Source organism: Carex rostrata, chromosome 12 (assembly GCF_964058835.1).
Source record: "Carex rostrata chromosome 12, lpCarRost1.2, whole genome shotgun sequence".
Taxonomy (NCBI): Eukaryota; Viridiplantae; Streptophyta; class Magnoliopsida; order Poales; family Cyperaceae; genus Carex; species Carex rostrata.
In genome coordinates, this window is record NC_135929.1 from 12,315,158 (window position 1) to 12,373,574 (window position 58,417).

Here is a 58,417-nt window from a genome sequence, read left to right on the forward strand (position 1 = left end):
GTTATATTCCGATACTAATATGAGTATATAACCGATCCTGATTCCTTATTTTCCACTAGTGCCTTTAATATTCGTGCAAATACAAATCAGACGGTCCGGATAATATGTTGTGATATTTGAAACATATATATATATATATATAGAGAGAGAGAGAGAGAGAGATGGGCTATGGTGCATTGCAATGCATAGGCCCCTTGTGCATTGGACCATAAATCATCGATTGAACTCCAAATGACCGATCCAAGCCGTTCATCTTATTCTCCATATTAATATGTGCTTGGAGACCAAATTTTACATTTTTTGGAATTTTTTTACTATTTTTTTAGATTTATTGAAAATCTGGGTGAACAGTAAAAATTTCTGGACCATCAGATCAGCGATTTTCAAAGTGGCTTAATATGCATAAGCACCCTTGTGCATTGGACCATAAATCATCGATTCAAAGTCCAAATAACCGATCCAAACCATTCATCTTGTTCTCCATAGTAATATGTGCTTGGAGACAAAATTTTAACATTTTTTGGAATTTTTTTACTATTTATTAAGCCACTTTGAAAATCGCTGATCTGATGGTCCAGAAATTTTTACTGTTTTTACTGTTCACCCAGATTTTCAATAAATCTAAAAAAATAGTAAAAAAATTCCAAAAAATGTAAAATTTGGTCTCCAAGCACATATTAATATGGAGAATAAGATGAACGGCTTAGATCGGTCATTTGGACTTTGAATCGATGATTTATGGTCCAATGCACAAGGGGCATATGCATTGCAATGCACCATAGCCCATCTCTCTCTCTCTCTCTCTCTCTCTCTCTCTCTCTCTCTCTCTCTGTATATATATATATAGGAGGGATCGGTTGACACCCTTTTTTGGTGACATCGGAACACCGTGCATTTTCAAAGTCCAAGCAGTCGATCCAAACTGTTCAACTTTATGGATATGTTAAAATGTGCTTGTAGATCAAATTTTACATTTTTCTGAATTTTTTTACTATTTATTAAGATGGGTACAAAAATTCAACGGTCTGGATATAGCGATTTTGTTAAGTACTTAATAAATAGTAAAAAAATTCAGAAAAATGTAAAATTTGATCTGCAAGCACATTTTAACATATCCATCAAGTTGAATGGTTTGGATCGAATGTTTGGACTGAAAACTTTGGAAATGCACAATGTTATTCGATGTCACCAAAAAAGGGTGTCATCCGATCCCTCCTCATATATATATATATATATATGAGGTTGACTTGGGTGAGCCATGGCTCACCAAGCGTTTGTACTCCACGTCGTATTTTTATTTTGAAAGTCCAAACGATCGATCCGAACTATTAGATGTGATCTCCATATTGAAATGTGCTTGGAGACCAAATTTTATATTTTTTGAAATTTGTTTACTATTTATTAAGCATTTTTGAAAATTGTTGTTTTGCTGTAAACAGTAAAATTTTCTGGACCATCGGATCGGCAATTTTAAAAAATGCTTAATAAATAGTAAAAAATTTCCAAAAAATGTAAAATTTGGTCTCCAAGCACATTTCAATATGGAGAATAAGATGAACGGTTCGGATCTGTTGTTTGAATTTTCAAAATGGCTAAAATGAGCCATGGCTCACCAACGCGCTATGAGCTATAGCTCATTTTAGCCCATCTCTCTCTCTCTCTCTCTCTCTATATATATATATAGAGGTTGGCTAAGATCAAAGTGGTAGTTCCTGAGCTTTGGTGCTACCAATTCGTTTTTCAATTTTCAAAGTTCAAAATGTCGATCCGAACCGTTCAAGTTGTTCTCCATATTAAATTGTGCTTGGAGACCAAATTTTACATTTTTCTGAATTTTTTTACTATTTATTAAGCCACTTTGAAAACAACTGATCCAACGGTGGCTTTTGATTTTACTGTTTTGTTAAGCCACCGTTGGATCAGCAATTTTCAAAGTGGATTAATAAATAGTAAAAAAATTCAGAAAAATGTAAAATGTGGTCTCCAAGCACAATTTAATATGGAGAACAACTTGAACGGTTCGGATCGATATTTTGAACTTTGAAAATTGAAAAACGAATTGGTAGCACCAAAGCTCAGGAACTACCACTTTGATCTTAGCCAACCTCTATATATATATATATCTATAGATATATAGATATATATATATAGATATATAGATATATATATATATATATCTATAGATATATATATATCTATATATATCTATAGATATATCTATATATCTATAGATATATCTATATATCTATAGATATATGAGGAGGGTTAAAATGCACCCTCTTTTTGTGCTCCTAACGTGCACCCTCCCCTTATATCTTCATTTTCAAAGTTCAAATAGTCGATTCGAACCTTCCAACGTGTTCTTCATATTAAAATGTGCTTGGAGACCAAATTTTATATTTTTTGAAAATTTTTTACTATTTTTTCAGAATTTTTGAAAATAATCACTTTGCTGAATTTTTTATTATTGTTTAGTTTGATAAAAAATTCTGAAAAATAGTAAACAAAATTTCAAAAAATGTAAAATTTGGTCTCCAAGCACATTTTAATATGAAGAACATGTTAGAGGGTTCGAATCGACTATTTGAACTTTGAAAATGAAGATATGAGGGGAGGGTGCACGTTAGGAGCACAAAAGGGAGGGTGCATTTTAACCCTCCTCTAGATATATATATATATATATATATATATATATATCTATAGATATATATATATGAGGTGGGCTACGGTGAGTTGCGAAGTAAAACGCATTTCTACTTCACGCCGTATTTTTATTTTGAAAGTCCAAACGACCGATCTGAACCGTTAGATGTTTAATCCATATTGAAATGTGCTTGGAGACCAAATTTTACATTTTTTTGAATTTTTTTACTATTTATTAAGCATTTTTGAAAATTGTTGTTTTGCTGTGAACAGTAAAAAACAGTAAAACTTTCTGGACCATCAGATCAGCGACTTTCAAAATTGCTTAATAAATAGTAAAAAAATTCCAAAAAATGTAAAATTTGTTCTCCAAGCACATTTCAATATGAAGAACAAGATAAACTGTTCGGATCGACGTTTTGAACTTTAAAATAGCAAAATATGAGCGTGAAGTAAAATAGTTACTTTACTTCGCAACTCACCGTAGCCTAGCTCTATATATATATAGGCAAATGCTTCTGTGCATACAAGTACCTATTTGTAAAATGAACATATTTTTATTTTCAAAGTTCAAACAGTCGATCCGAACCGTTCAACTTGTTCTCCATATTAATATGTGCTTGGAGACCAAATTTTATATTTTTCTGAATTTTTTTACTATTTATTAAGATGGGTACAAAATTCAATGGTCTGAATTTGATATTTTTTGTACTCATCTTAATAAATAGTAAAAAATTTCAGAAAAATGTAAAATTTGGTCTCCAAGCACATATTAATATGGAGAACAAGATGAACGGTTCGGATCGACTGTTTGAACTTTGAAAATAAAAATATGTTCATTTTACAAATAGGTCCTTGTATGCACAGAAGCATCACTCATATATATATATATATATATATATATATCTATTAACACAATTGTGTAACAGAGAAGTCGGCAAAGGGTTGTTTATACATTCTGAAGTTTTGTCATCATTCTCTTAATTTGTTTGATAATAACATGCATTAATTGATTAAGGTTTGATTTGCCATAATAGTCTTTGTTAATAGTAAAACAGTATGTTGGTGCATAGTACTCCCTACAATTACAACAAAAATAAGAAAGAAGTTCATTAACAATGTCAAAATCTACTGTCATTTCATATCATTAGCTAATTAGAAGCTTTCCTTTCCTATCTCTCTCCATCTTTTTGTACTTGAAAAGAACAAAATAAGAGTATCTACGTGTACCATACTTAACTTGTACTGTCTTTTTATATGACTACTTTATTTTTCCTTCAGTGTGCCTTAAATTTCAATCCATTGCAAACCAAGGACCATAGGAGAGAGAGAGAGAGAGAGAGAGAGAAGGATTGCTTGAATCCTACTTGATTGTTTTGTTTCTCTCTCACACTCTCCATCTCTGTTTCTTTCATTCTTGTTATGCCCCTCTAACTTGTATATTAAGCATATAATAGGTTTTGTTTACCATATTTGTATATATAAGCCCATAAACATCAGCCTCACTAAACCCTCCATCACACTTCTCTCTCTCTCTCTGACACACAAACATACATTGGTCTCTCTCTAGCTAAGTAGCTAAAAACCAATCAAAGATATGGGGAGACATGTATGTTGTACAGAGAAGAAGCTAAGGAAAGGGTTGTGGTCGCCTGAAGAAGACGAGAAGTTATACAATCATATCATCCGATTTGGGGTCGGATGCTGGAGCTCCGTACCGAAACTCGCCGGTAAATTAGTTAAACAGAGATTGCTTCAACTTGAACTCTTTGAATGCAATAGGATAATTCACATTTTTCAAGCTTGTCCTTAATTTTTTTGGGGGTTGGTGGGGGAGGGGGGCACTGTAGAAATCATTACTCATTAGTCACTAATGCCAAATCTCAATCTTTTATATATATATTGCTAGCACACCAAAAGCCTAGCTTTTGAGAAAATGGTTAAATACTTTTGCATTAGAATATACATATCTCATTTTACTTTTTTTTTTTTTTTTTATAATTTAGGATTGCAAAGATGTGGAAAGAGTTGTAGGCTAAGGTGGATAAATTATTTGAGGCCAGACCTCAAAAGAGGAAGCTTCTCTCAGCAGGAGGAAGACTTGATCATTACTCTACACAGCATTTTGGGAAATAGGTAATTATTTTCAATGTACATCCCTTACTTTTTTTTTAATTGCAGATGTGCTAATTTTATAATTACTTAAAAATTCAATGAGCACTGTTTAAGTATTTATTTCCATTGTGTGAAGTTTAATTGAAGATTTATTTAATTGTTATTTACAAAGCCTCAGTTTCTTAATTTCTTTTTCTACATTTAATTTTACTGGTACCTTTGTTGCTGCGTCTTTTTAATAAACAAATATTTTCAGGTGGTCTCAGATTGCTTCTCAATTGCCAGGGAGAACAGACAATGAAATAAAAAACTTCTGGAACTCCACCTTGAAGAAAAAACTCAGACAACGCGGCGTCGACCCGGCAACCCACAAGCCGATAACAAATGCAGTGCAATCGGACACAAAAAAATCTGGATCCGATAATTCTTCTGTCAATGAAACACCTGTTGAAGAGAAGCTGATAGTGAAACAGGTTTTCAACCCTTTTCCTGAAACTGAGTTTCAAGCAGCATCGGATTCGAACTACATTACGCCATATCCAAACGAAATGCTCCCTTTTCTGGGTTTTGAAGACTATACAAGTGTGTTGGATGTATCAGACAGTTATGGGTACGGAGATAGCTCGAGCAACAGCAACAGCAGTAATTGGACTTGCGGCAATATTGGACCGGAAGTGACTGATGTGCTCGAAACGGACCATGTGTTGAACTGGACTTCCACAGAAGTGCAATTGCATGCAAGTGGAGATGAGCAATTTGAGCAAAAGCTTGTATTCCCCTGCCAAGAAAATGCAATGAGGACTTTGTGTAGAGATGCCTTTGGTACATCTAGAGAGGCACTGGCTAATGATCTTAACATGGATTACTTTTAAAAATTATAATTTCCTAGGGGTGCATTTGAAAGAATATGGAGTATTAGATAGGGTCAACTTATATACATACTTTTGTATTTGCTTATGCTAAATTTTAATCTGGTAATTGCTCAAAAGATGGGAATAGACTGTTTAATATGTTCCCTTTTGTTTACTTTGGATGCATGGGGTATTATTATACATATTTAGTTTCTTACCAATAAATTTTAGAATGCTACATTAATTAGTAAATTATTCAGTGATTTGGTTTTGTTCGTTGTAAAAAAAATGTAAGGGTGCTATTTTTCTTATACATCTGTTATCAAATTTAAGCATGTTTGTTGTTGTATCTGAAGATGAAATGCGAAAATGAAGTCTAAAAATTAAAATGCAATGCAATCAATTTGAACAGAACGCTATTTTCCTCGCCATAATTGCGTCATTTTTGTCCCCTTTATTGATAGAAACCCAGAAGCAGCCACAAATCAATTTCTTTGTCATTTGATTTGAATTTCCCTTCTTTTTAAAATAGCGTTCTGTTCAAATTGGGCTCACCACAAGTAAAGCCTACATAAATTTGCCTTTTGGGCTTTTTTTGTTTCTATTTTTTCATTGGGTGATAGAAATGACAAAAAAAATCATTATTCTGAACAAAATCCTAAATTTTAACCAAATTTCGAAATAGAAAGGGCTGAACATTTTTAACGCTTCATAATTTCACCAGATTTACATACATCATAAATATTACAAAAGGTACTATTTTAGTGTGGGGAATGATTTACAAAATTTTGAATATCAAAAGCCTGTGATAGCACAAGGGAGACATATAAACATTTCAGAAACAACTAATATATATTATGTTTTGGGTGCAACTACACACAAGTCCATTTTTCATAAACTAAGAGTAATATGGACTAAACTTGTATCCTTGACCTGGCCTGGGGTCATACCTGATTCGTCTACTCGCAACGGGTACAGGCGAGAAACTACTCCTGAAATCAAAATTACCTACACTGATTATAACAGGCTCCTCTTTTCTTTGTATCTGGTAAATAATTAAAGGGTAATATTATGGCGCAAGCTATTGGAAAGAAGGGAACAGATGCCAATTCCATGTATTTTAATGTGGAGAAAGAAGTTACCTGGGGCTGTGAGTGTTATGGTGGCGCTCTTCATTGGGTGGGACCCGTAATGAGTAATCACTCTGACAAGGAGAAGAGGTGCTAGTGGACCAGCTCCCTCGTTTCTGCCCATTTGCAAAATAACAAAACATAGTGCCAGGTTATGTGGTACCACAAATGGGGAGTCATTTGACTTTGTGGGCCCCTTGCAAAACATAAGATGGTATCTTAGAAACAGGTTAATTTTGCAGAGGGGGCGCAGTTGTGTCATACCAGGACTGGTACGGGCTAACTAGTAGTATGATATGTGCAGATTGAACTTTTGTACTTTTAAGGGATTGATGGAAATGGGTGTAATAGTATTACGACTTTGATGAAAGATAAAAATGACAAATAAGTTGTACTAAAAAAATGTGACAATAAGTTGAAAGAGAGAGAAGTAAGACCTCGGCAATCAAAGAAGCTAAGAAGGATTTCTTGTCATACTTGTCAGCTCCTGAAAACAAGAACTACAAGCACCAAAAAAGCAAAGAAATGAAAAAGAACGATAATAACAATAATCACTACTAGCCAAAATACTTTGTAGTACCTGAAGGATTTTAGGCTAGGCAGCTAGGAATGTGATATTCAATTTAGTGTCTTTTCTTTCTCTCTCTTCTTCTCTAATTTTATGTTTTACTTTGTTTCCCCTCTCTAACCACATATCTCCTTGCAACTCTTTTTTTATTATTAATAAAATTCTAAGTAGGTGAAGCCTACTTTCCGAAATAGACAAAAAAACAATAATCACAGTAAATTCTCGTAATATAATAAGGTTGATGGATACCTGATCAAGGACAGAGATGGCACATGCCTCAGGCAGCTCCTTGAGACCATTCAAGCAATTAAGGTCAATCTAGAGAACAGAGGTTGAAAGAGCTTCAGCAGTTAAAAGTGCACTTCCAGAACAGTAAAAGGTAGAAAATCAACGGTAGCAGGAAATAGAAGAGAAAACCAAATCAAAAATATTATTAATTGTTACATCATGCTCAGTGGCTATTCTGAGACGGAGTACTGTGAGGAGCCGTTCTTTAACCAGCGGAGACAGAGAAGCAATAGCTGTTTCCTATATGTACCATCAATATAACATGAAATAAAACAGTAGCAATTTTACAAAAATTAACTTCAGATAGTTAATTCCAAGGAAAACATGCGATCAGTTTTTTCTAGATGTATTTTGACAGGAATTATCTAATTCCTCTGTTTAAGAATTCTAGTGTTATACAGAACAGGGTGGAATAAGGTTGTTTGCACTGACTACCAACTCTGTTCATTATTTCATTTCAATGTACAAAGTTAAAATTTACTGCATTGAAAGCAAATATTTTTTTTTTACCATGCTATCAAGTCTTTGAACTTTAGAAACAGGGGCCTCTAGAGAGTAGTCACGTCTTTTATTAGACACGTCCAGTGGTTTAATTCGAGCTTTGATAACGCCATCACGGGGACACACAGGACCTTTTGCTGGGGTCTTTGCAACTGCAACCTATTTCAACCATGCAGATTGCATATACAAATCAAAGATTAAGATATACATGGTAAATTACCATATGGTCTGAAAATTATAAGTTTGATGAATTTGTACAAAATGTACCTTTATCTTAAAAGGTGGACCTCTATCTGGAGCTCCTACAGTTCTCCCATTCATTTCCTCTATTGCTCTCTCTAAATCCTTTAGATAAAGAGAAAAAAAAGGGTTTTTTTGTGATATTTCAAAACCCCAGAAGGAACAACAACAAATACCCTTATAAAGTTAAACCACATATAATGAAAGTACACTAACAAGGCAATTTGTCAAACACCTCACATACACCAAGAGCACAACTTAAATTTACTGAATGTTTTCGAACCCATCAAGATAAAAGCCATAATCAGTACCCTGTTACCATACACGGCAGTAAGTTGAGCAACTAGAGACAAAAGTAGCCTTACAAACAAACAGCCACCAAACCATAAGAGCAAAGGGAATAACAACAAAATTAAACAACAGGATAAATAAATATAAAAAGCACACAACTAAAGTAGATATTCCAAGACTGAGTACTATGAACTGACAAAGTTTGCTCTCTCAAGATGTTTTTTTGTAAATTTTTCTTTCTAGATCTAAGCTATCTCCCTGATTCAACAAGCAATTCAAAGCAAGTACAGGCAAAAGAAATCAAGTGGTGGGGTATTAAGATTTTGATCATAAATGATGCAGCATCGCTACCAAACATCGGTTTGAATGGAGATAGATAAGGTTAGAACTAACTGTGCGGGTTGCAAAATGAACATATCCGGCTACTGCAAAGCTCTTTCTTGATATTGTGATCTTCTCCACCTATAATACAAAACATTAACTAAGAAATGGATTCTTACATTCTTTGATTGATAAATATGTTAAAAGAAATGATGTAGCCATGATAAATTATTTACATTTCCAATTGGGCCAAAAAGCTTTTGCAAGTACTCTTCATGGGCCGCAGGTGGTAAGTTCCCCACAAAAGCTACCTTTGTCTGAACAAAATCAATTGCAATTATTTGCATCTCAATTGAAGAACAATATTTCTTTCATCGTTTTTTAAGTTCTCTTGTCAAAGGTACATTGGAAAAAAAGAAGTAAAAAGGTATTATAACTGAAATGTAAGTTGGTAACTAGTATGTCAAAAAAAAGAGGGGGCAGCAGGAAAGAAATGGACAGTAACACAATGCCTCTTGTGCCCCAATATAATAGCTGTGTAGAAAAAATATCATGAAAAAGCTGAGGTACCTTTGCCATCTCTGCTAGGTCGAAGTCAGCTTGGGGTAGAGCCCACTCAATCAAAGGGCGCAATACACCACCAAGCATAAAGTCAGGATTGGATCCAACATGATGTGCATGAGCTGCCGCCTATGATTTAAGACTAAATATATTTATTTTTCCTTATTGCCTTGTAAGAAAAGAGTGAGAGAGGGGCCAGCAGGTGTCCTTTGAACAGTAAGGAGAAGGTATGGATAACATTTTCTAATGGCAATTCTAGGTTTTTCAGGCCATGCATAATACTTTTCCTTTTTGCAGACACAAACATAAAGTGGCCTTATTCCAATTTTCTTCTTACAGGAATAGGACTTATTTCTAATCAGTGTCACTTGAACAATGTATTTCGGTGATCAAAATTTGGAAGCATGTTAAAAATGTATATTATAAATAAGATACCTCATGAGATGAAAAGTGCACAAATGCAAAGCCTCGATTGGAACACCTTTTGAGGCCAAACAGAAATTCAGGAACTGGAGCCATGGCTAGCTCTACTGATACTACACCTCTAAATGTCTTTATAAATCCACACGGTTTAATCAAATTAATGCAAGTGAGAGATTAGTCTGAGAAAGGAAATAAAATGAATGCAAATGAAAAACACGTGTAAGAATATACCTGACGGATTAACTGATCAACTTGTTCAGAACTCCACTCTGGCAAGGGTTTAATACAACACATGTCAAGTTGTTAACATAAAACAAAGAAATATAAAATTGACCTATTCAGTTTAGATGAACACTCCATCCATTCAATTAAACTTCAATATTTTCCTCAAATTAGGCAATTTAGATTGAATTCTCCTCTATTTACCTTTCAATGTGTGTTGTTACTGTTGTACAATGAATATACAAAGAAAAAACAAAAGATCCTTTTGTCAAACCCAAACTACTATTGAGCCAGCAAATAGTTATTACCTTTTTTAAGGTTTCCAAAAAAGAGGTCATTTTGGTCCAATGAAAGATCAAGTCCAATTTTTTTTCCTCTCATCTGAAATATTAGAAAACATGACAGTCTCTAGTGCAAAGAGAGTGTTATGCTCACTTTCTACTACAAAGGAACAAACACACATATGCAAATAACGGAAAAAATAACAAAATAATTTACCTAATGCAGAAAAAATATTTGTAGGGAAGCAAGGAGTACTTACTACTTAGTGTTTTGGAAACTATATTGAACAAATAGTGTGCTGTCTTCTTCATTAAGGTTTTAATTGTTGGATGTACTGATTCTAAAAGAAATGAAACTTAAAAAAAATAAAAAATAAGAATTGGTTACCTCAACTTTGTTCTTTTGCCTTTTAACATCTAATGCTGACTCCCTTTTAGAATAGCGCACGAAACATAATCCCTTCAACCACACCGAATAAACAAATAAACAAAACAAATTACTAAGTAGTATTTGAAATAAAAGTAAGGACTACCTAATATTTGCTGGAGAATTCAATTAATTTGCTTTTCCAATTAATCCTTCATACTTTCCATTAATATGTACAGGCACATTTTTCAGAGAAAATTTAGTGTAACAATAATATTTTAATTTTTAATAAGCTAATTTTCAATAATAATCTGAGTGATGCAGAGAACATAAAAAATATATAAAACAAATTGTATCCTTTGATATTTGGAAAATTAATTAATGTATCTCCATCCAAATTATATTACCAACTCATTGATGAGTAATGAGTGACAATTGAAAAAGGAAAACCAAAAGAAAAAAAAGTAAAACCTTAGCCATGCTGCTTTGGTCCTTGATCAGTTCAATCTCAACAATCTCTCCATATGGAGAAAAAATCTGAATCATTTCAAGTTGACACAACACAATGCTGTTTAGTTTAAAAGTAAAATGAAGAATAAAATATGATTTTAGACCATATATTAATTCCAGATAATATATTAAACTGACCTTTCTTATCATGCTCTCTGTGATTTTTCTATCATTCTCTGTTCAATACAACATGCATGATCGAGCACAGTAAAATTCACATCTTAGATTTTAAATAAAGCAACTCAAATTTTGAACAATGTAGCACAAAAAAAAGAATTACCAAGAGTGATTGATTTCTCCTCTGAGTTCTCCTGATGAAGTTGCGAGCAAGTCGACTTCACAGGGGACTTGGCCTTCGCAGCTTGCATGTAACTCGATTTCACCGACTCCAGGTCAGACTTAAGCTTCTCTAACTCGTTTTTTAAAACTCCGCATCTGAGCTTCACGGGCTCCAGTTGCATGTAACTCGTTTTCAGCGAGTCGAGCTGAGAACTGAGGTTGGTGTTCTCTTGCACTAGAATTCCACATTTTGATTCTAGGGATGAATTATCTTGCTTGAGCATCGCATTGCTCGACTCCAGCTGATCGCGACTGGCCTTGAGAAGAGAGTTTTCTTGCTGGAGTTGCGCGTAACTGGACTTGAGCTTCGCAAGCTGAGACTGAAGTGCATCGTGTCTGTCAGAGAGGAAGGATGCGACGTGGTCGAAGTCTGATTGGGTGGTGGACCAGCTGAGGCAGGAGATGAGCTTGTAAACGGGAACAGTAGCCAAGTCTTTTGGGAGACGAAAGGTGTAGTCTTCCTCGTTGTAAGCCATGGATGCCAGATTCCTCCTCTCTTCATCTCTCTCTCTCTCTCTCTGTATCTATAGCCGAGGAAATGCTGAATTCGTATCCTCTGAAATATCTCATATTTTGCGTGATTTTTTTCAAAATCTTAACCGTTCAAATACGTTCTGCACGAATCTCAAAGCGTAAATAATACTGGGCCCCGCGCTGTCCCTGAATAGGAACCGGACACGTGGTCATGCAAAATATGAGATCTCTGAGAGGATAAGGGTGGAACACCATTTTTGTTATGTATAGGTGTCTTGCAAAGGGAATCGGACCGAATTCGTCCGGTGTCAGTTAAGCCGTCCGATAAGCGCTGAAATTCGTACGAGCAATTTAAGTCTGTACTGTTCCGTGAATCTAAACAGTACGCACGAATCTTTATGCAAATCGAACGGCCTATATGACATCACACGAATTTCATCCATCGGAAATACTCCGTGCTCTTGTGCTGTTATTAATCTATTATTGTCTTTTTAGAAGTAGCTTGTTTGTTGTAAAAGTTGTAACTTGCAGAGTTGCAGGTTCCATTTCAGGAGCACGTATCCTCTGCATTAACTCAAAAAGGAAATCTTTTGAGTTAATGCATTTTGCCCGTCTGATTTTAAGCGAAGCCAATCTGACCGTCTAATTTTATCACAGGATCGCTTTAATATTAGTGCAGATCTAATCTGCACTATTTTAAAGCACATCGGATAGTCTAGATGCATTAACTCAAAAGATGCCCTTTGGAGTTAATGTAGAGGATACGATCTCCTATTTCAGGGGAGTACGTATCCTCTGAGATATCTCAACTTTTGCGTGACCTACGTGTCCGGTGCCTATTCGGGGTGATGTAGGGGGTCAGTATTATGTGTCTTTTGAGATTCGTGTGGAACGTATTTAAACGGTCGAGATTTTCCATAAAGTCACGCAAAGTTTAAGATATCTCAGAGGATACGAATTCATTTCAGGGAGAGAGAGGAGGTCTCATTCTCATATCCTCTGTGATAAGAGAAAAAGTATGTTTAGATCCAGACCGTCCGATCAATTTACGGGCCAATCCGGGCTGAGGTAGAATTTACGGGTTTTATTAATATTCGTGTTGATTCTGATCGAACGGTCAGAATCTGAACTGTAATATTATGTATGTTTCATAGGTTATATGAATTCGAATTCGGGAGGGAGACGAACAGGCGCAGGTGGGGCCCGCATCTGAATGACAAAGCAGTGTTGCTGTGCAAATTGCAATCGAATGCTTATTTAACGGATTTAATAAAAACGAACCCGATATTCAAACACTCAATTTAGGAACATAACGATTGTAATTAGTGTTCTAAATAGTTAGCTATAGCTTCATTATAATTTTTTCGGATCTTAAAAGCTATGGTACTATGGACGATATATAATTAACTACTTAGTGTAATTGTTTATTTTTTTAAACGTCCCGCTATATGCTATAATCACTATTTAAACCATTGATTGTAATATATTGAATGATAAATATATTAAAAAAATTATTAATTTGCAAAATTTTGAATATGTTATATCATTTATTTTCTTATGGATGTTGTTTATTTATTTTAAAAACAATAGCGTTTTATTAAAAATGAATTTTCTAAATGATAACAAAAATAACTATACGCTGTCATATTATATTCAATAAATTATTGTTACATCTCTTTTACCTGATAATATTAAAATGTATTAAGACGGTTCGAACAAAAAAAATTATAAATTCGAAAATAAAAAAATTTAGAATTTGCATAAGACTACGAATTCTTACTAGGGTTTTCAGACTTAAAAAGTATATACTTTCGAAGAAAATAAATAAATTTTGAAACAGCACAGCTTTTATTAAAAATTAATGCAGTCAGCAAATTTTGATTACGAGTAAATATTATTTTTTCGAAATACTAAAGTGCTATATAATGAACAATTTACAATAAATCAGAAAAAAATTGTATAGAGAAACACAGAATAGTTGTAGTAAAGTATGTTGACACCTTAATTAGAGGGATCTAAATCAGCTGTTATTCTCATGCATGAACAGTAACCTTGCTATTTCTGCTTTTTCAAATCCAGTCGCCGAATTGTTTCAAGATACATGCACAAGAAAGTTCTGAAAAAAGTTGCTTTGAGATTCGTTCCCGAAAAAAATCGAATAGCTGGATACAGAAAAGTAGATAGCAGGGTTACTGTTTATAAAAAGAGAATAGCAGCGGATTTGAAACCTAATTAGAGATACATGAAAGCATGTGTTCTTTAAAATGATTAGAGAAGCACAACAATATAGAAATCATGTAATTAAGGTAAATAAGAAGAAAGGAACGTGATATGAATTCCTATTTTTAAGCCTCATTGAAAAAGGGAATGAATGATGAAACAGTGAAATAAATAAAGACCAAGTTCAAAGATAGATTTAGATTTAGAATGAATTAAAATAAAACAAGTACTATTTTAGTGAGGACACAAAAGGGAATAGAGAGAGAGGTCCTTCAAAAATTCAAATACAAAAATAAACAAATCACAATCAAATCTACCGCTCGATTTATTTCTGGCGCTTGTAGATCTTGTGGAGGAAAGATTTCAACACCTCCTGCACCTCCTTGCTTGGCTCTGCTTCGATCGATCCAATCAGCTTTTCATAACTTGCGCTCTCATACTCGCCAAATACATTCTGACATTAGTACATCAAACCTCTTTCAGAATATGTTTTCTCAATTCTAATTAATACAAATATATTTAATATCCAAATGGAAACTGTATTTGTTTACTGGTAGCTTACTGGTACCCTCAACCCCACCAGTGGTGTCCATACACCACAGTAATACCAAGCTTGCTCTCAGTTTCAGAAATATGAACGAGTTCATTTTTTTAAGAAAAAAAAGAGATGCACAGATATCATACCTCAAGACTAAGATCCTTATACAAGGCCTTCACTTTTGCAACACACTCAGCATCTGTCTTTCCATAGTTTTCCTAAATCAGAGAACCGGTAAAAAGAATGTCATTACAGTATTATTATTAGTTTTTGTAAATTAGGTCAACTTCATTTATAACCTCACCAAAAGAAATAATGACTGATAAATTAGGATAATTTGAAGTCTAGAGAGATATTTCAAGCATAAGAGTTAGGAGGGGTGAGCATGTTTTCATATTTTGTAGGATCTTTGTTATTTTCAGGGTTTCAAATAGATTATTCCATATAACAATTTAAGATGAATAGAAAAGAGAGAATAAGTAGGGTTAATACAGAAAGAATGGCCTTTTGGGTGTCGTTAGCATGTTCGAGTGCTTGCACCACGAGCCAAGAGCACTTGAAGTCTTCTATGTCTGTTCCAATCTGTCATATAAGAAAAGAAGATAGGATGGTTCAAATAGAAGGCCCCACAGACCAAAATAGATGTGTCTCACGAGTCACGATTGTACCAGATTGTGATTTATTGATCACTATCAATACCAGGAACTTGACAAATTTATTCCAGCTGGTTACCAGTCACTTCTTTACCATTGTTTATTTGCATTGTAACTCTCGATTATTTTGTGGAAATACGTCACAATAGTAGGTACTGGAATATCAAAGCATTACTGGCATGGACCAAAAAGGTACCATCATTGGCTCATATAGAATCATCCCATATGAACACTGAGAATCACATTCAGAGAGAGAGAGAGAGAGAGAAGAGAGAGTACAAACCTTGCCAATGAATTCAGGATCACCAAAACAGTCCAAGAAATCATCCTGTAAAAGAAAAAAGTAATGCCAGAAAGAGTGGGGATCAGCATCATCACTATGAAGACAAATAATATCATATATTGGAAATTTACCATTCTAAAATTGGTACTGCAGTAGGGGTGCAAACGGATCAGATATTATCTGACCGTATCCGAAAATTTGATACGGATATCCAATATCCGAATATCCGTGCGGATACGGATACGGATATGGTTTTAAATTTCAATTATCCGTATCCGAATAGTAGATATATACTATATAATTTAATATATATTATGAAAATATTTATGTTATTTACTATTATAAAAAGAGGATATCCATATCCGTATCCGTCTAATATCCGATCCATATCCGTATCCGTATCCGGAAAATAAAAACGGATATGGATATGGTTTTACCACTATCCGATCCGTATCCGATCCGTTTGCACCCCTAACTGCAGTGAAGATACAGAAAAGTGCAGCATGCCAAGGTTACATTATATTAAATTCAGAAAATGACCTGAACTTGGAAGTAGGTACCCATTTCTACCAGAATATTCTTCACATTCACAAAATTGTCCAGATTCTCCCCTGACATCAGCAGTGCACATGCAACCTACATTGTATGCATTTGTATTTAACAATTTAAACTATACCAAGAATAACAATACTTAACCATGTGTTATATTTATTGAATAAGTTAATATAAAGACAGAAGAAAGTTTTATTTTTAGCTAATTACAAGTTTTATTTTTGTCATCAGAAAGCATTGTCTCTTCTCCACAGACAAAAAAAAAGGAAGAACACAAATGAAAAACAAAACCTAACTAAAGATTGATGAATTTACAAGCTACTCATATGAACTTACAGGAAGGTAAAATGAATAGTATGCGGTTTTGTACTGAACGATACGCCGATACCTGTAACAAAAAAAAACGTCCGAATAATATAAAACCAGTTAAAATAGTCCTTTTCCAATAAATGTGCCAAAGGAAGTTGCAGAAGCCGTCCTTCTACTATTTCTTTTTTCTTTCTTTTTTTATAATGTGGCATACACTGGCAGGGTATATTTTGAGAGGTCCTTCTCTCCCTCGTGTGTTGTGATCAAGTCTAAGAGCTGTCCTGATGCCGTCTGAAACTCGACCTGTAAAACAAAATTCAACACGTAAACTAGAATGTGATGAGAGATTTATATATCAACACAGCATACCAATTTTCTGGACCCTAACTAATGCTACAAGGGTATACTGCGGTAAATTGAAATTTCTAAAAGAATAAATAAAGAGTGAGGTTCAAATGCCTCCATATTTTGTCTCCATCGTGCCTCCACTTTTTAATTTTATAATAACAAAAATTCTAAAGCTTATATGGTAAAATAAAACCGTAATATGTGATCTATATTATTTTCTCTACATGCTCATAAAAAGTTATCACTTTTCAATTTTGTTTTTTATATATGAATCAATAAGTTGAGAAAATCAAGAAGCTGCCTTTGGTCTAGTGGCAAAGGCATGGCTCTCATGTGGGAGGTCATGGGTTTGAAACCCACAAAGTGAGAAAATCCTCTGTGTTAATACGCAGGGGTTTGAAATGTGTAGGGTGGCTTGACCCCCAACTCATATTTCAAAAAAATAAGTTGAAAAATCAACGTCAAAAAATTATATACATCAGTGTATTTTTGCAAGCTCTTGATAACATCAAAACAAAATTGAAATGTCACAAGCTTTTTACATGTGCATAGAAAAAATGATATAGATCAAATCTAACGGTTTTATTTTGACATTTAAATTTTAAATTTTAAGTGATTAATTTTTTTTTTTAAATGGAGGCATAATGGAGGCCCATTAATTATGTCAAGGAGGTCCATGTCATAAGGCTTATCCAAATTAATACCATGTACCCTACCAAATCCATAACATACCATACTGGTTTTAAATGGGGTCCGTGTAACAATGCAATGTACCTCATTAAATAAGTCAAGGAGGTCCACATAGTAAGGCAATTCCTTGAAGTGGCTTTTCAGAATCCTGGGAATGTGGTTTCTTAGAATAATGCCATCATTTGTAGCAATCAGACCAACCTGTAAAGGGACCATTAGAAAATACAATGCTTACTTCAACTAAAACTCATGTTCTAATTGAAATGATTATAATCAAATTCTATATTTATTTCAGAAAATATGGTGATGTCTCATATGCAACGTGTTGCATTCATATCATGCAAAAAGACCATTTAAATCAAACTCATGTTTGGCCAAATTTCTTTGTACTATGCCATGCACCAAATTCATAATAAAGATAATTATGCCATGCAAATCTAAACCGCAACCAAGTAATTTATCTACACTTAGCTAGAACTCAAACCATTCACTTGTGTAAAGCAGGAGAAAATATATATTGACTAAAAAGTTGCAAATGCAATTCAACATTTGACAATAGAAATAAAAGAACAAGCTTTACCACATATATGATAAAAACTATAAAGAATATTTCATTTTTTTAAGAAGAAGTGGCAGAACCGTCGATTTCTATTCACGTAGGAATCAATTACAAAGTCTGGTTACAAAATAAAAATATATATATATATTCTCATTAGAAAAAGACGAGATACCTTAGGGTTACGGAACCAACAAGGCTGGCCTCTTCTAGTGTGAGAATTGTCCATGATATCATCCAACACCAGAAAATATGCTTGGAGCTACATTTTTGTTAATAAGTAAACAATACATCAGTTGAAATACAAATACTTGCAAAGCTCGGAACAAACTAAAAACTCAAATCAATAATTTATAAAAAAAAGTTTGGTTCTGTAAATTAATTTTATTTAGTTACCCATTCAATGCACCAGCCTAATGCACAGGCATGATAAACCTCATCTGATGTTAGCTCGCGGCCTCCTTTCAAAATCTTGTAGCTATCAACCACAGAGAGGCCACGATTCAACTTCCCTGCACATGCACTCATTGTTAGATATTAAACATTAATTAAAGAGAAAATTTCATGTGTGCCACCACATACCACTGATCTTCTTATATCACAGCAAAATGAGAAATAACAAATATTAAAAACCACTATAAACTGTAAGCAAATGCAAACATCAGACGAGATTTGTGAAACAACAAGGTGTATTCCACAAAAATACAGTGCAAGCTTGTGTCCATCCTTAAAAGTACTGTACTTTTAAGATAGGCTTGCAACAAAAAATAATTGAATAACACGGACCATCAGTGGAGGGATAAAATCTGTTTAGTGGGGTTAATAATAGCAGTTCCATAAATTTGGTGAAATAATTATTTAATTTGATACTTTTAAATGGTCCTTTTGCAAATCCATTACTGACTACCGTACTATACTTTTTATTTTTCGAAATTAAATAAACATAAAGTTCTCTTTGTCACTTGGAAGATGCAGAACAAACTGACCTCCTGGTACATTGTAGTCCAGCATCTGTCAAAAAGAAAACTCAAATTAAACTAAAATGAAAAAATAACACATAAGAAAATTGGGAAAATCTAATTATAATCATTTTATGACACATCTTTGACTTGCTATTGTACTACATACAACACAAATTAGATAATAATGTAGTCACATTGCTCATATTAACAATTTAACCACTAAACGCATGAATCTACTGTTATGAAGCCAATATTAGCCCCTTTTTATTGGCAAATAATGGTTGCAATCTGTGTTGCTGACTGATATGTCGTGAAATGCACAGTGAGCAGCCACATAGATGGCCACACTAGAAATGCCATGAGACAGTAGTCATTTCCAGATGGGAAGATCTTAGTACTGTTGAAGAGATATCATCCTTTCTAGTATTTTTAAATCCAATTCACAAAATCTAAAACCTATCAAATTGGCTTCAAACAGTTCAAACCGATCTCCTGCATGAGTTATGCATTTACATGCAAAATTTATAAATTTTCAAATTAATTTAGTATAAAGTCAAGCGTTCAAAAAAAGAAGGTTTATAAAATTAATTTTAATGCATTCAAAATTTTATCAAATTATTTAATTTTACACTAAATGAAGTCGAAAATTTACAAATTTCGCATGTAATCGCATCGCTCATGCAGTAGATTGGTTTCAACGATTTGGATTTTTCATTTGATGATAATCAGATCCTAGTTCTAATCCAAAATCTATGGTTGATTCAAAGCAAATACCCATTACTTGAGCAAATAAGATTAATTCAATCCATGCAACTAACTAACTCATGTAATATCTTAAATTCAGATTTGGTAGTTCAGTGAATATATTCCCTTAGACTGACTCACTGACACAAAACTAAGGGAAAAAAATAAGTCAGAAACAGAAGGGCATATTTGCAAATTATAAGACTTGGAAGGAAATGAAAATACAATCCAAAAGGAAGGATAAAAAGAACAAAAATTGGGCCAAAAATGTTTTTCTTAGCTTTGTATTTTTTTCCACAGAGAAATCGAAATCTGGGAATTGGCTGAGAGCTACTGTTCTTTAAACTCTCTACAATACATAGAAAGGTGTAAAGAATTAAACTAATTTCGATTGCTCAAATCTCCATTTATAAGCTCGTTCGAGCAGCTATTGCATTAATTGAACTCGAAAGTATAAACATTGTTCAATGCAATAACGACTTGAAAAAAATGAAGTCAAACCTTGTCGATCCATTCGCGAGATTCATCAGTAAAATCAAAGGCGGGATCTTCAAGCAACTCCTTCTTAAGATCATAGTAGATCTGCTTAAACACCGCCTTGGTATCGATCATGGAGGCGTTACCATTGGTAATGTTATCCGCCATTGATGAAGCTTAACGGAGTAGAGAGAAATGGTGGCTGTACACTCCACGTCTCCACCCTCTTTGGGATTCGAAAGAGAGAGAGACACAGAGCAACAATTTTTATTTATTTATGCTGTTTCCACTTTGCCTTCCCTTCTCTTTTTTTTTTTTTTTTTCTATGTGTTGTTTTTGCTTCGTAGAGCGCACGGAGTATAAAATTAAAACAGGGCTTTATATAGCTAGTGCTCTGCATGAAGCCAAAATTGCTCTATTAAAATGTTCACCCAAATTCTCGTCTTTTGGAGAAAAGGTTGGCATCTCCGAATACACATACTCTGAGGTAACAGAATATTTGAGTTGGGATATTCGTGCACAGATTCCTTTAATATTCGTGTGTATTCTGATCAAACGGTTGAAATCTAAACAGAAATAATGTATTACCTTAGGTAAAGGAATTAGGCATCTCCAATCTTTTTGCGGCTCCTGTACGAGGGGAGCTCGAGTTCATAACTTCACATCGAAGTCACTTGTCTGAGCTTCGAGAATGTCGCTTTGCACGGATCTTGATGCAGATGAATGGTCGTTTTCGTTGGAGGGACTTCTGGCGACCATGTGCCAGTGAAGATGAGTTCGTTTCAGATCTTCTGTGGTCATGAGACAGTTGAACAATCTGTTTTAAATGTTAATTTTATTCAAATTTAATCCCAGGTACTGTAAAAGATTATCCTCACTTTACAGTTTGAGATTAATTTCCACACGCTTTGAAATTCGAACTAGCATAGGGAGCAGTATTATTGGGCTTTGAGATTCGTGTCAAGTTAAAAATAACAATCCATATTCACTAATTGTAAAAGATTTCCTATTACGGTACTGGGGAGGAGGATCTGAATTCCAATTTAAAACGGCCATGAAGCATGGCTATGTGCAATGTACGACATTACTTTAAATTAGGTATCTGGTAAAATAATATAGAATTAAGCATAACTAGGTCATATTTCTTTCTATTAATAAAAAAGTTGTTTATCTTAGAGCATCTTTTAATTTCTATTAATAGAAAAGTTGTTTATCTTAGAGCATCTTTTAAAAAAGTTTATGTCTTAGAATCATAAATTTTTGCTTGTAAATGGTAATTAGGAAAAAAAAATATATATGACTTCATTTGAATTCTTGAAAAATATTCTTGAAAAAACTACATTATTATACAAAATTAAGAACCTACATAATTGTACTCTAAATTAATACCAATTTATTCATAGGTAAAAAATAAGAGCCACAAAAAATCAACCTACTCTCCTACTCTAAATTAAATTACTAACTAAAACTATCGTTTCTTTATTTAGATTATTAGATCTGTTTTAATGTTCTTTCATCTCCAGTTCAGACAGTAGAACCATCTCCTCTTCTCTATCTTCAATTGTCAATTTGTTACATATTTATTTGATCGTTGCGGTATTAATTACAATTCAAAATTTCAAATACTTTCAAATGTTGTATCCAACAAACAAATATTTTATTTTTGACTTTTATATAATATAACTCGTATAGAACCAAGGTGTTCTTGAGCTATTCTTAACACTAAAATCTATATGATTAACTTTAAACACGAATTCAAACTGTTAAAATCGATCATGCTTCACAAGTAATGTGTTTATATATTAAATGTATATATACTTGAATTAATTTGTATAAAGTCATGTGATAAATAAAATTAAAAAATCAACATATTGAAATTAACTTATAAAACTTTTTTTTTACTATGTGACTTTATATTAATTCAGAAATATATAAATTTGACATGTGAATTCATTGCTCGTGAAGTAGATCGGTTTTAACAGTTTAGAATCGTCATTTGCAATCATTCTATTAAATTTTGAAGTTAAATTCATCAAAGACAATGAACTTAAGAACATTCTATAATCTAATTAGAACGTAAATTTTAATGAGAAGGATTAACATGTCTCATATTTTTCATGCTTCATTGCTCTTAATAGTCTTTATATTCGTTTTCAAAGTCTAAACAGTTGATCTGAACTGATCAACATGATGTCTATATTAAAATGTGTTCGGAGACCAAATTTTATATTTCTTAAAATTTATTATAAAAACAGTAATTTTGTACCTATTTTGTAATTAAAAAGGTTGGTTAGACATTTATTTATAGGGAAAATTGGTTATTTTCCACTCCAAAACCTTCAAATTTGAAAAATGTCATAGTGAAATTTGAAATTGTAATAATGCTACTCTAAACTTCATTAATTTCTAATTTTGCCATTCCAAATAATTAATGACTAAAATAATTATTTGGAGTGAAAAAATTAGAAATTAATGAAGTTTAGAGTGGCATTATTATAATTTTAAATTTGAAAGTTTTGGAGTGGCAAATAACCAATTGTCCCTTATTTGTATAATTTTAGTAAATGTTTGCTTTTCTGGAGCACTGGATGATACAAGTTGGCAAGGATACTGGAGATGTTTGCAAATTGTGAATGTGTAATAAATAAAGGAAAACATGTAACATGAGATCTCAAGATGACATTCTCGATAAAAACAAAATAATTTAATGAAAGCCATGCACGTGACTTGGATCAAAAAAGACCCAAATTTGGAAAAATTTTGGAAAATTATACTCAGTTTATGACATCGTACCGAAATGTACATTTTTTAAAATATTTTTATTATTTATTAAAATGAGTACAAAATTTAATGATCTGAATTTAACTAATTTTTTACATATATTAATAAATAGCAAAAAAAAAATTCAAAAAAATATAAAATTTGGTCTCCAAGCACATTTTATTGTAAAGATCGCATCTAACGGTTTGGATCGACGATTTAGACTTTAAAAATGTAGAAAATGGTTATGGTAAATTGTTGTAACTTGATCCCTCCTCTTGTAAAAATCATCTCAAATTATAGGAATTTCAAAAAATATCAGGTCTTTCAAATTAATCTGCAGTCTCAATTTTGAAAGGCCGCATATTAGTTTGGAGGCTCCAAAAAAATCTAAATATATTTAATATTACAGTGTGATTTTAAGTTTTTGAAGAGTCACCATGCTAATCTATGGCATTTAAAAAATAGAGCTACAAATTGTCTTGATGGTCATGATATTTTTTGAAATCCCAAAATATGAAATATGGTTTCAAATTTGTATATAGTTGGTTTGGATTTGAGTTTTGTCTATTTTTAATTGAGTCAAAGCTCTCGATTAGTGAAATTGACCGAGTCGTTACAATTTTGGTAGTCTTTCATTTATCTATTTTGAAATATTCCGATAAGAAAAAGGTTAATAAGAATGATATGATAGTGGGACTATAATAAATTTGTTATTTTTTTGTGAAAGGAATAGACTAAAATGTTTTATAAAGTAATATACTGAAATTTAATGTAATGCATTAAATTATTTTTATTATGTTTAACTATTCAAAATGAGCTGAATTTTAATAAAAGAGTCTTGTGAACTATGCTTCAAAGTAAACTTTAAAAAAAAATCAAGTTTTCGATCTAATTCGGTGGATTTCTACCGATTTTTTCGATTTTAATTCATGGTTAATTACCGATTCTGCTTCCAATGAAAATTATTTAATAATATTTTATAATTTAATAATTTAAATAAAATAAAATAATAATAATTTATTTTGCCTACCCCTGATGAAAATCCTGGCTACGCCACTGTGTATATATGTATATATGTATATGTATATAAAGAATTACGACATTACTTCATAAATATACCAAATGTTTTATTTTTTGGCATACACTGTAAACAACTTTTTCTTCACAAAATTATTTAAATCAAAATACTAAGATCTCTAAAAAAAGAAATGGACTCCCCAGAGGTGGGGCGTTTTTTTTTTAAAAAAAAAAAGAAAAAAAGAAGAAAGAAATGGGGCGTTTAAAAAAAAGCACGCAGGGATGGACCGCGAAGAGGTGGGGCGGGTTGGTATAGGGTTGGACCGCCCGGGCATGAGGCGGCTCGCTTGAATTTTCACCCGCCCCACAGCCCAGCGGTCGGGGCATATATAAAAAAAAATTGGAGGTTATTTTTATAATTTTCTTTTTTTTTGGGTATTAAAAAAAGGCCGTTTTTTTTAGATAGAAAGATGAGATCTATTCTTTTTATTTTTTAATATTTATAAAAGATATTTTATTCAAATTTTGAAATCACGACTTCTACGAAAATGATGTCGTCCTTCACCAATTAATCAAAAGTTTATTTTTAATATAAATTTACATATTTTTCCTTCTAAAATTCATAATATCACATTTGTCCTTCGAAAATTTATAACTCATATTTTAATGAAAAATACAGTAAAATGTGATAAATTTGCGAGTTCTTAAAATTTAAAAAGATAAATAATATTATAAATTTTAAAAGGAGAAATCCGTAAATTCAAAGTTATTGAAGACTATATATTAGATTTCCCCATAGTAATAAGGTGCATAGTTACAATTAAGTCAAGAAATAATTTAGAAATGTCTATAAAGAATGATTAATTTGAGTAATAATTAATAATTAGTTTGCTTTTCATAATGCAAAAGATGAATTTAGATACAACATTTTTAAAGTTATAATTTATCTCCTCATTTGTTTATATTTTAATGAGAATGTCTAAATAAACAAAATCAATTAAATAAATATTTTTTTGTTGAAATTATAAAAAAAAAATATATATATATATATATATATATATATATAAATAATCTTCTCACGCCAAATTTGAAAATTTTCTAGTTGAAAATTCAATTATTTGGTTTCGTATTTGACACGGCGCCATCTAAAACACTATATGGAAGTAGTTGTACATTTATTTTCTTTGAGGTGTCATTATAGAAGACTACAAGTCAATGGCTGTTTTCTCTGAGCCATTATGTCATCACTATTTATATTTAGTACAAGTATATATAGATACCGACACCACATGTTAATATTATTTCTTTATTTATTTTTAATTATGAGTATTATTATTATGGATGTTTTTAAGGTCTTCAATTTAAAAATGCATTCATTTTCATTTTTTTAACTATTAAATTAATTCGAAAATATATAAAATTTGCATGCAAATATGTTATTTCTGAAGTAGATTGGTCAACGATTTTTTGAGTTTGTTATTTCAAATTAATCTGATAAATTTTGAACTTAAGTTTATAAAAAAAAAAAAATCTGACAAGATTAAGAATATCCTAGTATATATATAAACCAGTACGCATTATACATTCCGAATTTTTTAATGCTATTTTATTGGAAAATAAAACAAAAACAAAATTTTCTATATATATCGCGTACTTGAGAAGAAAATTGTGTCCACAATTTGTTTGATATAAACTTTATTTCGTTATACAAAGTCAATATTTGCTTTCGTCGAGTCAAATTTGTACCAGCTCTATATACAATTCCTATTTTCCATGCAAAAGTCACAAATAACGTTGTTTTTTTTGAAGAAACAAATAACGTTGTTTGAATGGTGCTGGAAAAAAAAACACGTGGCTCGTAGAGTGGAAATACTGGCACGGCCGAGTCTGCTTCATCACGGAACGACACTGTTACGGTACGGAACGACACGATACGCGTGTCAATTACGTGCTGTGATTCACGTGTCATGTGTCGTGATTATTTACGTACTATAACCATCTTTTGAAACTCTGGCACGGTACAGTACGTGGTCACGCAAGTCATATGTAATTAGAACTAGGGGGAATTTCATGTATCCCCCTCAAAAACCTTGAAATTACGTATTTCCCCCTCTAAAATTCATAATATCATATTTATCCTTTCAAAGTTCAGAAACTCACAAATTTACCCAATTCACTGATTTTTCTAATAAAACTCATTTTAAATATATAACTTACCCATTTTACCCTTTCTCCTTTATTGATTTGTTTCATTGTTGTGTGTTGAGATCTGTGCCATTACCTTCCATCAGACTCCGCCTTCCATCAGATTAAAATTTTTCCGTCAAAGAAGGATACGTCCATTCTCGATCTCTCACTCTCTCTGCACTGCTGGTATATCAGAACATAAATGCCTAAGGGCTTTTCACTCAAAAAAAAAATATCAGAACATAAGAAATGACACTGCACCGCTAGTATCGATTTTGAAAAGGAGTATACAAATCAAACTCAAAGTTTGACTAAAGGACACTGCACAGTGGAATTTCTGTATTGCATTTAGTTTTCTCACACTGCATTGCTGGTACCAGAAGTTTCTTATGTGCAATCTCATACATGAAATTTATGCTCAAATTAAAGAATTTCATCTTCATAACTTATCAGTCCACATAGACTTAGATCTCTGCTCTCAAGTATTACTCAAAACAAAAGCCACAAGCTATTAATATTAATAGCTATTTGTTTCTTTTCTTGTAAGTTTAAATTACTTAAGAACAGAAAAAATAACTCAACTTCATGCACCTTGGTACAGAACAATTTAATAAAAACCTTTGTACTGTTCTTAAAAACACCTTTGTACAAAACAACTCCCAACTGAGCAGATCAATCTGACTTCTTAATCTATATTGGCGATCATTGTTGAGAAACAAAGCAAGCTTCCAACCATGTCAGATCAAGCGTCCCACAAAGATCGTCATCAATATGAGGTTAAGGACAATTTGTATGCTTCATTATTAACTAAAAGAACAGGTACAAAGTTATATATTGGTACACTTAATCAGGTACCAAGAGGTACAAAATGCTACATTAATATCTATACTGCTATACGTGGAAATAATTTCATCTGGGCCTCTCTCAATCTAATATATCAAGATGTTGCCAAAAATATTTAAGCAGATCTATTATTTGAAAAAAAAATCTCTTATAGTATTTTTTTCAGACTATAACAAATTCAAGAAAAGATGATTAAATCTTGCTATGTCAGATAACAGTTCGTAAAAACCACTATTTGTAGAATTGTAGTTTAAAACAAAATTAACTTTTTTAACAATATCTGTGTGAAAGTGTTCATGCAAGAATTGAATTAAATGGGATTTATATTTCTTTTAAATCTCAAAATGTGTCTGATACACGAGATGGCCTTATATAGGCTCTGATACAAAGTACATAGCAGATGTAACTAACTGCCAGTTTAGTGCTAATTACAACTATACCCTAGGATTTAGTGGGTCATATATGCCTCTTCTGAGATAGTCGCTCTGACTCTATTATCAAGGTTTTGTTGTATTATCACTCTCGAGTCTATGTGAATTCCATATGCTTGTATTTGTGTTGGATGTAACGTGAGAAGAGATGATAGAATGCAATGAAGAGCGTTGTCTGGGTGGCGAGACTAGTTGGTCCATCATTCTGGCAGGGGTTACTAGAAGGAAGAAGCTATTCAATCCAAATGGAGAGATAACATGAGAGAGAGCAGTGAATTGACGGAAGAGAGAAGAACAGGAGATGGCTCTCAATCGCTGCTGACGGAATTTTAATGGAGAGCTCCGTCAAATTGAGATCTAGCTGATGACATCAATCTTTCAAAAAGGATCAAACGGTTTCTCTTGGAGAGAGGGAGGGAGAATTTTTATTTTTTGTAATCAAGGGTAAAGTGGGTAATTTTTATATTTAAAATAAATTTTATTAGAAAAATCAGTGAATTGGGTAAATTTGTGAGTTGTTGAGCTTTAGAAGGGTAAATATGATATTATGAATTTTAGAGGAGGATATACGTAATTTCAAGGTTTTTGAGGGGGATACATGAAATTCCCCCTTAGAACTATTATATATTGATCAAATGGTAAATTTTGAATAAATTAACCTGAATTATAACCAAATAGTCACGCGAGTCATGTTTAGGCATGATACATTAGGATACAACGTGACCATTCGCGTACCGTGATCACCCCTTGACATTTTGATTACGGCACAACACAGTACATAAAAAATTAATTTAATCATAGCACGGTATGACACGAGACCAAAATCATGACGTATTAATTAAGGCACAATACAACACGTTTTTTTCACTCTAGTTGCTCGTTCGAGATTATTTCGAAAAATAAACTAGTAGAAGTTTTTCTTAATAAAAAAAAAACGAAAATGCCTTCTGGATTAATCAAAGACTGTTAAAATGGACCCACCAGTCAGGCCCATATTTTCTGGTAAGGCTTGATTTCACACTCCTGTAAAGCCCAACATTATACAGCCCAATATCCAAGATCTTAGATCATCATTATTTGTTGTTTTTTTCCTCCTAACAGGGGGTGACAAAAAAACTCGTAGCTCGTGACTTGTACAGTTGTACCTGACTTTCTCGCTAACAGTTCATAATGAATTCAGTTGTTAACGAGCCAGTTCACTACTAGTTTGGTCTAGAATTAACGAGTTCAAGCTGGAGTCTAGCTTGCTCGCCAACTCGACTAGGCATCAATTTGTGAATTTGTGTACATTTCATACTGTCCAACTCGGTTCAGTTCGGTCCAAAAAGTATGTATAATTTATTTTCTTATTAAAACAAAATTCAGTTAGACCCAGCTTGTTAGTTCGCGAGCTAGCTCGTGACAATTTCAAACTGAGATTTCAATTCAGATTCCTAAAATCAGCTCGCTTGTGACTCAGACGAGCCAGCTAATAACAAATTCAAGCTGAATCCAACTCGTGGCGAGCCAGCTTATTGCCACCCCTACTAATGAATCACTTTCACTGCACAAAGACACAGCATCTCACTGGATAGCATAGCCAAAGCTAATTAGGAGAAAATTGATATGATGCGCCATCTCATTAATTAGGTATAAATCTCTCAACCTAATCAACCAAAATTAAATCAAAGACACTGACAAGTGATAACAGTCAGTTTATTTGTTTGCCATATACAGGGACTAATTAATTAATTCACTAAAATTCACTTTATTTGGGTTCAAATTATAGCTATCTTGCTACCATATTTCACTATTTTCAGTAGTTTGACTTACAAATACAATACACGTTACAAAAAAATTCTGTATATGCATAAAAAGACTTGATTTTTTTTTTTCACTTTGACTTATTTTAAATATATCATTTAACTTTATTTTTTATATTTATACTTTTACAAAATAAAAGTTTACACATGCATATATTTTCTTAAACTTGTGTATATATACTTGTATGTTAAGCAGAAAAACAAATTCTATTAGATAAAAATATCATGAATACTGTAAAATCGATATTCATTTGTAGCACAATTTTATTTTATATATTTGACTCTATTTACGTTTGATTTTTATGGTTTGAATATCTGACTCAGTCTTTGCTTAATACTATATTTATTTTTTCTTATATATCTTAATCGGATGGATCAAATGTTTTGTTTCTCTCTTCTCAATTTAAAAAAAAAATAGGTGATTGATGTGTCTAAGGTGCAATTTAACTTTAAAGTTATACAATTTAGTATTGCAAAATATTATATGGCTAATCGCACTGGTTATATTATATGTCTTTAGCATTTCAAAAAAAAAAAAAAAATTGTGTCAAAACTTTCTTTGATTTAAACTTTTTCATAAAAATTATCTCATATTATTTGTTTTCTTAATAAGTATTTGTTTCCAAATTAGATTGGTGATATGCAAGAATAACTGTCATTTGTTTTATTATAATAGTCAAATTTCAAAATCTGAATTAAATAAAGAATAAAACAAGAATAGAGCTTACTTCAAGATTGAGAATAGTAGCTAATTTAATAAATTGTTGAGTTGGTAAAATAGTGAAAAAATTCAAAAAAAGACAAATAAAGAATAATCCATATTTACTAATCTAAACACACCTAAATGAATAATAGCAGTTCAAAATAGTGCTAACCAGGATTAGTGACTATTCTTCATCCATCCAAACACACCTAGAAAATAACCTATTCTAATAAGACAAAAAATTCAGATTCTCTATTATAGCTATTCTAATCCAACCAAACACCAAATAAGCTATCCTGAATAACCAACTCCACGAAAAGTATTCTAAATATTTTTGTGAAGACATGTTTTTTGTGTAAAAGATTATAAGTTGAAAACCAAATAGTTTGAAAATATCTTCTGGACATTGGAAACTATTAGATGCATTGATCTCTAATCACTGATAAAATATATATACATATATATAGAAGGAATCCAATTACACTCTTTTTTGGTGACACCGAATTATACTCTCTATTTTTAAAGTTTTCAAATTCTAAACAGTCGATCCAAACCGTTCAACATAATGGATATGTTAAAACAGTAAAATCAACAGCCACCATTGGATCAACAATTTTGTAAAATACTTAATAAATAGTAAAAAAATTCAGAAAAATGTAAAATTTGGTCTCCAAGCACATACTAATATGGAGAACAAGATGAACGGTTCGGATCAACCATTTAGATTTTGAAAAGTCAAATTTGGACCGTATGTATTTCGGCCCATATGCATTCGAATGCACATTAGTCACACACTCTCTCTCTATATATAGAGAGAGATATAGATATCACATCTAACGGTTTGGATTGACGATTTGGACTTTAAAAATATAGAAAATAATTGTGGTAACTTGTTGTAACTTGATCCCTCCTCATATATATATATATATATATAGTCCTATATATATATATATATATATAGTCCTATATATATATATATATATTTGAAGAATTATGACACCGATATTCTTTAGTTGTTGTTTGGTATATAAGAAATATTTGAGTTAGTGATAGTGGTATATATGGAAATAAATCTGCTGTTATTCCAAAGGGATAGCATGACCCTGTTATTATGATCCCAACCGTTGATCTTTGTTGAGATTCGTGCATAGAAAATTTTGGATGGTTAGGATAGAAATAACAGGATCCTGTTACCTCTTTGGAATAACAACAGATTTATTTCTGGTATATATATCACGTATCATCTCATATCTCTAAATGAAAAAAAAAGAGTGAAATAAAATATAAAATGTTAGCAAGTCTTTTTAAGAGGCTGATTGAGCACCAAAAATAAACTTGAAATTGTAATGAAAACAAATGCAGAATAAGAAGCATGCACACTTTGGTCAGATGTGGATCCTTTCTTTTAGAAAAAAAAAAAAATTGGAACATTGTATCTTAATTTGATTCCATTGGGATGAAATTTATATTTTTTTGAAAAGTTTTTACTATTTTTTAACAAGGTACAAAATCATTGTTTTTGTGTCATTCAAAAAACAGTGATTTTCTACCTATCTTAAAAAATAATAAAATTTCATCCCTAACCATATTTTAGTATGGATATCATGTTGAACGGTTCGGATTAATAATTTAGACTTTGAAAATGAAGATATAAAATATGAGGTATGAAAGACATGAGGCATTGAAAACCTCCTCATTTTATAAGTAGATGAAATTTATACTAAAATATGCATGGAGATGAAATTTATATTGTTTTGGAAAGTTTTTACTATTTTTTATGAAGGTACAAAATCACTATTTTTGTATCATTAAAAAAACAATGATTTTCTACCTATCTTAAAAAATAATAAAATTTTATCTCTAATCATATTTTAGTATAGATATCATGTTGAACGGTTCGGATTAATAATTGAGACTTTGAAAATAAAAATATAAAATATGAGGTATGAAAGACATGAGGCATTGGAAACCTCCTCATTTTATAAGTAGAGCAAAGCTAGCATGTGTTGTGTTCACTAAAAAGTTTAATGAGTATACTTTCAAAAATTTATCGAATTGATTTTAAATGACAAATCTATTAAAGAGGCCTTGTGAATTTTCAAATTGGGCCAGATTGATCCAGATTTTGATCGGACGGCCCAGATTCCAAACTCAAGATTTGAGTTCCTCTGCATTTTCTGGTTTGGATGGGTTGATATCTTGGTAAAGCTACCAATTATTACTAAATTAATTCATGAATAAAACAAAAAGGAATATTGAAAGATTCAATTTTTAAGAGGAGGGAATTGGTTGAACTTGGACCAACCTGCCTCAACCTTCATCACTTCTTGCTCGCCTACTTCTTCACACTTGAACTCTAAGCAAAGCACCATTAGTTAGATTATTGGTCACCATCTCTCTCTCCCCTCCTCTAAAGTATACAACCCAAGCAACAGCAACCCATCATGAATTATACCACCATTCCTCTCATTCCTCTCCTTCCTGTTTCTATTCTATTTGACAGAATATATATACTAGGTTGTCAGTGACATTGATTGAATGCCGGTACCGGTACCGGGGGAGGGACCTGGTTCTCCTCTTACATTATTTATCACGAGGGTATTAGCTCGGGCTTCGAGGTCCCGATGGTACATTTTCTTGAGGCATGTTTATCGGTACCAGAACGGTTCTGGACCAGGGTCCGAGCTGAGTTCAAGTCCATTTAATTCTCCGGCATGGCTAATGCTCGAACTCGCCATCTTACTGATACAAATAGCGACTACGACAGTCGTGATGGCTATATCTAAAAATGAGAGGCCATTTTGGCCTCTCAGGATTTGGATTTTTGCATATAACATTGCGAATTTGCTTAATCTTCCTCTCCTTTATTGGCGCCACCGGTACGCAGCTGAAAACAGAAATGGGAATCGGTACGGTGAAGATGTGGAACAACCAGGGAGAAATGATGAATTACCTAGGTAATTAACAACCTTGCAAATACTTCAAGCAAGGGTTCAATCATGTTTTAATATATTCTATGAGTTTGTTGAACCACCTGAGCTATCAATTTTCATAAATAATGATTTATTAGTACAGGAAAAGTTTTAAATAAAATAGTGGGAATAAAAAAAATAAAAAATAAAAGAGTAAGAAGGCAAATCATTTACCAAAGTACTTCACTAAATAACATATTATGTTTACAAAATCAAACAATTTTTTTTTTTTTTGTTGATATAGGACAACTTCTTACCTGATGAACAAATCAAGAACCTGTTTAGAACTGTTTTATGCAATGTGGTTCGTAATGGGCAACGTGTGGGTCTTTGATTCGCGGCTCGGAACCTTTAACAGAGCACCGAGACTGCACGCCCTCTGCATCGGCCTCCTTGCTTGGAATGCAGTAATTTACTCATTGCCTTTCTTGCTCTTCCTTCTGCTGTGCTGTTTTGTACCGATGGTTAGTTACGTACTCGGCTACAACATGAATTTGGCCTCAGTGGATCGAGGTGCTTCCGATGACCAGCTGTCAGAGCTGCCTCGGTGGAGGTTCGGAGTTAATAAAGCAACCGATCACAGAGCTGAGAATGGAGTATGTTTTCAATTATTGGAGTTTTTTTTTTTTCATGTTACATAGTAAAAGCACAATCCATTATGTTTAAGTACCATCTAAAAAAAAGTTAGGACATAAATTGAAAACATGAAATGATATAAATTAGAAAGGGAATCTTTTGTATCATAGTATCTAGATATTAATAGTTAGATTAATTGAAGATGTCAAAAGATTTAATCAAACAAGATTTGACATAGGGGCGGACTCCGGATTTTCGTCAGAGGGGGCAAAAAAATATCGAATCGGGTTTAAATAGCTTATCGGATTTAAACCCATTAACTAATTGAGTACTCGATTAAAAAACAATGTTTTGACTTATATTTTCCAATACCTAACTTATAATTTCTTATCCTATAACTTATAATTTACCAATCATAATTCAAAAAAATTATTTTGATTTTAACACTAAATTTTACTCGAATTACAAATTAAACATCCAGAGGGAGCAACAAAGTCGATCGGTACCAATAGATCACCACTAAAACTCGAAATCTAGGGGGGGCGAGTGCCCACCGTCGTGCTACAGTAGATCCGCCCCTGATTTGAAAACACATCAATGCCCAAAAATTTGATTACCTAAGTAACACACTATGAGCATTTCAGAACATGCAACTTCTTACTACTGAAAAAAAAGTTTCAAACCATTATCAGGATTTGAAAATTTGAAAAATTGAGAGTTTGGTTTTGACTTTTGAGCAGGAATGTTGCATATGCCTGACAAAGTACAAGGAGAGGGATGAATTGAGGCAGTTGCCATGCTCACATGTGTTTCACCAAAGGTGTGTTGACAGGTGGCTTAGGATCATCTCTTCTTGTCCCCTTTGCAAACAAGAGCTCAAGTAATATATACATACCGACTGAGGCTACGGTACGGTACTATGCATAGTACATATTGGTTCGTACTATGGCTCAATATCTTTATTTTCAAAGTTTAGACAATCAATGTGAACCCATGATCTCCATATGAAAATGTACTTGTAGATCAAATTTTATATTTTTTGGAATTTTTTTCTTTTACTATATATAGCTAACAATTTAGACCATTAAAAATAATGATTTTCATATAGAGATCATGTTGAACGGTTCAGATCAACTTTTTGAACTTTGAAACTGAAAATATTGATCCATAGTACGGACTAATCTGCACTATGCATAGTATTATAGCCTCACTCTATACATACCATCACAGACCTCCATATGAGTTGTACAGCATCCCTGAACTCTAAACACTTGACAGAAAATTTTGCCAAAAGCTATTACATTTGGCTATATTGAATTTTTTTTCCCCTTCTTTCTTTTCTTTCAACCAGAAATTAGTTACCATGTCTAATGGGAATAATTTGATCTTGTATCCTGTGTTTGTATCTGCATCACTGAAGTGAAATGCTGGTACTGATATGGTAGCAAGTGTGAACAGTTGCTGATTTATTTAAAATTCATAAAATAACAGAATCAGATGGACTACACTGCTAAGGTAAGATTTATAGCTTTACACCTACATCCAAAAACCCAAGGAGAACAATATCAATATCAAATATAACACAAAATTATCAAATAAAACACAAACTTATGACAACAAAATAGAACGAAAAATGGGGCCTACACAGTGAGCAACTTTCCAGTTGAAACTTATTATACTTCAATTTTTTCTCAGTTTCATTTTAGCAGTTAAACTAGTATGGTGTTTTTGTAATATTGAATTACTGTTAACAAAAATTCGGTTGATTTGAGGTTTTCTTTGTCAAAAGATGCTTATGTGAGTTTCACTAAAGCCATTCTAGACGTCAAAATGTAAAAGAGAAGAAATAAAAGAAACATGTTAACTTAGCAACTCGCCTAAAGTCTACTCAACCTTTACTTAATGATAATTTCGCAATAACATTATCAAGCATTTCATTACACATCTGATCAGCCTTTAAAACTTCTATAAGACTCAGGTTAATTATTTGGTATCCAAAACGTAAGCACATCCGATGCCGCTGCGAACAAAGCCCTTCGTGGGGCCCACTTGAGACATGTCACTGGACCTATATAACTATTCCAGCATGCCACCTAAGCAAGAGATAAATAGAAAAATGTTATAACAGAAATTAGGTAATGACTACTATTCAAAATTGTCAAATTACAGGGGGAAAGAATTGAACGTACTTCATTTCTCATGTTGATATTCCAAGCATGCAGTGTTCCATCTCCAGACCCTGCAATAAACAAAAAAATAGATAAATTTATAAAATGAAATAATTTCAAACATGTCAAATTAACCCTCAGCCTTTTTCATTTACAAGCGAAAGTGCAAGAGAGGAGGGGCCATTTGAACATATTTGTAGAACAATTGCAATGCAATGGCACAAAGGAAATTATGATATTATCAGACCTGACAAAATATACTGCCCATCAGGAGTAAAAGCTGCTTCCATTGTCAAATGCGGGGAAGGTTCTAGACTAAATCCACACTTCTACAATATACAAAAAAAGAAGAAGATAAAACAATGAGTACAAGGATCTAACATTGTTAGGGTAAAGAAGTAAGAAACCAATTTGGTTTAAGGATATCCTAGATGTTCGTCATAATAGATACCGGATACTGGTACGAGGACCTGATACCAATACCAAGCAACAGTGCCAGGTATAGATAATAGATTTTTGAATCTCTTAATATAAATAAAGGAACAAAAAAACCTTATCACCCCCATAAGCATCAAGAACATAGATATGATTGTTAGTGGTAGTGAGAAGCATGGACTTTCCATCGTTGCTAAATTTTATGTCACACACTTCAGCCGTATCACCACCGACCAGAAATGTGTCAAATGGTCCCTGAAATAAGTAGGAAAATATAAGGTCATTTTCTGTCTCAATTTTGTGAGTGGGTATGAGTGCAAACTTTTGAATGGAGTAGCTGGAAATGACAATATTAGCATTATCATATAGTAATAATAATAATAATAATAATAATAATAATAGAACTTTATAAGAACAATACAGCCATCATCAGAAACAATATAATAGATAACTCTGATTTACAAATAAAAACGAAGCCTGACCTTATCATAAGAGCGAGAATCAAAGAGCTTAATAGCGCCTCCTTCCATGGCAACCGCAAACACAAGACCTTGTTGGTCATATGCAACAGCTGGTCTACCTCTCAAGTGCAATATTCCCTGCAAATTTAATTCGCCAGAACAAATGAAATCAGGTATGACATGGTACCAGGTTTGACCAGTATGCCGGTGCTTCTTACACTCAAAATTTAGCCCCAATTTAGACCAAGTAGATCTCAATTAGCTCTAATTGTGCAATACAACCTCCATATAACTAAATTTGCCCCCCATTGTGTTTAAATCTTAGTTAATACTACTTTGCCTTAATTAATCTCAAGAAATTAGCAGCTAAATTAAGCCTTGGTTTAACCCATTTATTCTCCAATTGAACCTCAAGTGAACTGGTACATTTTAATTAGCCTAACTCTATCTTGAGTGACACTAAAATATTCAACCAAGCATTCTTGACCTAATTTATGTTTAATTTAACTTCAATTCTGCAATTCAGCCTTAATTGACGCCCAATTGAACCCAATCGGAGTCACAAAGTCATAAAATTGAGCAAACAAAATAACCAAGAACGGGAAAAAGAATCACATGGGATCCTTGACATAATTGGTCCAATGAAACTACCATCTATTAGTACTACTACCATACATGCATACATCTAGACATATATACTTTCCCCTTATTTTTTTATTCTTCCTTCCTCTTCAATTCAGTCCATACCCAAACAAACTGTTAATCCAACATAACAACACCATTTCATCAATTATTTGTCTCTTCAGTACTTTCCATTTGATCATCCAATACATAAATAACTTTTTTTTGTCATGATTAAGTAAAGATTCTAACCTGGCAAGCATTGACTCGAAGATCCCAAATTCTCACTGTATGGTCAAGGGATCCTGACATGAAACTATCATTTATAGGCGACATGCACAGGGATATAATCCTGTCAATTCAATTTCAAAATTCAAATTGCAATTTGCAAAGATTTTAAATCTTATCTTCCAATAAAAACAGTCTTCACATCACTGATTTCAGTACCAGAAATGTTGATTCTGTACATATATGTTCCGGACAGCACTTATACCATAACCAATTTTAGCACAGTTCTAAACAATAGGGCGCATCAGAAGTCAACTATTGTACTGTTTTTTCAACAACCAATACATGAGACGACAAAGAACAGAAACCAAGCATATGACAATGTGGTATGGTTGAACAAGCATTCAATAGAAATAAAGTTTTCTTGAACTGGTATTAGATGGGGCATTAGCAAGGCCTAAATTACAGGTATCTTAATCAGGTATAAACATTAAGCTCCCGCAAAATAACAAAACAACATTAGCTCTCCAGTCATGAGAACCACCATGGTTAACAGGGGCGGATCCAGGATTATCGTGGGGGATATCGAATCGGGTTTAAACCCGTTAACTAATTAGATACTCGATAAAAAACAATGCTTTAACTTATACTTTCCAATACTCTAACTTGTAATTTCTAATTCTTTAACCTATAATTCTAATTACTAATCATAATTCAAGAAATTTATTTTAATTTTAACTCAAAATTTAATCCGAATTACAAATTAAACATCCAGAGGGGGGCAAAAAAAATTTTGGGGGGGGGGGTGGGGGGGGGGGGGGGGGGGTGCGGGCTGGGACTACATGGGGTCCGCCTCTGATGGTTAACAACATAGTTCTGGAACTTTCTGGTACCAGTCAGCATGGTATTCCTTTATGTGGTTGTCTATGGCTCTATGCCCAAAATCTGACAAGAAAATGAACCATACATGCTGGTATCAGTACAAGATAACTGGTACAGCTATAAATACCTATCTTTGTGGCCCTTAAAGTAGCGTAGACACCGATTGTCATACATAGAGATGTACCGCAACGACTCATCAGAATCCAAATTGTTCCTAGAAGAGCATAAAATAGAGCTCGGGTGATGCGTGAAACAAACCTTATCTGCACCGTGTTTCTTATGATACGTCATTTTTGAAAGCCTGAACAATAAATCCAATTAATTAGAACTATACATGCCTTGCAATGCATGACTAGGATTGCTCAAGAAAGCACTAATTGCATTGCATGACTAGGATTGAAAAAACTGACGAGGCAGTTGTAGTATTGTAGAGGCGTATGGAATCATCTTCGCTGGCTGTTAATAGAAGATCATCTGTTCTATGAAAATCCAGAGAGCTTATCTTTCCTCCCTGATTTACAAATGCACAAAAAAAAAATTGAAGGATACAAATAAAAACTGAGCATGAAAAGAAAAGAAGATGATGTAATTTCTGAAAAGGAACTCACAAAATCTTCGAAGACAGCCGCCACGGACATACTGCGCACGATTCCATCATCCAATTGCGGTATCGCCATTTCTGAGCTCGCGAGAGAGAGAGGCGCAGTTTACAGAAAATGAGAAGAAGAATTGAAGAAAGCTTCCCCTATTATTTTTGGATCCGTATCCTCTCAGGTACCTGATTCATCACAATTGAAACGAACGGTCCAGATTTACTCTCAGTCGGTGCTTGCTACTATTATTTGTGCTTTGAGATTCGTTCCAAGTTAAATGGAATAATTTTGGACTGTTCGATTCAATTGTATTCAGTCCGGTAACTGAGGGGATATGAAATTCATTATTTTGGTATTTATTTATTTTAGAAGTATAAATTTTGATTCTTATTATTTTTAATTTATTATAACAAATTAGTCACACTTTTATTACCGGTTAAAAATAAAAATAAACCGCATTTACATTTATAACATATTGATATTTAATTATTAAATATTTATATCAGTATTATTTTTAATTAAGATCTGATGGCACAAACGTGGATGCTATAATTATAATTAAAGGAATGTAATTTATATTTGATGATACGAGTAATTATATTATTTTGGTACTAAAGTTGCACTGGTTTTAATGCTAAAAAATGACGTTGCAATTTGGGTGAAAACAGAGCGGATAATATATAATCCGTATTAAAAAAAAATTAAATATGGATATTCATATTTTAATATTTATGTGGATATAGGTATAATTATAATTTTAAGATTGAATTATTTGTATTCAAATAGTAAATATATACCATATAGTTTAATATATTTTATGAAAAATAATATTCATTCATCATTATAATTAAAAAAAATTATAAATTTTAGTATTCTTTTAATAATATTTTTAATAAATATTCGATTCGATCTATATCTATATCAGTACTAGTATTTAGAAAATAAAAACACATATATCGTATAGTTTTACCAGTATCCGCTTTGTATCTGATCCGTTTTTTAACAGTGGATGTTAAACATATGATATGAGTGATAAAACTTAAAATTTTAATGATTTTAGTTTCCAATGAAAAAATAATTTATTAAATATTATATTAATTTTGTTAAAATAATTAAATTAGATATTCAAATTATATCCAAATTCGGATTTAATATCCGTTCCGTATTCGGATCCGTTGAGTATCTAGTTTGTCTCCGTATTGGACTAAAATCCATTTTCACCCCTTTATTGTTTTTTTCTCGTTTTCATTTAAAATTTAGTAGGCTCCACATGTCAGTGACTCAGCCCGACCATGGAATAAACACTCTTTTCCTTTTTCCAATTTTCCTTCGTTATTGAAAAAAAAACAAACATAATAAAATTCTCCTCTCCTCTTCAATTTCTCTCGCTCGCTCTCTCTCTCTCTCTCTCTCTCTCTCTCATAAGAACCACCTCCGACGCATCTCCATCGGAGAAAAGCGAATGGAAAGGAACCTTCCCAAAGCCAGATCTAGATCCAACTGTTGATTTCATCTGATCTCATCTGGCACGATCCAAAAAAGTGAACTTGTCAGAGCATCTATGGCGGGAGCTGTCTCAGCTCTCTTCCTACTTGACATTAAAGGTCGCGTCCTAGTATGGCGAGACTACCGTGGTGATGTCTCCGCTGTTCAAGCCGAGCGATTCTTCACAAAGTTAATTGAAAAAGAGGTGTGTTCTTCTTTACCCTTTCGGATCCGATTGCTCAACTTAAGATCCGACATTGGTTAGAAAAAAATACCAGCGGAGTGTTTGGTTGAAGCTTCTCAAAGTATATATAAGTTTAAACCAGACTTTAATCCCTGTCAGATCTGATTTGAACTGAAGGATCTCATATCTGATTCCCAATTGTGTTTTCGATTTTAGAATGTTAAGATTTGTGATACATAGTAGTAATCAGTTTTGAAACAATTTGATTTTTGTTTTTCTAATTGGATTTTGGGTTTGCAATTTAGGCGGATCCAGAGTCACACTCACCAGTAGTTCATGATGATGGGGTTGCATACATGTTCATACAACATAACAATGTATTTCTATTGACTGCGGCCAGACAGAACTGTAATGCAGCAAGTATACTCCTTTTTCTTCACCGAGTTGTCGACGTTAGTACTTTATGATCTTTATGTGATTAATTTACTCAGATTAATTCCATATCATGGGTACTAGACTATCTGTTCTCATTTATACGCCAGTAATACTCACCTGAAGTTGTAAGAAAGAAAAAACTGATCTCAATTTCATCACAATCTATTCTCAGCTGTGCAATTAAGCAATTCCCAGGCTCCAGTTTGCCTTATTGACCTAGATGTTGGTATTTTGCCTAAATTTAAAAAATAGCTTACCTTCACTTGTGCAATCATATGAAAGGGAAAAAAAATAATGTACATACCAGTACTGAACCGGCACCAGTACTAAAAAATAATGTACATTCCAGTACTTACCATATATGCTAGTTGTGCACAATTAATGTACCTTATTCTTTTCCTGTTACTCTTTCTGTGTTTGCGGAAGACATTTGCCTACTGGTACTGTTATGTCTTTAGGAGTATTTAGTTGTGATTTTCTTTTTGCAGGTATTCAAGCATTATTTTGAAGAACTAGAGGAAGAATCTCTTAGAGATAACTTTGTTGTAGTGGTGAGGAAAATAATAATCTTACCTCAGTTATTTCTTTTTGTAATATTGTTGATGTTCTGATCTATAAGGAGCTTATATGACGGCACTATAATATCACTGAGTACTAATCAGGCTTACTCATGATATACAAATAAGCACATGTCTCTCATAAGTTAAATAATTTGAATTTTTTTTTCTCAATTTGTTTGTGAACTGAAGTATGAGCTGTTAGATGAGATGATGGATTTTGGGTACCCGCAATATACCGAGGCAAAGATACTTAGTGAGTTTATAAAGACAGATGCATACCGAATGGAGGTCACCCAGAGGCCTCCTATGGCTGTCACCAATGCTGTCTCTTGGAGAAGCGAAGGTATTCGCTATAAGAAGAATGAGGTACATGCTGTTTCCATAAGCACATGATGGTATTCCTGTTGGTTTAGTTTGGTTATTTTTATAATTGATGTAGAATGGGATTGGAGATATCTCCAAATTATAGGTTTTTTTTGTCATTCTGAGGGAAAACAGTGTAGGTGCAATGTGTGATGTTCCTCGTCTTGTTGGAGTGTGTAGGTTTCTCTGATATAAAAAAAATGAGACCAGAGAAAAAAATGTTTTTCATATGGTTTAGGATTTATACATCATTATTGTGCTGTCTGATGAAGTGGTAGTGTGGTACCGATACACTGTTATTGTTACTGTTGCTAACAGGTTCTTTTACATATATCTGAAATTATTACGGGCATTATTTTGAGGAGATATTTGTTTTGTCAGAACACAATATATATGCCTAATTAAGGCATGCATTTCCTTTGTATTATAAAAATCCAAAACAAATTTAAGAAAGAGAGGAACACATGATAAAAACTGCTGTGCCTGACCAGAAACATTTTAAAGAAAGTATCACTATCATGGATGTTACGTTTACTTGCTTATTTGATTGAAATAAATTGTAGGTGTTCTTGGATGTGGTAGAGAGTGTGAATATCCTGGTGAACAGCAATGGCCAGATTATTCGGTCTGATGTTGTTGGTGCATTAAAAATGAGAACTTACTTGAGGTAAATTTATTTTCGGAATTTTCTGTCATATGACTGGTACTCAACACACCAAATTTTGTCAAGCTAAACTCCTGCCTCTTCTTCATGTGAAAAAAGGAGAATAGCTGCTGGTGTGGTACAAGCCAGTATGATATATTCAATAGTACTATTGTTAGGCTAGACAATACCTGTATATTGGTATGTGTATGCATCAAGTAATTAAAAAATCTCTTAAAAGCAAAATTTAGAAGAAAAGTAAAAGGAGAAAAGAATTAGAAAGAAGATAGATCACTTACTGAAGCAGTGAATGCCTGGAGTTGTGTGGAATCTTCAGTTTTCTTGCTCATTTCGTTTTAATGCGTAATTTGACTAATTTCTAATGCTTAGCTGAACTAATTGTAAAAATATTTGGCTGCAGTGGAATGCCAGAGTGTAAGCTGGGACTAAATGATAGGGTCCTTCTAGAAGCTCAGGGCCGTGCTACCAAAGGGAAAGCTATTGATTTAGATGACATCAAATTTCACCAGTTTGTACCGTTATCCTTGTCTTTATCTGATCCATGTTTTCTGTCAAATCAGTAATTCTGTCAGTGTTTAATTAACATAATATGCTGGGCTTCAAACCACAATATGTGGTCATTTAAATGTTGAAAGTGAAATGGATATATTATGTTCCCTGGGAGATTTCTAAGTTTAATCCATCTCATGAAAATTTGGAATTATCTCAGATATAATTCTGTATGTAAGCATTCAGCAAAATGATCAGTAGATCTTCTATACTACCTTAATGTAAATGAATTAGTCGAAAGTATGAGATGACAAGTTAAAAAATGACAGCTTTTTATAAGTTATGTTTATCTTTTTTGAGTTCTTCTGAACTTCTCCCCAACATATCTGAAAAGCATCTTCAACCAAACCAGAAATTTATTTTACTTTTATTTTTGTTGAAGGTGTGTTCGATTGGCACGATTTGAGAATGATAGAACCATATCCTTCATACCACCAGATGGTGCTTTTGATTTAATGACATACCGGCTTAGCACTCAGGTTTTTATCCATTGTAATTCTTTGTTCACATTTCTTTATGGGTATTACCTTTATTTTGCCTTGCAAACCATTGGAAGTTTAATGTCTCTCTATAAAACACGGAAATGGCTTGTGGACTTGTTGAAAACCTTGGAGGTCCTATTAACTTGCCTTCCAAATTTTTCTTGAAAATTGCCCAATGTCCCTATCCTATCTCTCGATGTACTTGTACAAAATAAAGGATATATTGGCTATCAAAAAAGTTTGGAGTTATTTAATTATATCTGCATAAGCAGACTAAATGTTTCTCATTTTTGGGTATATCTATGTGAAGTAATTCTTGCCTTCAAAACCATATTCTCAACCATCTATCCATCTTTTTCATTTTATTTTTTAAATAAATAAAAGGTGAAACCATTGATATGGGTGGAGGCTCAAGTGGAGAAGCATTCAAGAAGTCGTATTGAGCTCATGGTCAAAGCCAGAAGCCAGTTCAAGGAAAGAAGGTACCATCCATTTAAACTTGGCTTTTTTTACAAGTTCATTTTGACTTTATGTTGGCATGAATTACCTTCTTTTCCTTTGCTATTTTGTAGCACCGCAACAAATGTAGAGATAGAGGTTCCAGTCCCAGCTGATTCAACAAACCCTAATATAAGAACTTCTATGGGTTCAGCTGCATATGCTCCTGAAAATGATGCTTTGGTCTGGAAAATTAAATCATTCCCTGGTGGCAAGGTATTCAGTTCTTTTCCTTTTTGGTGTTTTTGGTATTTTCTCCATTTTGGAAAAATTTGGAAAGAAACACTAAATGAACGATAGGTATAAATTCAATCAAAGCTTAAACAATGTTAATTACTGGGTTGAAGCTGCCAAAAAGGGTCTAGGCCTTGATCTTGTTTGTTTAACAAATTTATTTTTAATTCTGACGATAAGGCAATATCAAAACCGGTATTGGCTTGTTCGGTATCATTATGCCTATTCAAATGTCAAACTGTTGAAACCATTTTTATTAATCTTTTTTTGTTTTTTGCCTTATTGAATCTCTTTAGGAGTACATGTGTAGAGCCGAGTTCAGCCTTCCTAGTATAACAGCTGAAGAAGGGGCACCTGAGAAAAAGGCCCCAATTCGTGTCAAATTTGAGATCCCTTATTTTACTGTCTCTGGTATTCAGGTAATTTCTGATTTGCTCTTCTTTCAATGCACTCTATGTTTGCAAATAGTGAATTTGATATCCCGGCATTTGTCACTGTTAGTATAAAACACCCAACATTCTTGAGTTAGCTGCAACTTGTATCCCAAACCAAATCGATCTAAAATTAAGCCATTTTAATGAAGGTAGTTTAGATATTAAATTGGATGTTTATATTTTTGAACAAGTTTGGAGTGGATTATGTTGGTATGATGTGAAGTTAAGGAAATTTTACTATTTACATAGCCTCGAATATAGTCAATATAATCTGGAGAAACCAAATGTGCTGATTGTTAATGGCTGATTTGAAAGTTTTAAACTGTTAGTTCAATTCTTAGGAAATATTGGGTATAATTTGCAAGGAACCTTTTTTTTAAAGTCAATTTATATGAAATTGGAGTTATTATACTTGATTCAGTACGATAGGTTTTTCGTCAAAAGAAAAGAAAAATAATCTATTGTACATAGAGATACTTCCAAATAATTTGATTTCGGACATGAGAATTGTATGAGCAGCCTTAGAAGCTGCATGAGTTGCAATGAGTTCAAACTTGAATTTCAGTACTTCTTGTATTACTACACTCCTCCCAAGTCAGCAATCCAGCATACACCGGTTGAAATTTGGTCTGAACCAGCTGATTGCAATTATTTGGTTGCTCTCTGTCTCCGTGTCTGTGGCTGTGTGTGCGCAGACGTTATTACATGCTTTAGTTGACTGAAAATGGATCTGCTTCCTTTTTGGGTGCGAAGGATGTCTCTAGTAGAATTTGCCATTCCACAACCATTTGTCACAGCCTGGGTTAGTAATGGGAAAGGGTCAGATTCTTGCTTTCAGAAGCAAATTAATTTGCCATTCCACAACCATAATAGAATTTCATTAAGGGTGATACCTTGCTACATCTCAAAATATCTTAGAGAAATCCCTGTAAAATGTGAAAAGTACATTTTTCAGAAAGCCCCTACAGCCTTCTCCTTCCCTCGGTGGATCCTTCCCCTCTGGCAACCCCCTGCCCCTACTGAACCACCTATTTGAATTAATTGGTCCATGTAGCAACAACGGTTGCAAATGCGGTCGTAGCGAAACATTTTTCCTTTCATGAAATGATTAGATACTTAAAAATGCAGTAGAACTTATTAGTCAATTTATTGTGCCTTGATTTGGAATCTAATATCCCTCAAGAAAAGAACAGACCAGTAGGCATATTAAACAACCATAATAAGCACTGTTTTTAATAAAATCACAGGTGAGGTACCTGAAGATAATTGAAAAGAGTGGGTACCAGGCATTACCTTGGGTGAGATACATCACTATGGCAGGAGAATATGAACTGAGACTTATCTAGGATCCAACGTGTGCCGTAAGTACCGGCACGTATCTATTCATCATTGCTCCATTTCATAGAAAAATCTTCAAGTACTAGTTGTGATATTTTGGAAGATTTTATTGTGTATGTTTTGATAGGATTATAGTTGTAATCTGTAAGGGACTTGAGAATTGTCTCCAGATTTCTATGCTACACTTGTATTCTTTTTTGGGAATATTTTTGTCAAAAGTTTTTCTTTTTCTTTTTATTTTTGTTGTTTTGATGTAATAATTGCCCCGTAAACTAAAATTATGTCATTTGTGTATACTTCCTTTTTAGGTTGAGCTTTTTAATTATTAGCATTCATGTCTCCAAAAGAGAACTGGACGTTATTTCTTTATCTATTACTTTGACTAGCTGTAAAATTTTCAAATTAAATTATAAATATATCTTTCTCCGTAAGTTTGAACCTTTATTCAAGTATTGCCTCAGGATGTATGGCTTCTAGCCAGCTGACCTTCAAAAAAAAAAAAAGGATTGCCTCAGGAAACTAATGCCAATAAAAATAAGAGGCACGCATCGGCAAAATTAGAGTACAAGTTTCATTCGCTCCATAATAATAAAGTCCTGATTGGGTATTATCCGATCAAATCTGAATCCGTATTCAAAACTTAGATATAGATATATGATATTTGAATATCTGTACAAATGGTGGTACGAATCAGTGTTATAAATAACGGTATGCGATCATTGTACGGATGAGATACCGTCAAGTGATTAATTGAGAATAATCGGTCATATTCGGGAATAATCGTCTAATTAGTCGGAAAAATTCATGACGGTTTGGTCACCGTCAACGACTAATCGGACGATTAATTGGCCTAAACGGATATTTTTTATAACATTGGTGCGAATATGATTTTGAATTTTAATTATTTGTATTCAAATTATATATATATATATATATATATATATATATATATATATATATATACTATATAGTTTAATATATATTATGAAAATATTTATGTATATATCTACGAATACTAGCATCGTGTCCTTGTGTTGCAACGGGACATATTATAAAATTGAATAGGATATGAAGAGATCTTTTTATTTGACATTCATACAAAATTTAAAAAATATTTAAATGCAAATAAAAGACACAAATGAAAAAAAATCCAAATAATAAATATCAGTAAAAGAAACAACAACAAATGCAAAAAAAAAAAAAAATCAAATATAACATGAAAAAAATCATAAAGTATCATTGCAATTTAATATCTAATTTTCTCCACAAGCAAGACAAGTCATTAAACGATTTAGAGGAGAAATGATATGTAAAGAAACAAAATTGAAAAATATATGATTAAATAATTCAAATAAGGATTTTATATATATATATATATTCTTGATGAAAATTATTTAAACATGAAAATTTCTCTACATATCATTTCTCTAAACGAAAGTTCTAGATATTCTTCATTTTCTCTCCAGATCAAAAAGATATTATTGTTTCTATCAGCACAAGATTTGCTATCTATCTATTCATAAACATACAGTAGCCCTAAACAAAATCCGGAAATATATGATTGTTTAAATTTCCATGTCGAAACTATAGAGGAAGATGAAAAATAAAATAGAGGAAATGAAGAAATAAGAAAATAAGTTAATTGCAAGAATAAAAAATAGCTGCAAGGAGAAATAAGGAAACAAATAGGAATTTATTCAATTTTAATTTGACAAACCATGTAACATTCTATGTAGCAAGTATGATTTTAACTAAATTTAGACTTCTATACATAAAATAAATGTATTTAATTAAAAGAAAACATATTATGTGATTAGAGGGCTGATATTCAATTCGAAAATTCATCTTTCAATCTCAGCCGTTAGTAGATCAGGACAACTACGTGCATAATATAAAAATGGAGATTTGTATCTGTATATATCCATTTAATATTCGATTTATATCCGTATTCGAAAACAAAGAATACATTTATGATTTTAGCTCTATCCGATCCGTTTTCACCCCTAATATCTGTACAGTTGTACTGCAACTTTTTATATAGTGCGATTCATACAGTATAAAAAGATTATTATTTTCATTCTATAGTGCGATCCATACACTATAAAAAGGTTGGTTACTCATGTACCACAGTACCGTAACATCACTTGAGTGTAAAAATAAAGGCCAAAGAAAAATAACAATGCATGATTAAAAAGGAATTGAAGAACTACTTTGTAGAGATGTGGTTTGTAACTTTGACCCTTTACTTTACCTTAGGGACAGAGAATCGAGATTTTTTACGACAGATGTAGACATGCCAACCGTGAGGTGGGTCACTGGTAGATATACTTTAGCAAAAACTTCAGAACAAATATAGGTTCCTTAGAGCATCTATAATGGTAGTTGTTTTAAGATTGCTAATATGATGTGTTAATTGCTAACATAATTGCTGTATTACAATTGCTAAATTAACAAATTTGCTTTATAAGAAAACGTTTGTTTATACGCTGTCTAATTGATTGGCTCAAAATCTTTCTTAGTGCTCTCTTTCAAATAAAAAAGAAAGATGTGTTGATGTGAACATAGAAAGAAATTTAATTAAATTGCACCAATAGAGCAGATTAATTTCAAAATTTCCATAACTGCTTTTTAGCAATTAATTTCAATTGCTAGATTGGAGATGCTCTAAAAAGAAAAAGAAAAGAAAAGAAAAGGAAACTGGCTTAAATTGAAATGATTCGGCACACCATTGGATGTACATATATGCCACATAAGATAGAAGTTTCTAGACTGGGTGACACAAGGATTGATTGTTAATCTTTGTAGGGTCCTACGCTATGCTGTAAAATGCTATTTTGTATATAGAACAACAAAAATTTCAATGACTCCGATGTACAAATTGCCATCATAAATTAGCTATGTATTAAGAAAAATTTATTCTCTACAATTTTCTAGAATCTTGTCTCCAAAAGTTCTGACAAATATAAAATTTTGCCTTCAAGTGCATTTTTACATGGAGATCACGTTGAGCGATTCAGAATGACTGTTTAAATTTTAAATACAAAAATATAAATTCATAACACTGACTGATTTAGTAAATATTCCAAAATAATAATACAAAATGAGGGAGGCTGATACGGATCTGTGCATTGTAATGCATTCCGCGTCATTGGAGGCATGAGTCTTATTCTTAGTCTCGGCCCAGCCCTTTAATGGAGGTCCGGGACTGGTTATTCTTTACGCAAACCTAGTCTTTTGAGGACCTTGTTCACATGGTCCTATCGGAGGCTATAAGACTATGGTAGTGCAAATTGGTCCTTATTATGGAGCAATATTTTGTTTTCGAAATTCAATTAGTCAATCTAAATCATTTAATACAATATTCATATGTAAATGTATCAATAGATCAAATTTTATATTTTTCATAATTGTTTTCGTTTTCTTTTAGATAGATAGAAAACCATTGCAAATCAAGTGATTTTCTACCAATCTAAAACTAGTAAAATAATTCTAATATATATACATATTAGTCTACGAGTTCATTTTCATATTGAGATTATATTGAACTGTTCAGATCGACTATTTGAATTTTAAAATTGAAGATATTGCTATTCATACTACCATAGTCTCACTCGTACAAAATTGCATATATATACTTTTTGGTATTTGTAAAGTATAAGAATTATATCTCTCTACGAGGGACTAACAATTCAAATAAATAGGTCAGGTCAAACAGGGACGGAGCTAGACCTTCAGACTATAGAAATCAAATATAAATAGAGCTTAAGCTAGCATACAAAATTTTCCTACTACAAATGGGAGTCAATTTCACACTATCTATAATATTTTTCTTTAAACTATATTAAAAATGAGGTATAAATATAAAAAAATTGAAAATGAATGAGTTAATTGACTTCCATTCAGTTAAGGTAGATTAAATATGAAGTAAGAAAATCACAAAAAGATGATAATTTAAGCTTTTAAACATATTCACCACCCTTTATGTTGCACTGCTCTGGATGTAGATATAATAAAACTATATATATATATAATTTATAGTATCATGACTCTTACATCATCTCCAAATTTGTCTCAGAACTCCCACAAAATTATAAATAAACTGTTTATGGGGTATCATTTGTTGGCTGAAAAAGTTATTTTTAATTTGATGACTAGTAATATATTTTCTATAGCAGCAACATAGAAAATATATTTTTTTGTATAGAAACATGACCAGTATCAAAAATATTTTCTATACTTGTTTTTCTATAGCAGCAACATAGAAAATATATTCGCTCCTAAAAATATAATTTTCTTTTGAGTAAGGCTTGGGTGCTATGGATGCATAAGGCCATCTATGCTATGGCCAAAAAAACTTATTGTATAAACTTTAAACTTCAATTTAAGTAGCTCAGTAAATTGGTTACATAATAAACTTGTAGAATATTAATTTTTATCATTTTTGAGATTTTTTTACTATCTTTTATGATTTATGAAAGACGACAAAAAGTAGCTAGCCTAAACTATTGACAATTTTCTTTTATTTTTAACTCATTTTTTACCATCTTTCATAAATAATAAAAAATAGTAAAAAAAATTCATAAATAATAAAAATTGACATTCTACAAGTTCATTATATAATCAATTTACTGTGCTACTTAAATTGAAATTTGAAGTTTATACGATAGGTTTCTGAGGCCGTAGCACGGATAATCTTATGCTATCCATAGAACCCAAGCTCTACTCTTTTTAAATTTTTTTTTTTATTATAGAGATGACCTTTAATTCTCTCTTCTTCCTGTTTTTGTTGGGTTGTCACCAAATTTTTGTGCATGACAAATCATGCAAATAGGATATCATCCTAATGTTTAAAGTTTAAAGTAGGATATGAAATGCTTTGAATGACAAACAACTATTGTTCCGGAATTTTAGTACAATTATATCTTAATTGCTAAACAAATCAAAGCTCACATTGTGCTGGAAGAATATATATATACACTATGGGGTCCATATCTGTTTCCATAGTAGAGGCTTATATAGGGGTGAAAAAGGATTGGATAGTGGTAAAATCATATTCGTATCCATTTTTTTTTTCCGGATACGGATTGGATATTGGATATTCGTAGATATATACATACATATTTCATAATATATATTAAACTCTATGGTGTATATCTACTATTCGGATACAGATAATTAAAATTAAAAGCCATATTCGTATCACTATCCGCACGGATATTTGGATATCAGATATCCGTATCTAATTTTCGGATACAGATCCGGATTTGGTCAGATAATATCCGATCCATTTTCATCCCTATGCTTATATCAGAATTATTTCTTACAGTTTCTGTCAGATAAGTGAATATACACTGTAGATATATCACTTATAAGGGTATAACTGAGCAATTGGGTAATTAGATTGTATTTTATCAGTTTATAGTAAAACATATAGAGAGTAAATTTGAGTCAATATATACCAGTAAAGTTTTTTGATTGAACAGTACCAGTAAAGTTGCCTGGAGAGTAGGTAGCCAAACAAGAATTATTCCAAATTTAGTCATAAGAAAAAGCGAGTCAATGTATGCATGCATGTTCAGTTGCAGAAAGTAAAGGGGGCCAAGCACTGTGGTTTCCAGAGTGCAGTGCATGCAATTGAGAATATTGACATGCAACTGCCTTATGCTTAGTAGTAGCTGCAGTGTAGGTGGGGAATTAGGCATGCTATGATATCAATTCCTGCTTTCCACAGCACACAGCACAAGAACTTGTTGTGGGCCTTGCATGCCTAATTTGTTTCTTCTAGATTAATTGTTGAATATTCCTTTTATGTATATCAATTTGGATGAGGTAAATATTCAGAAATTCTTTTTGTTCCCTATTAATTAAAAATAAAATTACAATTTAGCTAATTTTGCATCAGAAGTTAAATTTTTTTTTTCCATCTAAAAATACTGATTAATATTAATAAAAAAATAAAATGATATTTTTGCTTACCTTCAAACATGTGTCCTCTCATTTCTTCACGCGCCCCTCCCCTTCTCCTCTTCCTCCGCACGACCGCACCCAGGGGCGGACCCTCTGAATTTTGAGTTTTAATGATAATCTATTGGTTCCGATCAATTTTGTCCCTCCTTGAAATATTTTTTGCCTCCCTCTGGATGGTTGATTTATAATTCGGGTTAAATTTCTTGAATTATGATTGGTAATTAAAATTATAAGTTAGAGCATCAGGAATTACAAGTTAGAGCATTGAAAAATATAAGTCAAAGCATTTTTTTTTATTGAGTACTCAATTAGTTAATGAGTTTAAATCCAATTCGATATTTTTTTTGCCCCTCCGATGAAAATTCTGGATCTGCCCCTAGCCGCATCTTCCTTCCATGCCCATCCAATACAGGTCAAGTTAACTATCACAAAACAATTATCAAACAAGAATACAAGACTGAAATTAAGACAAATAATGAATTTGATCCTCAAATAAATTTTGTTGGTACTTGGTACCCGATTTGCAGTTATGTTTACTGGCATATACCAGTATAGTACATGTATCATATCCAATATCAGGTTAAATTAAATTAAGTGCAGGTGAAGGCTTTGTAGTTTGTACACATGCGCATATGTCAGAACAAAAGGCCATATGATATGCGCCGCAGAAGAATTGAGACTTGTATATTAGAGGAGAGACAAGATTTGATTAGTGGGTCCCACTCTGTTTCTTCAGTTCAGAACCTACCATTGAAGCATGTCCATGTCATTGCCTCTGTGCCTCTCTCTCTACCCCAAATCAACCCAACACATATAAAGTTCCAATCACGCTTTGTTTGTGTTTGTATCGTTTGACTTGCCCCCCCCCTTAATTTGCTTTTATAACTTTCTCTTTCAAGGAAAACTACGTGCACTAACTGTTCATATATTGATGCATGCATTAGAAAACACATTTTGTCTTTAGTGGGATTTTGGTCTTCAAATTGTGACCTCAAATAATGAATTCTAGTTGATTAATCTCCATCAGACATCCATTTGTTTACAATTAGTTATTATTTAATAGAAGATGCATATATGTAGGGGAGTAATTAATTAGGAAATGCATGCAAGTGGAGTTGCATGTATGCATGGCATGAAGGAAGTATTGAGATATTTGATGGGGTGGCCTGGACCTAGTGGCTATGGTTCTGCTTCTACAGCTGATCAAGTAACTCAGCATCTCTCTCTTCCTCCAAATCTCACTGCTGTCATCACAGGTCTCTTCTTATCTTTCTCTCATCCTTAATTTTCTTTTTCATGATATATAATTATATATAGAGATTGGCTAGCATGATATATATCGATAGTCAGACCGTGCCACTGCCTCAAAAATTTATTTCATAATCTTCAAACGACGAATTCAAACAGTTGAAACCGATCTACACCATGAGTGCAAAAATTATAAATTTTCAAATTCTTTTAGTATAAAACCAAGCGGTAAAAAAAATGATGAACTTATAACTAATGTGCGCGCGTGTGTATGAAGCATGTATTGGTAAGTATATGTTGTTAATATATTATTAACATAGGTGGTACATCGGGAATTGGATTGGAAACAGCGAGAGTGTTAGCGAAGAGAGGTATGACGGTTGTTGTTGGTGCTCGGGATGTGAAGAGAGGGAAGGAGGTGAGAGAGAGAATTGTTGGAGAAAGCCCAGCGGCGCAGATTCATGTGTTAGAGTTAGACCTCAGCTCCTTAACCTCCATTCGCTGCTTCGCTTCTCGCTTCCTCGCTCTCAATCTGCCTCTAAACATTCTCATGTCAGTTCAGTTCAGCAACACTTCTTATATTTGTATATATACACAACAGGATTACTAACTTATGAATTAAAATATTCTTCTAAACTTTTAATTACTGCTCAGAAATAATGCAGGAAAGTTTAGTAGAAAGCTGCAGTTGACACAAGACAAGTATGAGATGACTTTTGCTACAAATTATTTGGGTATATATGTTACTAATACTGAACTCTCTAATAAATTCAATATTTTTGTATCCCTTGAAATATTCTTTGTAATTTTTTTTTAATATTTCAATATTAATGAATGAATGATAAATGTAGGCCATTTTGTATTGACTGAGGCTCTGCTACCAAAAATGGAAGAAACAGTAAAAGAAACAGGGATGCAAGGAAGGGTAATCAATGTTTCATCAATGATACACAAATGGGTTAACCCACAAGGATTTCATCTACACCACATGCTCAAACCCAAAGAGTATGTAATGTTTCTATTATTGGATTGCCTTGTAATGAATTTATTCCAATAAACAAGCAGACATGCCTATTAAAATTTATAATTAAATTATTAAATATGTCATAAACATGCAGATACAATGCCACACGTGCTTATTCACAGTCCAAGTTAGCTAATATTTTGCACACGAGAGAAATAGCAAAGCAACTGAAGGTAATTTTGTTTTAAGATGTCATATACTGTTCTGTTAATTCTACTGTTTTTTTTTATACCATGCATTTCTTTGATTGATTTTCTTAGGAGAAAAAGGTGAAGATAACAATAAATGCAGTTCATCCTGGAATTGTGAAAACAGGAATTATCAGGGATCATAAAGGATTTTTAACAGGCATGTCCCTCTTTCATTTTTAATTTACATCAAATCCGAAATAAAGAAGGCAAAATTCATTTAAATGATACTAAAATAAATATTTCAGTCCTTTTGTGTTTTGTAAATTGATTCTCAGTTGAATAATTTTTTTTTTATATATATTTTATGAAGCAGACTGTATATTTTTCATTGCTTCAAGGCTTCTCAAATCAGCATCTCAGGTTTGTTGTATATCCCTATTTATAACAGTAAACTTTTTTATACAACAAGTTACAATATATTATTTTGGCTTATGACTGCTAATTAGTTGTGATTATAGGGAGCTGCCACCACATGTTATGTGGCACTTAGCCCCAAATTGGAGGGTATTTCTGGAAAGTATTTTGAAGACTGCAATGAGAGCGCTGGACTCGAAAATTACGAGGGGATGGCTCGAACGCTTTGGGAGGAGACTCATGCATTAGTTCAAAGAAAGCTCCGATCTCGCGTCAAGCATACAAGTATAAAATTTGCCAGAGATAGATGCAATATTCAAATTTAAATACAAAACATAAACCTTTTTTGTTTTTTGTTTTTTCTTTGGCTGGCAAGTATAATGTAAATAATTGTTGTTTAATCAGGGGTTTATATATATATTGTGTGAGCATATCTTCTGCAAATAAAATTTCCAATCTTTTTATGTATCAAAAGGCTGGCTTCCTTGCCATGAAAATAAATAAGCTGCAAAATGAAATAAAAAGGATACATTATTGAAGTATATTGATTATTGAACATCCAACTTAGCAATGTCTTCAAAATTAAAGGAAAACTAACATATTGGATTGTTCAAAGTAAAACAAATAGTAGTACCGTTGCATCCCAAAATGCAATAATTAAAAGCTGTTGTTTGCCTTAGAGAAGGAAATGAAATGGGCCTTAAATAAAAAAAGTACAACGTAATGGGCCTCTAAACTTCAAGAGAATATGTCCAGTCCAACTTTGCCTCAAGTACATAATTGAGATTTGAGAATGAAATTATGAAAAAATCACACCAACTTTTATTTTACAATTCATTAACTTGACATGATACATTTGCTTAGTAATGATTTAATCGAATTAACCAACACAACGCAATACATGCAAACAAAAAAGAAACAAAGAAATTAAATCAAGCACACATTGGCAATGCACATTCTCTTCAGTAATTGTAATTCACAGCACGGCATGTCTTTCGGATTTCACCCTGGGTCCCACCAATGTTACCCATTTTCACCATCGATTCCCTGAATTTTGCCGCAAAGAACTCAGGTTTAGTTCGGAAGTCATTTAGAAGGTTCAGCGTCTCGCCGCTTGTCAGGAGGCTCCAGTCTGAGAAAAAGAGTCCCTTGAGATCTGCAACATTCTGGTAATACTGGTTATCCAGCTTCGTTGGTGTCACAAAATCCTGCGGTACAACACCGTCGTCGTTTGCATTTTGTGGGCACTTGGTTCTCAGAAAAGAACCAAAGCCTTGATTCATGGTGGGGTCGATGGTTGCGTAGAGGCGGGTCGTGAAGGAGGAGCAGTGAGAGCGGCCGATTGAGTGAGCTCCAGAAAGTGTGACCACGTCATCTGTAGAGAGCCCTTGGGCTGCAAAAAGTGCCTTTACAACTGTGAGATTGTGAAAGGGAGCGGGAAGCGACTTCAAGACCTCATCTGCAATGGACACCCTTCCGTCGAGCCTTCCCGAAGGGATTTCATAAGAGATTCCTCCCAGAAAATAAGACGCGTCTCGTGCTGCAAAGGCGATGATGTCTGCACATGAGACTACACCGGGACAGATGCGTTCCAGAGTTTCTTTCGCCTCATCGATCACTTCGAAGCCACGGAGGCTGGGATTGTTCACAACGGACAACTTCTCAGGGTTCGGGTTTTGTGGCGACGGGTCTAGTAGGACGGAAGCATCACAGCCCTATTAATTGTAACATATAATAACTGTATGATTAAGGAATAAATAATTTTCAAACAAGATCCTATTACTTTTACATGGCAACATAATAAGAAGGTATTATTAGTAAGTTCAATGTTTAAACGTGACAAATTACAAGAAAAATCATTTCAATGAGCTATTGTAAAAGAATTAATGCTCCAAATAAACAAAATGAAACATTTAATTAGTTGCATTAATAATTAATTAACAAAAAATAAACACATGTAGAGTAGGTAGTTAAGAACTTAATAATAATATATAAAAGTAAGGTGAAGAATAAGTAAGATAGATACCCGAACAAAGCAGTCATGGAAGAACATTCTGATGACGCCGGCACCGAAGCCCGGATCCTTTGCAATATACTTGTGGACTACAGCTTTCACTATTAGTTCTGCTTGTGGACAAGTTTTAGCACACTTGGTGTAGTAACCTACTTCAAGAGATGTGGTTGACATTGCACCAAATAGGAGGATGCATGAGAGAAAAGCTAAGATTTGATACGTGTTTCTTGCACCCATTTGGTAATGAAAGTGAGAGCCTGGGAGAAAAAGATGTGTCTACTTTTTTATGTCTTTAAGGTTTTGTTTTGGTACATTAGAGTTGCTAATAAGACTGCCTATATATAGGAAAGCATACACAGTAGACCAAGCGAATTAATGTTTTTATTATTATTATTTTAGGCTTGGTCTTGTTTTGCAATTTTGGATTTTGATATTGCACCGTTGCTTTGTTGCTTTCTGTCCCTATATGACAGTTGTTTAAATTAACAACTCCACATGCCTGCAATTGTTTACTAGCTATATATATATATATATATATATATATATATATATGAGTATATATATGAGGAGGGATTCAATTACACTCTTTTTTTGTGACACCGGATTACATTCTATGTTTTTAAAGTTCAAACAGTCGATCCAAACCGTTCAACATGATGAATATGTTAAAATGTGTGTAGATCAAATTTTACATTTTTCTGATTTTTTTTACTATTTATTAAAATGGGTACAAAAATTCAATGGTCTGAATATAGCAATTTTGTTAAATACTTAATAAATAGTAAAAAAATTCTAAAATAATGTAAAATTTGATATGCAAGTGCATTTTAACACATTCATTATGTTGAACGGTTTGGATCGACTATTTGGAGTTTAAAAACTTTGAAAACGGAGAGTGTAATTCGGTGTCACCAAAAAAGAGTGTAATTGGATCCCTCCTCTCTCTATATATAATTTGTAGCCCTTTCTTTAAATACTCTTTTGAACGTAAATGTATATGTCTATTATAACTTACATTGGTTATATATATATTTCTGTTCATAGATATATAGTTCGTGATAGGCTCGAGCCAGCAGTAAAAAACCAGTCTCTTTATGGAAATTAAATCTTTACGAATTGGGACAGGAGTAGTATTAGAATGGGTGACCTCCTGAGAAGTCCCTGTGTTGCTGATTTCGGTTTCATTTCTAAGTTGGAAATAAAGGCTTTGAAGAAAAAGAAGAAGATAGATATATAGTCTGTGCTATTATATAT

The 58,417-nt window shown here is 32.8% G+C and overlaps 8 protein-coding genes across 8 annotated transcripts; 4 read left to right on the forward strand and 4 right to left on the reverse strand.

Annotated features, from left to right (window-relative positions):
- Positions 1-3,927: 3,927 nt before the first annotated feature.
- Positions 3,928-5,941, forward strand: LOC144563502 (myb-related protein Hv33-like). The gene is made up of 3 exons (XM_078312990.1): positions 3,928-4,373; positions 4,650-4,779; positions 5,015-5,941. The coding sequence occupies exons 1-3, from the start codon at positions 4,241-4,243 to the stop codon at positions 5,628-5,630; spliced, it is 879 nt and encodes a 292-aa protein (XP_078169116.1). The 5' UTR covers positions 3,928-4,240; the 3' UTR covers positions 5,631-5,941.
- Positions 5,942-6,303: 362 nt separating this feature from the next.
- On the reverse strand, positions 6,304-12,127 carry LOC144563643 (uncharacterized). Its single transcript, XM_078313123.1, has 17 exons — positions 11,593-12,127; positions 11,451-11,488; positions 11,274-11,339; positions 10,824-10,895; positions 10,463-10,535; positions 10,164-10,201; positions 9,945-10,061; positions 9,519-9,638; positions 9,185-9,265; positions 9,021-9,089; positions 8,364-8,441; positions 8,106-8,255; positions 7,752-7,835; positions 7,557-7,625; positions 7,177-7,239; positions 6,752-6,855; positions 6,304-6,601 (listed from the first exon to the last, which is right to left on the reverse strand). The coding sequence occupies exons 1-17, from the start codon at positions 12,125-12,127 to the stop codon at positions 6,508-6,510; spliced, it is 1,851 nt and encodes a 616-aa protein (XP_078169249.1). The 3' UTR covers positions 6,304-6,507.
- A 2,413-nt stretch (positions 12,128-14,540) lies between these two features.
- Positions 14,541-20,780, reverse strand: LOC144562831 (farnesyl pyrophosphate synthase 2-like). The gene is made up of 12 exons (XM_078312129.1): positions 20,482-20,780; positions 19,261-19,285; positions 18,671-18,786; positions 18,450-18,536; positions 17,803-17,919; positions 16,895-16,983; positions 16,708-16,759; positions 16,360-16,455; positions 15,820-15,864; positions 15,376-15,465; positions 15,030-15,101; positions 14,541-14,799 (listed from the first exon to the last, which is right to left on the reverse strand). The coding sequence occupies exons 1-12, from the start codon at positions 20,623-20,625 to the stop codon at positions 14,671-14,673; spliced, it is 1,062 nt and encodes a 353-aa protein (XP_078168255.1). The 5' UTR covers positions 20,626-20,780; the 3' UTR covers positions 14,541-14,670.
- An 11,864-nt stretch (positions 20,781-32,644) lies between these two features.
- LOC144563013 (E3 ubiquitin-protein ligase At4g11680-like) lies at positions 32,645-35,044 on the forward strand. Its single transcript, XM_078312387.1, has 3 exons — positions 32,645-33,160; positions 33,420-33,771; positions 34,492-35,044. Exons 1-3 carry the CDS (start codon positions 32,742-32,744, stop codon positions 34,633-34,635), a joined length of 915 nt encoding a protein of 304 aa, XP_078168513.1. The 5' UTR covers positions 32,645-32,741; the 3' UTR covers positions 34,636-35,044.
- Positions 35,045-35,524: 480 nt separating this feature from the next.
- On the reverse strand, positions 35,525-39,273 carry LOC144563012 (Transducin/WD40 repeat-like superfamily protein). Its single transcript, XM_078312386.1, has 9 exons — positions 39,155-39,273; positions 38,957-39,057; positions 38,674-38,847; positions 37,689-37,788; positions 36,837-36,953; positions 36,472-36,609; positions 36,167-36,248; positions 35,941-35,990; positions 35,525-35,844 (listed from the first exon to the last, which is right to left on the reverse strand). Exons 1-9 carry the CDS (start codon positions 39,221-39,223, stop codon positions 35,731-35,733), a joined length of 945 nt encoding a protein of 314 aa, XP_078168512.1. The 5' UTR covers positions 39,224-39,273; the 3' UTR covers positions 35,525-35,730.
- Positions 39,274-40,409: 1,136 nt separating this feature from the next.
- Positions 40,410-46,672, forward strand: LOC144563441 (AP-1 complex subunit mu-2). Its single transcript, XM_078312914.1, has 11 exons — positions 40,410-40,829; positions 41,114-41,260; positions 41,732-41,794; positions 41,993-42,169; positions 42,730-42,833; positions 43,231-43,338; positions 43,762-43,858; positions 44,246-44,343; positions 44,434-44,575; positions 44,890-45,012; positions 46,275-46,672. The coding sequence occupies exons 1-11, from the start codon at positions 40,701-40,703 to the stop codon at positions 46,371-46,373; spliced, it is 1,287 nt and encodes a 428-aa protein (XP_078169040.1). The 5' UTR covers positions 40,410-40,700; the 3' UTR covers positions 46,374-46,672.
- Positions 46,673-53,387: 6,715 nt separating this feature from the next.
- Positions 53,388-55,567, forward strand: LOC144563043 (NAD(P)-binding Rossmann-fold superfamily protein). The gene is made up of 8 exons (XM_078312411.1): positions 53,388-53,588; positions 53,901-54,132; positions 54,235-54,314; positions 54,432-54,585; positions 54,699-54,777; positions 54,865-54,952; positions 55,109-55,155; positions 55,254-55,567. Exons 1-8 carry the CDS (start codon positions 53,432-53,434, stop codon positions 55,473-55,475), a joined length of 1,059 nt encoding a protein of 352 aa, XP_078168537.1. The 5' UTR covers positions 53,388-53,431; the 3' UTR covers positions 55,476-55,567.
- A 444-nt stretch (positions 55,568-56,011) lies between these two features.
- Positions 56,012-57,407, reverse strand: LOC144563216 (peroxidase 2-like). The gene is made up of 2 exons (XM_078312647.1): positions 57,176-57,407; positions 56,012-56,864 (listed from the first exon to the last, which is right to left on the reverse strand). The coding sequence occupies exons 1-2, from the start codon at positions 57,398-57,400 to the stop codon at positions 56,112-56,114; spliced, it is 978 nt and encodes a 325-aa protein (XP_078168773.1). The 5' UTR covers positions 57,401-57,407; the 3' UTR covers positions 56,012-56,111.
- Positions 57,408-58,417: the final 1,010 nt, after the last annotated feature.

Bases quoted from the DNA above. Each gene is read 5' to 3' on its own strand.
- LOC144563216 (XM_078312647.1), bottom strand. From the start codon at position 57,400: ATGGGTGCAAGAAACACGTATCAAATCTTAGCTTTTCTCTCATGCATC. The intron at 56,865-57,175 runs GTATCTATCTTA...TACAATTAATAG, and splicing joins TCCATGACTGCTTTGTTCGG to GGCTGTGATGCTTCCGTCCT.
- LOC144563012 (XM_078312386.1), bottom strand. From the start codon at position 39,223: ATGGCGATACCGCAATTGGATGATGGAATCGTGCGCAGTATGTCCGTG. The intron at 37,789-38,673 runs GTATTTATAGCT...TTGAATTGACAG, and splicing joins TTTAAGGGCCACAAAGATAG to GATTATATCCCTGTGCATGT. The intron at 35,845-35,940 runs GTACGTTCAATT...TCTCTTGCTTAG, and splicing joins ATATCAACATGAGAAATGAA to GTGGCATGCTGGAATAGTTA.
- LOC144563643 (XM_078313123.1), bottom strand. From the start codon at position 12,127: ATGGCTTACAACGAGGAAGACTACACCTTTCGTCTCCCAAAAGACTTG. The intron at 10,896-11,273 runs GTTTTACTTTTT...GTGTGGTTGAAG, and splicing joins ACCAAAGCAGCATGGCTAAG to GGATTATGTTTCGTGCGCTA. The intron at 10,202-10,462 runs GTAATAACTATT...AACCCTTGCCAG, and splicing joins TTTTGGAAACCTTAAAAAAG to AGTGGAGTTCTGAACAAGTT.
- LOC144563043 (XM_078312411.1), top strand. From the start codon at position 53,432: ATGCATGCAAGTGGAGTTGCATGTATGCATGGCATGAAGGAAGTATTG. The intron at 54,778-54,864 runs GTAATTTTGTTT...TGATTTTCTTAG, and splicing joins AAATAGCAAAGCAACTGAAG to GAGAAAAAGGTGAAGATAAC. The intron at 54,953-55,108 runs GCATGTCCCTCT...TTTATGAAGCAG, and splicing joins TCATAAAGGATTTTTAACAG to ACTGTATATTTTTCATTGCT.
- LOC144563441 (XM_078312914.1), top strand. From the start codon at position 40,701: ATGGCGGGAGCTGTCTCAGCTCTCTTCCTACTTGACATTAAAGGTCGC. The intron at 41,261-41,731 runs GTTAGTACTTTA...TTCTTTTTGCAG, and splicing joins TTCTTCACCGAGTTGTCGAC to GTATTCAAGCATTATTTTGA. The intron at 43,859-44,245 runs GTTTTTATCCAT...AATAAATAAAAG, and splicing joins CATACCGGCTTAGCACTCAG to GTGAAACCATTGATATGGGT.
- LOC144563013 (XM_078312387.1), top strand. From the start codon at position 32,742: ATGCCGGTACCGGTACCGGGGGAGGGACCTGGTTCTCCTCTTACATTA. The intron at 33,161-33,419 runs GTAATTAACAAC...TTGTTGATATAG, and splicing joins AGAAATGATGAATTACCTAG to GACAACTTCTTACCTGATGA. The intron at 33,772-34,491 runs GTATGTTTTCAA...ACTTTTGAGCAG, and splicing joins ATCACAGAGCTGAGAATGGA to GAATGTTGCATATGCCTGAC.
- LOC144563502 (XM_078312990.1), top strand. From the start codon at position 4,241: ATGGGGAGACATGTATGTTGTACAGAGAAGAAGCTAAGGAAAGGGTTG. The intron at 4,374-4,649 runs GTAAATTAGTTA...TTTATAATTTAG, and splicing joins CTCCGTACCGAAACTCGCCG to GATTGCAAAGATGTGGAAAG. The intron at 4,780-5,014 runs GTAATTATTTTC...AAATATTTTCAG, and splicing joins CACAGCATTTTGGGAAATAG to GTGGTCTCAGATTGCTTCTC.
- LOC144562831 (XM_078312129.1), bottom strand. From the start codon at position 20,625: ATGGCGGATAACATTACCAATGGTAACGCCTCCATGATCGATACCAAG. The intron at 16,984-17,802 runs GTACATTGCATT...TTTGTTTTACAG, and splicing joins TCCTTGACTTATTTAATGAG to GTCGAGTTTCAGACGGCATC. The intron at 16,456-16,707 runs GTAAGTTCATAT...CATACAATGTAG, and splicing joins ACTATTCATTTTACCTTCCT to GTTGCATGTGCACTGCTGAT.